At 38.9% G+C, this 61,380-nt stretch overlaps 3 protein-coding genes and 1 pseudogene across 3 annotated transcripts; all 4 read left to right on the top strand.

The window, feature by feature from the left end:
* The first annotated feature begins 6,861 nt into the window (after nt 1–6,861).
* Nucleotides 6,862–18,708, top strand: LOC119779568. Its single transcript, XM_038279246.1, has 7 exons — nt 6,862–7,111; nt 11,162–11,298; nt 12,856–13,920; nt 14,026–14,262; nt 14,346–14,570; nt 16,647–16,698; nt 17,618–18,708. The coding sequence occupies exons 1-7, from the start codon at nt 6,934–6,936 to the stop codon at nt 18,706–18,708; spliced, it is 2,985 nt and encodes a 994-aa protein (XP_038135174.1). The 5' UTR covers nt 6,862–6,933.
* A 1,210-nt stretch (nt 18,709–19,918) lies between these two features.
* On the top strand, nt 19,919–23,982 carry LOC119779567 (annotated as a pseudogene).
* Nucleotides 23,983–34,129: 10,147 nt separating this feature from the next.
* Nucleotides 34,130–40,207, top strand: LOC119779566 (leukotriene B4 receptor 1-like). Its single transcript, XM_038279245.1, has 5 exons — nt 34,130–34,281; nt 34,840–35,264; nt 35,386–35,586; nt 35,700–35,743; nt 39,153–40,207. The coding sequence occupies exons 1-5, from the start codon at nt 34,161–34,163 to the stop codon at nt 39,448–39,450; spliced, it is 1,089 nt and encodes a 362-aa protein (XP_038135173.1). The 5' UTR covers nt 34,130–34,160; the 3' UTR covers nt 39,451–40,207.
* Nucleotides 40,208–44,715: 4,508 nt separating this feature from the next.
* Nucleotides 44,716–53,553, top strand: LOC119779569 (leukotriene B4 receptor 1-like). The gene is made up of 4 exons (XM_038279247.1): nt 44,716–44,791; nt 45,212–45,770; nt 52,145–52,418; nt 53,173–53,553. The coding sequence occupies exons 2-4, from the start codon at nt 45,274–45,276 to the stop codon at nt 53,551–53,553; spliced, it is 1,152 nt and encodes a 383-aa protein (XP_038135175.1). The 5' UTR covers nt 44,716–44,791; nt 45,212–45,273.
* The last annotated feature ends 7,827 nt before the right edge of the window (nt 53,554–61,380 follow it).

The raw sequence follows: 61,380 nt of genomic DNA, 5'->3' as shown, positions 1-61,380 counted from the left end.
AGCAGCTGTGGAGAGCCTTGAACAAAGGGCTACATGCTAATTATTAAAATACCCAATAAATATTCAATAAATATTTTAAAAACCTTGTGTGCAAACTGTTCTTTATGTGCAAATTTATGCTTAAAGTGCAGTGCCCAATAAAGTGTCCTAGTGCTAAGCAAGCTGTTTTTAATAAAGTGCAAAGGGCCCTTAAAAGTGCTACAAGCTATTTACATAAAACTATATACATAAAAATAGTCCCAGTAATGAAGACCTCTTCATTACAGCAATGCTATCATATCTATGGGGACCAGATTTGGGTTTCTGAAAAGGAAAACACTTTTTTTTGGGGGGGGGGCTGACGTCACCGGGTCGGGTTCGGTCGCTCAGTCTCCTGTTGGCTCCCGTCCGCCAGAGTTTCTGGTGTGTTTCGACTACGTACTGCACTGTAGTCGACCAAAATTCCGGACGATTTTGAAGTCCCAAGTAGGACATGTCCGGGAAAAAGAGGATGTCTGTCACCCTACCATATCAACAATTTGATGTTTCAGTGATTGAGCGCTTGTTGCTATGATGCGTCTGTGCTCAGCAGCTTCGCTCGTTGTAAACCAATCAATCAGCACACAGCTTATCTAAATATTCATGAGCACTCCATAAAAGTAGTTTCTAGGGCTTTTAACCAGCCTTGCGTTAGAGCTCATTGAACAGCAAATATGTCATTTTCAGCACAACAAATGTTACACACCCTATTCATTTGATTTTTATTATGATGATGGTGATTTTTATTATTATTACTATTATTGTTGTTGTTATCTCAACTGATTAAATACTTAAAAGGCTAATCACCACAATATTTGGAGCTACAAGAGAAAACAACCTCATGATTGATTTAAAGCCACTCCGAGACCAAAGGAAAAAGTTTAACCGGTTTATTTAATGTAGATAAATAACAGAAGTTGGATCAGGGACCGTAGGAAATTTGAATAAGGCTTGAATATTACAGGAGAGGGACTCATGTTTGAGGGGGCTCTTGTCAATCCTTGAATCCAGCTAGCGGGGGTTTATTCAGAGAAGAGGGAACTTGTTGGAGGGCGGACAGATAAACAAGCGTTGGACCCAGAGGTGTGCAGGAGCGGGCTGTCACTTGGATTTCCGAAAAGGACTTGAATGGATCATTTGGAGGTATTTCCCTGCTCAGTGTGTTCTCAGTTAATCCTCAGTTAAAGCTGCAGTCTGTTACATTAAGAAGAGAGCAGACTTCGACTGAAAATTTGAAGAAAAACAGGTTTCACGCCACTCCCCCACCCTCTCTGCTTCACTCATGCCCCACCTCCAAGCTCCACCCCTCTCACAGCATGTGCGCGGCTACCGCATGCGACCAGAAGCATCCAAGCAGCGTACGCGGCATGGAGTGTGAACCGGTAAGAGAGATAACACTCACCTTCAAGCAGCTAGATATAAGATGCTGGTTATACCAAAGTTTGCCGTGTAAGCAGTTGTCGGCAGGGGCAGTAAGGGCAGTTTCTCTTTCGCTGGTGGCTGTCGCTCCGCCATGACTTCCACGAGCGTCCTCCTGACTGCGGCAGCCGGGTGGCAGCGGCAGGTTCAGCGGTGAGAGGGAGGGGGCGGGATTCAGCGTGTGTGAGCTGTGATTGACACTCCATCAGATGCTCCTCTGGCTGTGCTTGGTTGTTTTGTCTCGTCCCGAAATATTCTTTCCAGATTGCAATACAGGCAGTAGGCGGGACCAATTGAAGCAGTTTTTTTCACAGGTTACATATCACATGTACTGCTGTCTGGGCATAGGGACAGTTTTAGCCAATATGACAAAAAAGTGATTTTTAAAAACTTACAGACTTCAGCTTTAAGGCTTCTTGCCAAAGAACAAAGACAAAAACTAGATAAGACTCAGAGAAACAAAGCTTAGGTTAGACTCAACCAAAACTGACAGAAACTCTGGCGTCAAGGTTCTGACAGCCCACTGCTTAAATACTCCTCCAGTAATGAACCAACGAGCCGCAGGTGTGCAGAGAGGCCTAATGCTACGTCCACACCGGACGCAGCAAGAGCAGCAAAATCGCGTCTGCTGCTTCATTTTTGCTGCTTGTACCAGTTAGTTCTGACGTGCGGCTGAAGCAGCTTTGCTGCTCTGGCTGCGCAGTGCAAAAGTGGGTCTGATGCGCGTTGGGCGGAGCTTCACTATCCTTTCTTTGCCTTTCAGCTATATTTGCTGTGATCAGTGGGAATAAAGTAGTTTCAATATGTTTTAAAGTGAGAAAATCCACCCGAAAACTTAATCAGTGCAGTCAGTTCATCCAGATTACAATCCTACCTTCCAATACTATATCTGTCAGAGACGCTCAGACCCCCAAAATACCAGCGGTGCGCTGTCAGTAGGATCCCATTCCACAGCAGCCTCTGGCCCGGTCGCCTCTTCGCAGTTCACCGCGGCGGCTGGTAGGTGTTTTTCATCTAAATAATCTAAACTGCAGGCACCAGGATAATAAAAGCGAACATATTCTGCCGGCAGATTTCTGCATTTTAAGTTAATTTATGTGTCAATAAACTGTTTCAGAGGAGTGATCACAGCGCTCTGATCATCAGCGATGTGTCTGTCTCTCTGCCAGCTCCCAGATCAGCTTTTCTGATTGGTTGACGCGGCAAGCAGCAAAAGTTAAATTTTTCCATCTTGAGCAGCAGCGCGTTTGCGGCGCGTCACGCGCGTCAGATGCTTAAGCGCGCCCGACGCGCTGCTTCAGCTGCTCAGACGCGCTGCGCCTGCTGCTCAAAACGCGCTGCGGGACATTTTGCTGCGCCTTGACGCACGTCAACCATTGACCTGCATGTGAAGTCGCTGCTTCTGTCGTGCCTGCTGCGTCCGATGTGAGCGCAGCATAAGGAGGACCGGGCACCACCTGGTGATGGAGAGAGAAAAACACACAAACAACCCACATAAACTGGATTCATAACAGTACCCCCCCTCAAAAACTGCCACACGGTGGTCCAGCAGAGCTGGAGGGCTGGGACGAACGAAAGTCTCTAATAAAAAATGGTGATGAAAAATTATCTAAAGTAAAAAATCGATGGACCCAAGAATGGTCCTCACCCTCCCAGTCGATGAGGTATTGCCAACCTCATCTGCGGCGGTGGGTATCCACAATCCTGCGCACCGTGTAGGCATGGTGGCTCTCAACATCATAGGGGAGAGGGGGTTCAGCGGGTGGGCACAAAGGGCTGGAATGGAAGGGCTTGAGGTGTGAATCTTGGAAAGTAAGATGGATCCTGAGAGTGGAGGGGAGACAAAGGTGGACAGCAGATGGGCCGATGATAGTCTCCACCTAGTAAGGGCCAATGAAGCGGGGAGACAACTTCTTGGACATGGCCTTGAGGGGAATGTCTCTAGTGGACAGCCAAACCCTTTGGCCAGGGGTGAACGTAGGTGCCACCTGCCTCCTGCAGTCAAACCATCAACGGTTTTGTTCAGAAGTGCGTCCGAGAGCCGCTGCTGTCCTGCTCCAGACTGCTTTGCAGCGGCGAATATGATGCTGAACAGAAGGGACGGCAATGTCTGCCTCCTCAGCAGGAAAAAGGGGAGGCTGATACCCCAATGAGACTTCAAAAGGGGACAGACCTGTGGCAGAAGAGGTGTGTGAATTATGGGAATACTCAACCCAGGGAAGATACTGGCTCCAATTGGTGGGGTTAGTTGCAGTCAGGCATCTGAGGGTGCCTTCCAACTCCTAGTTCATGCACTCGACCTGTCCGTTTGACTGTGGATGATAGACAGAGGTGAGAGAGACCTTGGCCCCGAGGGCCGAACAAAAACTTCTCCAAACCTGAGGTATAAACTGAGGTCCTCAGTCCAATAGGAGGTCTTGGGGAATCCCATGTAGGTGGAACACATGTTTGACCAGGAGTTGGGCCGTCTAAAAAGCTGTGGGTAGTTTCCTCAATGAGACCAGGTGGCAGGCCTTGGAAAAACGGTCGATTATGGCTAGGATGGTGGTCATACCCTTGGAGGTGGGAAGTCACATCTTTCACCAGGGATGGCCACCAGAAACGCTGATTGATAAGAGCCACAGTCTGGTTGACACCTGGATGAACAGAATATTTAGAAGTAGGAAGCCAGTGAATAACTCAAGCACGAATAGCAGTTGGGACAAAAATCCTGTTGGAAGGACCAGTTCCTGGATGTTCCTGTGCTGCAATATTTTAAATATGAAGCATGTCATGGACGTTGCGATGAAGATCGCTTGCTCTGTTCGGGCCAGGAGTTTTCAGCTCAAGGAGGCAGGTGGAGATCACACTGATCTGCTGCTGCACACCGACGACAGGTGGCTGAGTCTTGGCACATTCTTCTAAACATTTTTGGAACTTTTGCCCGAAATTAAAGAGTTTCTGAAACAGTCAACAGCCCATTATGCTGTATGTAACATCTTCATATCCACATAGTTTGTACTTAGTATTTTCCTATTTTTATCTGTTTTCAAGTTGAATTTTAATCCATCTGCCAGTTTCTCTGCCAATGTCAATGCCCAGTGAAGTTTATCATTCTGAAATAGTAGACTTCCCTTCTCCTTTTTCCTGCTTTAAAGTGATCTTAGACAGATTTTATTTGTCATTTTGTTTACACAAAAATTTAGTTTGTAACAGCTCTCTGGATAATTTCATCTTTTTTTAAAGTGCAGCCTTGAAAAGTAGTAAAAAAAAAAAAAAAAAAAAAATATATATATATATATATATATATATATATATATATATATATATATATATATATATATATATATATATATATATATATATATATATATATATATATATATATTTATAGTGATATAAACATATGACAGTAAATTTACAGTTCTAACGTTTTTTTTTTTTTTCATTTCTGCTGGGCTGTGTGTGTATCAATTGGTTTATTTAGATTTTTTGACTGCACAGCCTTTGTCTGGAGATCTTGACTGCACTTTTCTGTAGTTTTGGTGAGTCTGATGACTGAGTGAGTGAGAGTGATATGGTGTGAAGTTCTTATGAGATTGTTAAGTTCTCAATTCAATTCAATTCAATTCAGTTTATTTATATAGCGCCAAATTTACAACACATGTCATCTCAAGGCACTTTACAGTTCAACCAGATCATACAGTCAAATTGATACAAAGTTTTCTATCTAAGGAAAACCAGTTGATTGCATCGACTCATTGACTCAAATACAATCCCTCACACTAAGCATGCTTGTAGCGACAGTGGAGAGGAAAAACTCCCTTTTAACAGGAAGAAACCTCCAGCAGAACCAGGTTCAGTGTGAGCGGCCATCTGCCGAGGCCGACTGGGGTTCAAGTTCTGTTTTTGCAACCTATTTTTTGACACAATTGATAACTTCCTCGTTTGTTGGACTTACTGTTTATTCTCCACCTGTGCAAATAAAAAACAAATACTGCCCATCCCTTTTGTTTGACTTGGTAGATCTCGGCCTGCCATCAACTTCAAAAGTAGATCTTGGTTTAAAAAAGGTTGGGCACCCCTGATCTAATGGATGTCTAATGGTCTCAGGCTGTAGACTGTTGAGGACATGCTCCATGATTAGGCTAAGCCAAAGACATTTTTTCCTAAAGCCATTTCTTCTGAGAGCTGTATACAAGCATTTTTTAAATATTTCTTCCAGGAGTTTGGAGGTTTATTAGGAGTGTAATGAGGCTGGAGTTGGTGCATCAATAACCATTTCATATTAATTATACATGAGCTTGAAGCGTATTGGGCTAAGAAGGAAAATAACTTTACTGTTACTCAGTGGTATGAAGAAAGTAAGGTCCCAGAGAGTGGAAAGACAAACAATCCATGTTGGCTGTAATGATCTTAGTGCCTTAAGGTTGGATTTTCTCTTTGTTTCTCTCCTCTGCTTTGCCTTTCCCTGTGCTCATTGGCTCTTATATGCACATATTCCTACTTCTATTTAATCCTCTGTAGCCTGGCCTTTGGTACCAGAATTTTCAAGTTCTTAGAAAGACTACTGTATCATTCCCTGTGTTTAGTTCTATTTGTTCCTGATCTGTTTCTGCACACAGACTTCTGAGTTTCCAACCATCTCTGTTTGCCTGCTCTGTGTTTCTGGACTGTTACCTGGATTCCGCCTGCTGTCGATCTTGGACCTTCTGACCCCGGCTTGGATTTATCCTCCAGGATCTTTCGTTTCCCCTCCGTTCTCTGGCTGCTGAATGCTGAATGCTGAATTGCTCCTCTTCTCTCCAAAAGATACCAGAAGCTGTTTCATTGACCATGGTGTCACTGTGCTTGGATGGTTTGAAAACATAACCTACTTGTTCCGAGTGTAAGGAAAAAGATTAGATAATGTGTTACATCGATGCAGTAGTTCATGCACAAGGCATTTCTAAATCTAGCCAAACCTGTTATTCATTTCTTAGACAACCATTTTTATTATTATTATTATTATTTTGTTATAACAGTGAACACTTATCACTAATGACATTTTCAAATACATTTTTTATCTGTAACACAGAAATCGAAATTACAACAAAAAGGCTTTAAATTGAATGCGTTTGGATTTAATATTGAAATATCTAGAACTAATAATGCTCCTATTTTCTTTTATTTGTAACTGTAGTTTCATCATGGTGTCACCCTTAGCTCTTTTAGAGATTTTTTTTCTCCTACTTTTATTCAATTGTAGATTAGATCCAGTTCTTTAAGCTGACATTATATAAGTACAAATATGAAAATGACTCATAGGAATTCCTGATCTGCTGTCTTGGACAAAGACTGTAATGTTTGGAATGATTAGAATAAAGAAAGGATTGACGTGTGACAGCTGGGACTCCTCCCTGTCGGTACTCTCTCTTCGACACTAGGGGGCGCATCTCAGGACAATACTAAAGGCTGACTCGTAGTGTAACTTCTCCTGTTGGAGTTCTCACACCGATCTGTCCCGAAGCGGACGCTATGGGGGAAAACTATCAGCACCCCGTTTTCTTCGGGTGTGACAGCCTTCTAGGGGAGCAGAGGATGAAGAAAATAGAGACATATTTCCGTGTTCGCAGAAGGTCCGGCGGAGGAGACTGCGGGCGGCTGGAAAAAGTGGCTGATCATGTCTACAGGATCGCGTTCAGAAATCAAAAAGGTACAAATAGATGCGAGAAAAAGCATGATGTAAAGTTTAATTCTGCTGTTTATGTTTGTGTTTTACTTAAAAGCGTTGATCGCAGCAGGCTGAAGGACACTTTTCAAAATGTCATTAAAAACATGCACCACTTTACAAATAAATATATTAGATTTTATTTTTAATGTTTTTATGCTGTTGTTTTATATTATTATTATTGATGTTGATGTCTGATGTACGCTTTGGAAACTTGGCGATGGAGGCAGGAAATTATCTGGAAAGTGAAACTTAACTCAAGCAGCCAAACGTCACCAAAAAACGAAACAAAAAAACAGCTGATGACTGTAAACAAAGAGAGACTCGCTACTAAAACAGCATAAAACACATATTTCCGTTCTGATTTTACTGTGGTAAAGCTCAGTAAAGTCTGTTTCAGGTCATTTATCTAAAGCTGAGTCAGTTTGCATGAGAGGAGCGGAAGCTGCGTGGATTTGGGTAAAGTTAGAAAGATAATCACTGATTTTTCTTTTTCTGGATCATTAAATCACCAGCAGAAGGTTTCTTTTTCCAAACCGACTCCTGTCTGCAACCACAGCAAACAGACAGCGGAGCTACGATCTTATTTTAATCCAAACTACGATGGGAGACTGGCATCAGCTTCTATGCAGCAGGGACCGTCTGCAAATTAAAACATCACAAAAAAACAAACAACAAAAAAAAAAGCAGGAATTTCCTAAATCCTGGCTGCACTGAAAAAAATAATGCACCCTTTTTTGGAATTTGTTTTATTATATTCATTTACTTTGACACATTTTTTTTTCATGTCAGCAGAGTAGGATATAAAATGATTTTCTTAAAGTAGGAAAATGTGATTAAGTAAATTACAAAAAAAAAAAAAAAATTGCATAATTTTTTTCAGTGTATAGCCAAAATAGCCAATTATCAGTAAAATATAGAATAGAACAAAAAGGTCCAAAACACAGATAACAGTTTTCTCTTTAAGTCAAATAGCTTTGATTAAAGGATTTTTATACTGGCAGACATTTTATAATTGAAGTAAGCAGTGCTGTAACTATTAATATAAGTATACTTTCTAAAACAAGAAATAACTACACTCTGACATGTAGTAGTGCTCAGTTATATAATGCCACTTTTTTTCTAAAGTAAGAGTTTTAGTTAGATCAAGATGAGTTGCTTTATGTTTGCTTTGAGATTTATGGCACTACAACATGTTAGTATAGCTATTACTTATTTATTACCTAGTTTTATGATAAAGAATTCACAAAATAAATTGAAGCAGAGTTCGCTAAAGTCAGAGTTGCAGTATTATCAGGTTGGGGTTTTCTATCTGTGCTGTAATTTTGATTGCATAACAACATGCATGAGTCTAGTTATTGCTTTTTTATACTTGCATTAAGGGTTAAAACGTGTTATAGAGTTGTTTATTTAAATTATAAAGTTGTTTAAAAAATGGAAACGCTTAATGCAAAGTATTGTATTGGACCCTTTTTTTCTATCCCAGCAAAGGACACTGACTGCAAATATGGCTATTTAGACTACAGGCTTTGGGAAACTCCTCTCTTTGTTTTTAAAGGTTTTGTTTTCCAATCCAAGAAATATGTTATGAAAGGCATGAGACTAGACACACATAACAGGATTTGATGACTATACAGGTCTGCTTTGTGACATGGTTGAATATTTCTCTATCATATTTATGTGGTGCTGTAGTGTGCAGATGGTTACTGCACTGTTTGTATTGTCATATAAAGTAGGGTAAGAACATTTTAGAAACTGTTGGGTGCACTTTAACTGATTGCTGTAAATCTTTAAGATAGAAATTTATCCAGTCATCTAGGTTTAGTTTATAGAAGTGTGTCAATAAAACAGGCTTTTTATATCCTGAAAATAAAGGTGCATTGCCCTGTTTTGAAAGACTATGCAGTTAAAATCACCACACAGCATGTTCAGGGTAATTCCTGTGCAAACTATGGAAATAGAAGTCAGATCATAAATGTTGTCAACGTGCTTTACTCTAGGTAATAAAGCTGCTGGGGAATCACTGTTGTAACTTAGGTTATCTTGGTTTCACTTTCCAGTCAGCCTCAGGGCAGGATTTGTTTTAGGTGGAGCTCCGGGGGGAAAGATAATAAGCAGCAAGTTAGAGCTAATAACTGCTCTTATTTTCCATAAATAAAGATTAGTTGATCCTGGAGTCTGGTTACAGCAGCTTCTAAACTAAATCAGATAGCAAACTAGTCCTTCCTGATAGAAAACCTCAGGAAACTAAACACTGCTGGCATATTTGCATTGGTTGGTTGTCAACAGACAAATCTGTGGTTATCTTCACAAAAGTTTCTGATATTCAACTGTCTGCATTTATGCTCTTTAGCTCTTATAAAATGAGCATCACTGTACATTTGAAGTGTTGGAAACCTTGTTTAGAGATTTTATTTTTTTTAACTTTGATATTCACATAGCAATCTATTTTTCAGCATTAGTTTAAGCTTTATTTCATTTTTATTTATTTATTTTTTGGGTTGATTACGAGCCTAAATCTTTTCCATTTCATCCCATCTACTGCTAATAATATGATAAAATTATTGGTTGTTTTTATATGATTATTATTTTATTTGATCAATCAGGGTTACGAAAACATTTTTACATCTCAAATATATGTTATTATATTTTATGGCGTTACACATTATTATTATTATTATTATTATTATTATTATTATTATTATTATTATTATTATTATTATTATTATTATTATTATTATTATTATTATCATAATTATTATTTAATATGATATTTTTTTTCGGTCACTGTTGGGCTCATTTTGCTATTGTGTAAAATTAGGAAAGAACCAAAACAGCTCTGATACCTTCTACTTGTAGATAATATAAACACGTGTTAAAGCTGTATTTCCTGAGAGCATAGACCATGAGCAGGGTGTAGAATATGATTTTAAATTGTTTATTTTAAAGATGTTATGGGTGCAGCCCTGATGGATATGAATATGAATAAATACCTGAATATTGAGTTATGGAATGATACTGAACAAGTATGAAAAATGAAAATGAAAAAAGGTCTAAAATCAGGACATTAGTGGAAATCCTTCAGTAGTTTAAAAACAAACCTGTCATTCAGATTAAATTATAACCAGCTGGGTTAGTCCCAACAGGTTACCTTTAAAATGTCCTGTGACCAGGTATAATAAACAAGTTTCACTTTCCAACCCCTCCCATGATGACAAATAGTATCATCATGGAAAACAAGGAACCACTGTGCCATGTGCAAATTAATGCAAGTTCTTGGATGTCTACCTGTGGCCTTGACATGTGTCTTAGTAGTTTTAAGCCTCAAATATGTATTTAAACAGCAGTAAGAGATTATTTACTACTGAAGATGAGGCACTTAATGTTCATGACCTCTCAGCATAACAAAAAATATCATTAAAATAACATTGAAACCATCTCATTCATCTATGGCATTGATATATCATCTATTTTTAGCTCCATAATGTCAAGAGGAATGGGCTGGTTATTGCAAGAGAACTGATATATGGTCTGATATCTCAGATTAAACTCTTTGACATAGAAGACTGTAAAAAACAAATCTGTCACTGTGCAAACTTGGTAGGGACTCACTATAAAAGACATGCCACTGTAATTACAATTTTTGAACATCAGAAGGAATGAATAGAAACACAAAAACTCATTTTCATGTTTTTATTTATAAAATGTGAAAGATATAATTTTCCTTTCACTACTTTGTAAATTCTCAATAAAAGGTTATTTCTTATTTTGTTTGTTAGAATGGAAAGTTCTGAAGTTTATCTCGCAGAAATACTGCACTATTTTAATGAAGGATCATTGTTCTTAATGTACAGGATAGTTAGCAAGGTCTGTGCTATATTCAATATTCAAATTTTTCATACTAAAATCTTTTATCAGAAGAAAATTTCCTAAAACTCTGCATCAAAGCATCAAAGCCCATCTACCTGTGTCTGTGTGAACTGTGTCTGTCAGCTTTGCTGCTCTTATTAATCTCTGTGCTGCTTTCTGCTGCAGATCAACAGGAAGTATTGAGGAGAGCTGAGCATACGATTGAGCTCCCTGATGGTTCCCTGGTGCTCAGTGTCAGAGACTGTGAGCACATAGAGCCTCCCGTCTCTTCTCAAGACAACATCCCTGCATCGCCAGCAGAGGTCAGCACATTTCCAATACTCACTCTTCCAAGTTTTTCTAATAAAAAAAAAAAAAAAGCAGAGCAATCTATGAAATCATGTGAGCCATCACTCAATGGTTTCTATATTCTCTATTTTGTACCCTTTTTTTAGTATATAAACATAAAATAGCTAATATTATTATTAGCAACGTAATAACCATAGAGTTAAGGCCTACAAAAGATGGATAAACTAAAGGAAAGCTATTTCCTTTCTGTTGTACAATCAATACACAATTCTTTTACAGAAGAAAAGCAAAGTTTTGGGATAAAAAACAACAAAACAGTTATAATAGTTATTGTAAAATTACATATAACGGAATAGAAAGGATTAAATATTGATTTAAAGTAAACATCCTCCTAATGCTGCGTTCACACCGGGGGCAGCAAAAGCAGCAAAATCGCGTCTGCTGCTTCATTTTTGCTGCTTGTACCAGTGAATTCTGACGTGCGTCTGAAGCAGCTTTGCTGCTCTCGCTGCGCGGTCCAAAAGTGGGTCTGACGCGCGTTGGGCGGAGCTTCACTATCCTTTCTCTGCCTTGCAGCTATATTTGCTGTGATCAGTGGGAATAAAGTAGTTTTAATATGTTTTTAAGTGAGAAAATACACCTGAAAACTTCATCAGTGGAGTCAGTTCATCCAGATTACAATCCTGCCTCCCAATGTTATTTCTGTCGGAGCCGCTCAGACCCCCACATACCGGCGGTGCGCCGACAGTAGGGATCCATTCATCAGCAGCCTCTGGACGGGTCGCCTCCTCGCGGTTTACCGCGGTGGCTGGTAGGTGTTTTTCATCTAAATAATCCGGTCTGCAGGCACCAGAATAATAAAAGCGAACATATTCTGCCGGCAGATGTATATATTTTAAGTTAATTATGCTTTAATAAACTGTTCAAGAGAAGTGATCAGAGCAGTCTGTGTCATCAGCGCTGTGTCTCTTTCCAGCCAGCTCCCAGATCAGCTTCTCTGATTGGTTGACGCGGCGCGTCGAGCAGCAAAAATTCAATTTTTCCATCTCGAGCAGCAGCGCGTTTGCGGCGCGTCGCGCGCGTCAGATGCCAAAACGCGCCCGACGCGCTGCTTCAGCTGCTCAGACGCGCTGCGCTTGCTGCTCGAAACGCGCCGCGGGACTTTTTGCTGCGCCTTGACGCGCGTCAACCATTGACTTTGCATGTAAACTCGCTGCTTCTGTCGCGCCAGCTGCCCCCGGTGTGAACGCAGCATAAGACCTGATGACAACTTTATAAAAACGACCGAAGAGCAGTTTTAGAGAAGCAGTAAAATGATAAATTTACCACCTGATTGGTGTAAAAGCCTGGGTGGAGGACTCCCAAGTGTGATGCTAAGATTTTACTGCCTGCTGCTGTGTGCTAGTAGGATAATAAAGTAGGGTGGAAACTGAACAAGAAAGAAGTCAATGATTAAAGAAAAGCATATAACCTGATAATCAGTCATCTTGAAGGCCCAATCTATAATAATCAGGGGCCATTATCCGGTGTATATGAATATTTGGTGAAGCCTTTTATTGTATTATTTTCAGCAGAGTCAACAGCCCATTCCTGACTCTACAAGTGGTACAGAGCTTGAAGAACAACCGGACGACTCTTCCATTGCGGAGGAATTGCTCTCCTCTAGTGATCTCCTGGCTGAGCATCACCAAGAGGAGGAGCAGACTGACGCTGAGGCTGTGGTTGATGTTAGTGCCCAGAAAGGAGATGAGGACAGACAGTGTGCTGATGATGAAACACTACATAAGAGTGAAGCAGAGGTGTATAGAGACTATGACAGCGGGGTGGGACGTTCTCTGATAAACACAGAGTTGCTGGATGCAGCGGATGAGCCATATTTGAGGGAGAGTTTAGGAGCATTCAGCTTGGCTGATAAAAACACAGAAGTAGCCACCTACAGCCTTACTGATGATCTCCAGCTGGTACTGTATCAGGGGGACATCACCGCGTTCCAGGCCGACGCCCTGGTGAACTCTGCCAATGAGGATCTAAATCATTGTGAAGGTATCGCTGCTTCCCTGAGTGACGCTGGGGGTCCTGAAGTTCAGAGTGAGAGTGACGCTTACAAGGAACGTGAAGGAAAAGTCCCTACAGGCGACGTGGTAGTGACCTTAGGGGGAAAACTACGCTGCAAAAGACTGCTGCACGCTGTTGGTCCCGTGGCTGGAAAAGTCGATGGAAAGGAGAGGGTGTTACTGGAAAGAACTGTTCAGCGTGTTCTGGAAGTGGCAGAACTAAAAAAATACAGGTCCATGGCCATGCCCTGTATCAGCTCAGGAGTGTTTGGCGTTCCTGTCACAGTTTGCTCCGAGGCCATTGTCTCTGCTGTCAAGGAATTTGCTAATCAGGGTGGGCAAAGTCTTAAAACAATCGCTCTGATAGATGACAGAGAAGAGGTGGTGAGGGCCTTGCAGGAAGCATGTGACAGGCTTCTTTTGGGGAAAAATTCTGCATACCCTACAGAACACCCAGATCGACCTGAAGAGGAGGTTCCGTTTGGTTCTGCAGCCAAATATGTATCCAGAGGGGCCACCCCTGGAGCTCAGAAGGGCCACGTGAATGTAGAGATTGTTCAAGGGACCATTGAAAGTCAGCAGGTGAGAAAACCCGTCCTTTTTATGTCATTGTATTTTGATAACGTTTGACAGGAAATTCACAAGTTTACAAATCAGTTGATAATCTTTGGCTTTAACTCATTGTAGACCGATGCTGTTGTATCTCCAATGGTCCTCCATGATCCACAATCGACCAGAGTTGGAAGCATTCTCTTTAAAGAAATTGGTAGTCAGCGGGCTAAAAAGCTTCAAAAGAAAATCGGAGAGGAAATGATGCCAGGCGACTTCGCACTAGAAGACCAATTGACTGGAGTTCCTTTTGGTGCTGTGTTCTTCCTCAGCCTCATTCACTGGGATGAAGAAGAAGAGGGAGTTGCAGTTCAGGTGAGATAAATGATCCTTATCTCGTATAGGTTCTCTGAATTGGTTTAAAATAACAATCTTTCTTCTGATGTGTATTTTTTAAGGTTCTCCGACTGGGTATCAACAGCATCCTGACTTGCTGCGAGAGCAGAGGGTTTGAATCTGTGGCCCTACCAGTCCTTGGGACTGGCATTGCGCTTCGTTTTCCAGCCACTCTGGTAGCTAGCGTTTTTCAGGAGGAGATCTGTAAATTTCAGCAAGAGAAAACCACCAGCACGCCACTCCAGATTCGCATTGTTGTACACCCCAAAGATGAAGAGGCCTGTGAGGTATTTCAATTTAATTCAATAAAAAAAAAAAAACTTTATTAACCTCAAAGGGAAATTAAATGCTATCTTCAGTAACTTATGGGAAGTTTTCTTATACTTGTTAAAAAATGTCAAATGTTCAAATGTTAAATTAACATTCACTAAAGGCAGACTGATAAAAGATGAGATTTTTTTTCTTTATTGATAAGTTTAAAATTTTATTTTTAACTTATAACATTAAAATTATTAAGCTAATTTAGAGAAAGTGTAATATTTTAGCAATTTTTATCTTCTTATTAATCCCATTCCACTAGACCTGACTATTTAGTTAAATTCCACAATCTCTAATAAGCCCTAAGATAGCCATAAACTAATAACTCAGGTTGTTTTGGCATTTTGAAGGTACTTGCTTAAAGGGTTATATAAGCAATTTTACTGCTAAGCATTAATTCTTTGTTCTAATAATAATAATATAATCTATGAAGATTTTTTTTAGAATTTCAGAGAATAATTTCAGAAAGAATTTTGATATTAAGCAAATGGAATTATGTACTGTAATCATAAGTATATCAACATCCAGCTAAGATTTTCATGTCCAGTTTTTCCCCCTATTATATTACATGGAAGGAAAACTGAGAGTTGATGTGTGGATATGTTTATATGAGTAATAATACATTAAGAAATAGATACCATATGTAGTGAATTATTTATGTGTAACAAAATCTGTCGCATGAGAAAGCTCCAGTTAAGATTTATTAAAGCTACAGTGTGAAATAATTACAGGGATATACAGTCATGTAATATATTATACATAACTATGTTATTTATCATCATCTACAAGCTCAGCCTCTTAACCTTAATATTTGCGTTGCCTTAGAATTCGTTATGTATAATTACATAGGAACGGGTCTCGCAGCTATGGAGGCAGACATCTTTGCGCTACGGCAGCGCAGAGCCAACAAACTAGCGATTGCGAGATCGCCCATTACGCTCGAAAAAAACTACGGCAAGTTGAGAGAGATGAACTGAAACGGTACTGAAATCTATACCCTACACAGACTAATGAAATACTATCTGTAAAATTATCTATGTAAACAAACCTCATCACTTGAGAAGGTAGGTGATGCGGACGTTGTGGAAGACATTTTGTCCCGTAAATCTCGCCGTACTGTTGGGGGGGAGAAGCGGTGGGAGGGAGATGTTCATGTTGCTGCGGTCTGCGGTCTCGACGTTAGACGTCGCTGAAAATTACACACTGTAGCTTTAAAGCCAATAAACAGCAACTACATTTTTATTTACCATAATATTGAGCTGACTTTAGGAGAACACACAAATAGAAAAATAATAAACATCTGGAGTTTAGGGAATTCTAACCTGGTGCATTGGTAGAATCCCACAATGAACTGGTTTTCAGAATTATTAGTTGGAGAATTGAGATAGAATGAAGCAGAATAATGAAAAAGGGACTCTATGTCCTCCAGTAGTATAAGTGTATAGCACCATAGCTATAGCGATAGCTCAGGATAACCTGAGCCACCCTAACTATAAGCTTTATCAAAAAGGAAAGTTTTAAGTCTAACCTTAAAAGTAGACAGGGTGTCTGCCTCACAGACTAAAACTGGTAGTTGGTTCCACAGGAGAGGAGCCTGATGACTAAAAGATCTGCCTCCCATTCTATTTTTAGAAATTCTAGGAAACACCAGCAAACCAGCAGATAGAGAGCAAAGTGCTCTGTTAGGAACATAAGGAACAATCAGATCTCTGATATAAGATGGAGCTTGGCCATTTAAGGCTTTATATGTGGGAAGGGGGATTTTAAATTTTAATCTTGATTCAACAGGAAGCCAATGAAGAGAAGCTAGGACACACCTCTAAACCTCAAAAACAGTCTTTGTGAAAGAGCTGAGGTTGTTTTAGCTGCAAAGGGCTGGTCAAAATATTTTCCGGCCTTTGAAAAATAAAACCAGAATTAATTAAACAAAAATAGATGTGTTTAAGAGAGCTGATGCTTTTGGCAATATCATAAATCTGGACTTAACTGGTACATCTTAAATTCTGTGTCAAACATCTATTTATTGAATATCTCTGTTTTAACAGGCCTTCAAGTCTTTCCAAGAAAATATGAAGTACAACAATAACCAAGATCAAGGTGGGTGTCGACAAAATGAGATATTTCAGCCACAGTTATTGTATTGTTCTTCAATTATCATATTTGATATAAGCTCATGCTCATTGCTGTGGTTGTTGGGTTGGTGTAGTGAAATATATATCTGTGGCTTTTTAAACAGCAAATGAAACCAATGAAAGCTTGAATATCTTTGCCGTCTTCAGCAAGCAGCAAGTGCTGCTGTGTGTCCTTACGGCTTTGAAAGCACTAACTGACTCCCCTTGGAGCAAACTCAGCCTTCTTTGTTTCTGCCCTAGCTTATAAAGTAAATATAATCTTTAAAAATTATTTTTTCTGGGAAGGTGTTATACTTAAATAGATCCCTCCGTCTAACTGATTTAGATTTAGCCTCTGCTATTTTTTCCCCTCCATCAACGCAGTAAGCTTCTGCTGTCTTTTTTGATAATATTCTTATAATATAACACAATTTTTATATAACGATTGGGTTCAGGAAATATATTTACAAATACTTTAATTTATCTCATTATGTAATTTTTTTTGTTTTAAATATACTACGTCTTTTTAACCACTTTCTGTTTTGCCAAAATTATTTTTTCCAAAATTGCACAACATAGTTTTTATGTAAGATGTAATGTTGCAGCCTTTTGTTCATGTCTTTAGCTGTTTATGTTGTGTTTTCAAAGTTTTGTTTATGTTAAAAAATATTACTTATTCTGTGCTTTTAATCTATTTTGTACATAATTTCAAAAAAGGTTAACCAGTTAATTCTTAATAGAGTATAGGTAAAACAGCACATCTATAAAGAGTACCATTAAAAGTACAAAAGTACAGCCATCCTATCTACCAAACTGTGGGGCAGTAACAAATCGAAACCTCTTTGCAGCACTTACATTTTTATTACACAGTCCTTTATTTATTTCTATATTTAATTTTTCACCAGATTCCAGTACAAAGAGGATTGTTCTGCTGGGGAAAACTGGATCTGGGAAAAGCAACCTAGCTACCACCATTCTGGGGGAGCAGGCTTTTACTTCCTATCATTCCCCCAACTCAGGTACAGCGTCATGTCAGTCGGAGACGAGAACAGTCAGCGGGAGGACCCTCACTCTGATTGACACACCTGGTTTCTTCGACACTGATAGGAGTGAGGAGGAGCTGAAGCCTGAGATAATGCGTTGCCTCACTGAGTGTGCGCCTGGACCGAACATCTTTCTCATTGTGCTTAAAGTGGACAAATTCACAAAGCATGAGCAGCAGGTTATTACCCAAATAAGCAATTACTTCTCAGAGGATGCTTTTAATTACGCTGTTATCGTCTTCACTCACGGGGGCCAGCTAGCAGAGGGGATGACCATTGAAAGTTTTGTCAGTCAAAATGAAAATCTCAGTGATCTGGTGAAAAAGTGTGGAGGTCGCTGCCATGTCTTTGATAACAAACACTGGAACGAAGATGGGGAAGATGAATACAGGAACAACCAGTTCCAGCTGGAAGCATTCCTTCAAACAGTAGACAGGATGATGGTGGAAAATAATGGATCCTACTACACCAACGACGTTCTGAGACGTGTAGAGGAAAAGATCCAGGAACAAGAAGAGAGGATAAGAGAGGAGTGTGTCCATTTACCCCCACAGGAGATCAGAAAAAAGGCCAAAACCTTTGTGTCCAACGAGTCTTTGATACAGCTAGCAGGTACTGCCACTGGTGCTCTGTTGGGGGCCTTTTTTGGAGTGGCAGCATTAGTAGAATCAGTTTTGAAGGTAATGAGTCCATCTGAAATAATAAAGCGTGCTAAAAGCTTACAGACAGTGGTGCCCGCAGCGGCGGTAGTACAAGGTGAAGTCCTAGCTGTTGCTGCTGGTTTGACGGCAGGTGTTACAACTGTAGCTGCTGCTACATTTGGAGGAATCAAAGGTGGCATCATAGGAAAAGATGCATCTAAGGGAGCAAAGACTCCAATGGAGGCAATAGAGAAGTCTTATGAGGCCATGAAGGAAAAACGAAAAGAGTTCAAGATGTTCCCACAACAGTAGTGTTGAGCATTAGCAAACCTTTAATCTGGGATTCCGTAAAAGTTCATAAAAATCCACTGGACTTGTTTTTCAAGATTTGAAGACGTTTCGCCACCTCTCTAGGAAGCTTTCTCAATTCAAATGTCACTTTAATCTGGGAGTTTCTCAAAGGTTCTACTTCATATCTTTCATGGTGAGCACAAGCTTTCTATTGCCTTAAACATGAGATTTAGAGTTGAAAAGATTACCAGAAACTTTGTATTTACTGAAATACAGAAAGTTAAAGAAATGTTTTGTCTGTACTTTACAACAATATGTGGAATGAATGCCTCTAGGCAATGAAACTGTGTGTATCTCTAAAATCTCTAAGCAAAGACGAACACTACACCAATGTCTGGTATTTTGCTGCTAATGATGTTTTGTCATGCTAGTTTGTATCTTTGCTTGAAGGGATTTTTATTCTCAAACTGCACTTAGAGACTATGAACAATAGGGGGAGCCCTCCTGTTTTTTTTGTTTGTTTGTTTTTTCCATTTATTTACCTTTTTCTATAAAGTGCACTTTATGTAATTTTCACAAAGGGTCATTGCTCCAAAAATATACAGCAATGATTATGAAAATCATGAGTAGGACTTGTCTGCATTTGTGATAAACACATTCTGAAAAAAATGTGCATTTTTTGAAAAACATTTTCTACTTCAGCTATTTCAGCTGCTTACCTTTTGGATCAAATAGCTTTCACCAGCACGCCTGTGTAAATTCTCAGTCATCCGGGACATGGCAACCACAAAACAGGCTTAAACTGGAAGGCAATCAGACTTTTACTCTTTTTTTTTTTTTTTCACCAGGTTTAACTTTGTGTACGGCAGCAAACTGCCCCTGACCCTGTGCCTTACTCTTATTTCCTTGGACCAGGTGTCATAGATACTGACCACTGCTGGCATGAAGATAAATTAGTTTACATACTCTAAGAATCGTACCATGTTTTAAGACTTATGAGTTTTTTTTACTTATCTCTAAACCTTTGTTTATATGAAAAGCTGCACTATGTTTTGATCTTCTCATATGTTTTCTCAGGGTGTGCTCTAATGTCTAATGTATTTTTAATTGTAAAAAAAAGTTTTTCGTCTTAATAAATATTTTGTGCTAATAATTTACTGACAAAAAAATAATAAACTATTGGGAAAAGGACTGTCTGTGTTTGGTGGAATATTTTTTTTATTCTACAATAATGTCCTGGTTTCATGTAAACCTTAATAACAGGAGTCGATGAGAACATCTTGTAAGAAAAATTGTAAGAATCATGGTGATGTGCTTTAAATATGATCAAAGTATTTTTTTCTAAAATGGTTTTTCACTATTTCAGATAATATCAAAGCCTTTTTAAATTGTGTTTTTATGTTTATTACATATTTTTGCACATTTGGTTAAAATTATAGATTTTTTTTTAATCTGGTTTCATAGCAAATTTATAAAGCACCTTAATAATATCCTAGTTTATCCGAAATCTGGTTTTAATGAAAGATATTTTCTTTGATCAAATTTGCCAAGGTGAACGAGTTAAAATCCCAAGTCTTTATCTTAAAATACATTGCTCTCTGTACACTTTAAGGTTTGCAGTCTCCATTCACAGTTTTATAGGAACAAATTTATAGGAACCAAATTTAGATTTCCAATTATTTTGGTCTAATCAAGAGGTTAGTTTCAAAAATCCTCAACCACCAAATGGAAATTGTATTTTAAAAAGCTGTTATTTTTCAATCCAACAATTTTCTCTTAAATATCATAAACAATTGTTGTGAAACAACAGAGCAAATTAGCTTTTTTTAAATGAGGCAAAACTTATATTGTCTAGATGACATAATTAACATTGCGGCTGCAAAGCAAAAATCCAAATGTTTCCTCATCAAAACATATTCCCTTTGGTAAAGCATGGTAGTATCATGCTTTGGATTTATTTATTGCTCATATTAAACAAATGGCTTGATCGATGGAGCTAAATACAGAAATGTTTCTTACAGCTGAGAGTTTGTCAGAAACAGCTATTCTATAGTATCCAGTCCACTTTATTTATACACAATATTTGTAATCTGCGGAACCAGAAGTGTTTCCAAAGTTTCCAAAGTAAAACAAACATATAATGAATCAATGCCGATCAATGGTTGTGTAATTAGTCTAGCTGTATAAGGTATATTTCAAAAAGAGGGTCATCTAATTGTATCTCAGAGTCCTCTCTATAGGCTATAACCTTGGAATACTGTAGAAAATTTTCTCTGACCACCTCTTGGACATGTTTTTTTTTTCTACTTCAACTGAAGAGGCAAGCTTTCCCTGATCATTGCTGGAAGAACTAAGAAAACTGGAGATCAGAGAACAAGTTAGAAAAAATCCTAGGCAGAAGAAAAACTAATTTTAAGCATCTAAGCATTTTGTCAGCACATCACATTTAGAATTATACATCTTGTTGCTCATTAAAGTATAAAATGCATTGCAGGGTCTGTTTAGGCATGCAGAACCAGGAAATAACACGCACACCTTATCAGAATATGTTTTACTGCCTTGACTTGACATGAAAGCAGTATTCTCGGTTTTCCCCACTTTGAGATCTCATCAGATGTCTTTTACAACCACCTTTTTATAAGCAAATACAGCTGTTGCAGAGGGTGGACATTGAAGCTGCTGTACTGAGCACCACGTGGTTCTTTTATTCCTTCTGCAATTTTGCACATCACATATCTTAGCTTCCCGTCTTGTGTGGCTGGCTTCTTCCTGAACGGCCAGTAAAAAGCAACAGCAGCTGGAGAATAATTATGAAGTCAATCTGGAAAAGTCAATATAGAAAAGGCTGTTTTGGAGTGGGGACCCCCTAGTTATATATATTGTATGACATTGTGTCATATCAAACTGGTCCTATAGTCACTCTATTACAGATGGAGTAATGTAACGAAAGTGATTTTGCCCCTTGATTATTAAAGTATTTCTGATTCTGATTCCTGGTTGATGGGACAGGTGTTGTGAAGGAAACAGTGCCCAGCTTGAAAGAGCTCCTGTGTGTCGCTGAATGTGTGCATTGATGACTGAAAGACAACTTCTGCCTCCATTTATCAGTTTACTACAGTGTGTTGAATTCATGATAATGTGTAATTATTTCAATTAGTGGAAAAAATTGCACAGGGGAATATAAAAAATCAACTAAAGTCTAATCAACCAAAACTTTCGCGACGCCCATGCCATACCTCCGTGGACCCCCTAGGGGTCGCGGACCCCCAGTTGAAGACCTCAGATTTAAGGATTTCATAAGCATCAGATTTAAAGTTAACAATAACAAATTAACATCGATTTTATCAGGTGTTCAAATACATATTTGCAGCTATATCATAGAAAGAAATAGTTAAAAAAAAACATACATTGTGATTTCTGTATTTTTTTATGCTGTCTCTAGCAGCAGATATATGCACCAATTTCTGAACCCTCTATGATTTCTAAGTGGGAGACCCTCTTAAATAGCAGGGTGTTCAAATACTTATTTTCTTCACTGTACTTCCTGGTCCTAACCAACTTCTCCTTCTTCAGGTTGTAAAAAAGCTGAACATGAGATATCCCAAACCACTACCCCCTTCGCTGACCCTCGCCACCCAACCTGACGCCACCTGTGACTTTTACGATCCTGGACAAAAGAAAGCCGCCAAATCCTGCTTGACATGGCTAGCATCTTACTGTGATGAACATGCTAAGCCTCACTACAATATCCCTGTATTACAGAAACATGAACTAGTCTCAGCAACCTTTTCAATAAAGGAAAAGATGTGTATCTGATGTGCAGCTGATGAATCTCTACTGTCAGAAGGATAAGGAGTTAATTTGCACAGAGTGTACAAAGGGCATGGGTTCATGTCTATTCTGGAGCTAGAGGAGAAAACAAAGGTAAAAACAAATTATGTGACTAAAATAAATTTAAAGCAACATTCTAATATGAAATTCAATCTATTGGAAACTAATTTACTTCTAGAAACGCCTGGAAGAGGTACGAAGGCAAGTACAAAAGAAAGTCCAGCAAAGAGAAGAGTTGGTGACTCTCATACAAGCTGAGAAGAATGTTACAGTGTGGGAATATACAATTCAAAACAATGCTTAAATAAGACAAATTTTGGTTTTAAAATGGGCAAATAGTAAAAGGGGGTAAGCTGTGAAAGAACTGTCAAAACTAATAGATCTTGAATATAAGAATTAGAAGAATAGAATTAGAATTTACCTTTATTGTCATTACACTGTCACAAGTACAGAGCAACAAAATGAACTCTCTGCACTTGGGGAGCAGCGGGCTGCCATTGTGCAGCAGCTGGGGAACAGTGTGGGGGTTAAGGGTCTTGCTCAGGGACCCAGAGTGGCAGTCCTTGGGAGTGGGGCTTAAACTCAGAAACTTTCTCACTCCCAACAAAATGTAACCATCAAAGATGTACAGATTGGGATTAATTGCTAGAACCTTTCAGCAGCTAGCAGATAATTTAGTGCTTGTGGGTTTGAAATGCTGCCAAATCTTTCGTCTGAGTGTTACTGGTAATAACTTCTCCTTACCACCACTTGATGGCAGCCAACAAGTCATTCGGGCTTGTGAATTTGAGAAATTGCATCATTTTTCAAACAAACGTTAAACATAATGTCAGCCCCATGAAAAAATAAAAGCTTAGAAAATGAGAACAGCAATAATATTTACCAAAAAAGGAAAGGAAACCTAAAAAAAAAAACAAAAAGAAAAAAAAACTTTTATCTTGTTAATAAAAGATGTCGTTTAACCTTAGAGAAAAAATCAGCATAACAAACAAATCACCAGGGTTCTGTTTGAATCTCTGAAGAGGATTTAAAGCTGTTGTGCATCTACTCTGCAAGGCGGGTCATATTTTAAAAACATTTGTCTTGGTTCCAACAGGGTAGTGCTCAGACCGCAAAGGCAGGTTGTGCCAAGATCTTCTCGAAGCTGATCTCCTCCATGCAGGACAGATGCAGTAAAGTTGAGCAAATGATGGACACCCAGGAGAAACGGGCCAAGTAGCTGAAACAGCCGAGCTGAGAGACAGGGACACTAAAGTTGAGCAGTTTTCCACTGCTGATGACATTGTTTACCTAATGCAGGTACCGCGTTCAGACTTGTGGGAGCTTGTTGAGCTAATTTTTTCCTTTTAACTTGATAAAAACGGGTTTACAACACCCTCCTACACTGTTCAGTTGACTTGACTGCATGTCAAAACATTTGGAAGAATGTACACCTTCTAAAGAGATATTTTTTCCCCTGCTTCGAGAGGCATTTTAATATTACATAATCTCTTTTTTTTGCTTGTATTCAGAGGAAATACAAACAAGAGTTATTCTTGTTTTAAAAAGGCACTTGAAAGACAAGCAATTATTTTTTAAAAATTAACTATTTTCTCTGTATTTATTTTAATCACTCAATTTCTGATGCATTTCAAGTCTTCGAACCTTGTGCTGGTCCTCACGGTCTTTCACTGAAGTGATTGGCTGTTTGCCTACATTGATTTCACCTTACCGCCATTACCAAAGAGTAGAGAAGAGCTTTTACGATATAAGAAATCAAAAAATATTCTGTTCTAATTATTCATTTGTGTCAAAGAGCAGGCTTGTGATGATTTTTCTGTTTTTCCTGGTAGATTGCGGTCATCTTACTTTGGATGAAACTTCAAACTACCCTAACCTGAACCTGGACAACAACCGTAAGACGAAGCCTTCACCCGTTCCCTGTTCTCCACATCTAAACAGATTTATTAGGTTCCCACAGGTGCTCTGCAAAGAGGATTGCTATGTTACTGGGAGATGAAGTGGCATGCTCGAACTCTGTTTGCGGCGGTAGCCTACAAAGATGCTGACCGAACATTGGAGAAGTCGAAGTTTGGGACAAATGAGAAGTCTTGGACTTTAGAATGTTCAGAAAACACTTTGAAGTTTTGTCATATTAATGTTGAGATGAAAATACCAGGTTTTTGCTCTAAGATGATTGGAGTTTTCCTGGATTACAAAGCAGTGATGTTAAGATTTTATCAAGTTTCTGACTTGATAAAATCAAGTCTGATGCTTTTAATCTTTGAATTTCAGACCTTTTTTTCAGCCTCTTTTTCCTTGTATTGGCCTGAACTACGAGTGGTATGATAATGGAGTGTTTGCAAAGCTGGCCAAATTGGAATAGCATAGGGAAGAGGGTGTGTGTATAAAAAATAATCTTTTTTAGAGAAAACTAATTACCTCAAGATCTTACCACCTTAATTTTTTAAAATTTTTTTTTTTTTCAAAATCCATCATCGTAAAAGAAATGGCTAACTTTTTCTGACTCAAAAGGAAATCATAAGCAGCTCTGCTTAATTTCAATGAATGGAAATTATTAGTAAAATCTGTTGCATTTCGTACGTGGAAATTTTACTTGGTCTATATTATATATGTAACCAATCCAGTCGCTGTCATTTATGGACTGAATTTTTTTGCTTTCCTTTTTTTTTTTTACTTTTATGGGTTTGATCTTTAATTGACAGAAGCCAAGTTTCTCTTCCCAGTTGATGAGTAAAATTAGATTTTGGGAAGTAAACTTCTTTTTAACAATTTACAAATTATCTCGCAACCCTTAAAATGTACAAAACTTTATCTCTACACTAGAGACTGACATTTTTTCGGGAATCCCACAGGTCACGGGATTCCCGTGGGATGGGAGTCAGCATTAGTAACGATCACGTGATTGGGACGGTACAGGATTAAACATTAACGGGAGTAGACGGGAGCGGGAGCAAACCAATAATAACAAAAAAAAACTAGGAACGATGCCAAAGTACTGGCACTGCCATTTTGTAGTTTTTTTCCTCGAAGCCTACACTATAATGCGAGTAAAAAAAAAACTACACGACCCAAAAACCGACAGTGCTTCCGCTCTGAGTTTTTCAAGAAAAAACAAGAATGGGAGTGGTGCAGGAGAGGGAGTCATTCTGAATGGGAGCGGGATGGGAGTAATTTCACCAGGAGTGGGAGGAACAGGATTTAGATTTCTAGTCTGGACCGGGATTGGGACGGGACACAAATTTTTTCTGTGGGAGTGGGACGGGACAGGAGTGAAAATCCACTCCCGTGTCAGTCTCTACTCAGCACGCATTACTTGTTAAGAAAACATTATTGCTGTCTCTCTCTCTAATGGTATTGAATAGGATAGAATAGAATAGAATTCATTGTCACTACACTGTCACAAGTACAAAGCAACAAAATTCACTTTCTGCATTTAACCCATCCCTTTGGGAAGCCGTGGGCTTCCATTGTGCAATGCTTGGGGAGCAGTGTAATGGTATTGCAATGAGCCCAAATTCTTTTTGCATGACAGCTAGATGAACAATCCAAATTATCAAAAAACACATTGGCATACTGTCAAATACCATCATTGACTTAAATACTCTATAAAGATGGTTCTAAAATCTATACCTTCTCAGGATCCCTTGACAATTCATAAATTACAGCAGGGTCCCAACCACTAAAGTACAAAAAGCAAAATAAATAAATGAAATAAAATTTTCAATGTGTCAAGAATCTCTTCGCTTTATAGCAGTAAGTTATGTTTATATCTGACAGGATTGAACCTGGAAAGTATGACTGTAATTTCATTTGCTTATTCCATTTGCAAGATTCAGCTTGTAACTAGAAAGACAAGACAGGGAGGAACCCAATTAATTTATTTTCTCATATCCAAGATGTGAGAAAATTAATTAGGGCCTTTAAGACCAAAAAATGATCATTTTGGTATCCCATGTTAGAAAATTAAAAGAGAAACCTTACATTAAAGGAGAATTCTTATTTGGAAAGTCAGCCTTATCGCCAGACCTATAGTTGGATTCAACATGGCTGTCTCACATGAAAAACATATTGAAAGCCAATGGATTAGAGAGTCTTTTTAAACTACATATAGACCAGAGCTTCACCTTACATTTGCTGCAGAATAATGAATGTGGTGGCACTGTTACCCCACAACAAGAAGGTCTTAACTAGCCTTTGTAATGAGTGTGTTTGTATTAACCTGGCTTGTACTGAGACATGTAAAGAAATGGATAGAAAAAATGATGGATGACAGTCAATCGCAACTTAAATTATTGCGTTAGTCAAATCTGCTTGCTTACAGACTAAGACCAAAAGTGAAGAAAAAAGTACAAAGAGATCTGAAGGGATCTTTCCAGTACAAAAGCTGCTAAACCTGTAAGACAAAACTTTCCCTTGATTTGGATGTGTGTGCTAAAATAACAAAGTACTGCATGAAGCTCTATCTTTAGAAACATGGCAGAACTTGGGAAAGAGTATGCTTATGCTCCTGTTCATCAGCTCCACTCAGCCAGGCTCTACTCCGGTTCACAAGCATTTCCAATACCGTTTAATGGTACCAGTACTGGCTTTTTTCAACCCTACTAAGATCTGATGGTATGTGCACATGAGCAAGGCCTGAAAAAGGCCAGTAATGTAATTGCTGAAAAAACGTAACGGAAATGCTGGCAAAGTGGTTGGGGTGAAGTTAAGCTAAACCACAAGGAACTAGTGGACAAAATAAATGTTTGCAGCTATTTTTGATGCCACAGATATTTAAAATCCTTATGTAACATATGCTCCAGATGCCTTTAGTGTGTAGTGATGAATGGTAAAGTCTAGCGTTAGAAGATCTCTGCTCAAAGAGTAGTGATACCACAGTATGTTAAAACACCCAACCATTTGATGTAGACTGTGAGTTAAATTCAATACTCACACTATTTGACAATATTAACAGAGTTGAATTAAAGCCTCTGTTTTTTTTGTAACACCCAGAAGAAGCTCTTTCGCCGATACAACAGTTGAGACTTTATCTTTTACTCCAGTTAGTACAGTAATTAAAGTAAGTGGTCTTTAAAGAGTATCACCATACTGTTTAGAGGGAGTGTAGGAGGAAAACAGTTTCCTAAAGCCCCTCCTCCACTGGAAGTGATGTGGGGATTAAAGAGATGTCAGGTTTCAAACACCGGTCAGCTCGCCATTCAGTTAATTCACAACAGCAACAAGTAGGGAACTTTCACTTTCTTTATACTCAGTCATCCAAGGGTTTGTATATCATTGTAGAGGCATCTGCAGCAGCTCCAAATAATTGGCTCCCTCACACTCAATGTTGTTATGTAATGCGGTTGAGATCTAAAGTTGAATCTTATAGAAAAATGTTAAATGCAGTGATAGTCTGCACTAAGCCTTTTTCATTATTTAGAATAATCCTAGGCTGTAGCAAAGGGCAGGACGGGACAAGAATAGGGCAGGTGGGGAGCTTTTCTGAGCAGCGTCTTTCTGCCCATTGTTCTTATTAGATACTGGGGATTATGGGCGTTCTACTGTCTTCAGAACATTTACAAATGTACACCACCAAGTGACATTGTGGCACTCACATACGCTCATTCATGATAAACACTATTATTTTCACACATATATCTTCAGGCCCTGATGGACCTAGACATGCCACTCCACACAAGATTAACTGAAGCACTCAACTATGCTTATCCTTAAAATAACTACATTTAATGCAACATTTAGACCTTCCTACTCTAAAATTGGATAATCTCAATGCCCTTAGCTGTTATGCTTTATTATTAAATCACAACTCAATTGGACACAGGGCTAAATACACCAGGGCCCCACTGCTGGCAAGAGCATCTAGTGATAAACGGCCAAATGCTTGTCGACCCAGCACACAACACAGACGATTAGTCCTTGAATTTTGTCTTGGGCTTGGCTACAAGTAGAACTGTGTGAGTGACTCAGGGACCAAAGCAGGACCTAGATCATAAACTACAGCTATAAAAATGACACTTAGACAGAGCAGTTTTAGCCAGCCACTTCCACCATTTACCTTAATTTACTTTCGAGAGAAAATAGTTGAATTTAATCTTTCTAGACTAGTCTCAGTTTGCTATTTAGACTTAGACAGATTTATTTGTCTAAGTCTAAATACACAACTGTAAAACAAAAAGAAATTTCTTTTGGAATAGCTCTCTGGATAATTTAATCTTTTTAAAAGTGAAGCCTTAAAAAATAGTAAAAAAAAACACATATGAAAACAGTAAAATAAACATATGACTTTAAATTTACAGTTCTAAATTTTTTTTAAATATAACGATAAAATATAATACATAGCTATAATAAAATACAGTACAATAACTCTTTTTACAAAACATTCAGCAGTCTAATGGCAGTGGGGAAGAAACTAATGCTGAACCTGCATCCAATGCTTCGAAGTCAATTCCCAGAGGGCAGCAGGGAGAACAGTCCATGGTGGGGGTGTGAGGGGTCATTGATGATGTTACAGGCTCGGGACACACAGCGCTGGGATGAAATGTCTTTTATGGGGGGAAGAGGAGTCCCGATAATCTTCTCTGCTGTTCTCACCACTCTCTTCACTTTCTTCCAGTCTGAGGCACTGCAGCCTCCACAGCACAAAGTGAGACAGCTGGTCAGAACGCTCTCTATGGTGCTCTGTGGAAGGTGGTGAGGATGGGTGGGGGCAGGGGGGCTCTCCTCATCCTCCACAAGAAGTACATGCGCTTCTATGCCCTTTTGACCAGTAAGGTGGTGTTTACATTTCAGGTGAGGGTGTCTGTGATTTGCACCCCCAGGAATTTGGTGCTGTTGACCACCTCTACAGCTGAGCTGTTGATGATCAGTGGAGCGTGGTTAGGCTGGATCTTCCTGAAGTCCAAGATGATCTCCTTCGTCTTCTCCACGTTCAGGATCAGGCTGTTATCTTTGCACCATTGCACCAGCTGCTCCACGTCCTCTCTGTAGTCCAGGTCATTGTCGTCTTCTTGACCGCTGCTTTGGAGCGCCGCCATGGCAACAATTATCCAGTTTACCTTCTAGGAACGCTATCCAGTCATTTCAAAATGTTATGCGTCACAACCATTAGCTTTTGATTGGAAAAACAAACCTGGTAAGATGTCTGTAACCAGACTCTAGATCTCCAGATGTAGTCCGTCTTTCATAACTACACCAGGGTGATCTGTACAAAGACACAATATTTATTGCACAAATTATATTAATTTACAATTTAGGGTCCGGTTTTACATTACATTCAAGGGGAAAAAATAACTAACCACCAAATTAAAAAAAAAGACAGAATAATAAAAAAAAAAACTTCACATGCACAAAAACTTCAAGGAACAAACATAAGATGAATGCAATTTACCCTAATGCTGGAAGCTGGATTGACTCATGACAGTAAAATTATTTCAACATTAGGTTGCTGTCTTGAGAAATCCTTTGTGTAAAGCAAAACAACTGCATGTAGACAGCATCCTGCTCTATATGGTGAAAAGGAAACACAGGAAATATTAAAAGTAAGTTTTTAACCCAATTTATTCACACTCCTCACGTGTTTTGATTTTTATCTAGTTAACATTGGAATGTAAAAAAGATTTCAAATCACATGAATTCATTTCTAACGCAAATTAAAGCAGGGAAACTAAAAAGCCTGGGTTATTGGAAGAGCTAAGAAGTAACTTCTTACAATTGCTTGATTAACGTTAAAAAAAAAATACCTTCAGTACTAGTTTTAATTTACTTTTCTTTTACTTTTACTACAGTAAACATACAGTACAATAAACTTGGAAGAGTACCGGTACTCTTACTAGAGTAAAATGTCTTGTTACTTTACTAACAACATGAGCTACTTGGTGATCAGGTAAAAAGAAAGCAGATTTTAATTATTGACGCTGAAAGTTGCTTTTTTCATTCATTACCTCATGTAAAGATTAGTTTTATAAATTGAAATACATATATGATTTTAAAAAGTGATTTTCTTACTGCCTAAACTGATTTTTTTAATCATGATTTTTATATTTGCTAGTATTTTGGTTTTATTTAATACCTTAAAATACCAAAATTTGTGCTTACTGTACTTACAGCATCTGTCTGATTACATCATTTTAAACAATAACTTGAATTTTATGAGCCAAAAATTAATCTGAGCTAGATTAGCCTTATTATCAAGTACTTTTGTTTTACTTTTACTGTAATGATGTCTTCACTGACTTGCTTGAGAAAACAAATATTAAACTGGTCAAATCTTGTGTGAGTAGAGTTTTTGGTACTCTAACCACCTCAGGTCATTGAAATTTCACCCAATTAATTTATCAAGGTGTTTTTACATTTTCTGTAGCGTCTTTATGGTTTTTATTATATTTGTATGTCTGTTGCTGATTGATGAATATATCTGTTCAGCACTTTCATCGACTTTGCAGTTTTAAAGTGCTTATATATAAAGTTGTGTGACCTTCATAGAGGAAAAGCTTTAGGGATCCTTTTCTGAATGAAGCCTTTTGTTATATTGTCGGGTATAGTTCTCTGCTGAAGCACAAACATGTTGTGAAGATATGCATAATTTAAGTGGTAAAACTGTGATTGATGCCTTATCTTCATCGAGTGTGGGGGGATTTTTTGTTTGTTTTTATATAATGCACATTGGAAAAAAGTTTTATTGTTAAATGTGCTTTAAAAATAAAGTGGATTGATTGCATCCAGTGCAAAGTCACTTATATTAACTGTATAATTTATTTTCCATATACACTAATCCTTCATGCTCGCTTGACATTTTCAGATGTCAAAGCCTTGGCAGGTGAAATCAAAAGAAACCAGTTTAAGTAACTTTAAGCAATCAAAGTCAACATTTAACAGGAGTAATTCCAGTGAATTTTTCAAGTCCTACTTTGAAAAGTTAACTGGAGAAACACTCACATGTATGAACATTATGGGGCTGTCAGGGCTGACAGAGGAAGGCCAGGTTATTGGAGCCCCACCCACCTTCGGTTAAAACGTGTTGCAGCAAGCAGTACAAACCAATGGCGTGAGACAGAGATATACTGTAGGGAGGGAAAGCGTGGGCAAAGGCAAAGGTAAAAAAGAAGAAGGGAGAGATATACGCTGGCATCTGGGACAACATCAGTTCTACTTTCTTTTCACTGAAAGATTATTACTTCTTGGTGAGTTTAAATTTATATTTATAAAAATATACCTTTTATCTAATGAAAATGAAAAGTTTACTTTTTTCAAGCAACTTTCTTAGTGATGGATTTTATTGGAAGTTTTTAAAAGCTGATATAAATCCAAAACAGCCCCTTTCTTGGTATTTACGTACTGCACATGTAGTGTAGTTTCTGTGGAGTTTTTCTTTATAGGTGCAGCAGGTGGAATTCTTAAAGGCATGCTTTTGTGTCACACTGTACACAGACACACCTTCTGAGTCATTCAGGTCACAGTGCTTGGTGGGATTTGTTTGTACAGATAAAAATTAAAAGCAAAATGTGTCTTTAAAGAGAGGAACAGATAATATGGTAGATGCTGAACGAAGCTGAGGGTCTTTGAACTCCTTGTCTGTGGAATTTGAGAGATCTTTGAGTATCATTCCCCATGTGGTTACAGATCATGCAGTTGAATATCTCAGCTCAGCTGAAACATTCTTTTGAGTGTTTAAGGTGATTCCTCTCAAATACTTCCTGTTTGCATTTTCATATGCTGCGGCAAGAGTTTTAAGTCTTACATTTCTTCTCACACTTATGTGTTAACTTGTCTATTTACAGCTGTTTACAATTAAATGGATCAGTTTGATATCAAATAAGATGGATGAGGGTGATCGTGATCATAGTAACGTTGATGATAACAATCTTAAATGTTGAAGGAGTTTAGAAAAAGTACAAAATTTTGTTCTATTTTACCTCAAAATTTTATGGGGAGCTTTGGAGAAAATGTTAGTTTATTAGATGGCTTTAATTAAGATGCCTCTAGACAAAAGATCTAACAGATCAGGAGAGCTTTCGAGCAAATGTCAAGTTAAAGAATTGGATGTTAACTGGCAAAGTAAACTTAATGCAGTACTGTAAATCAGAAAAACTGTATTATATTTTCTCTAATCACAAATATGCTTCATTTACTGTTAAATAAAAAAAAAACATCTGTATAACAAGAAGACATTTTAAAGAGAGATGTAAATAAGAAATACCAGAAATTGTTATTTAAAGCATAAAACGGACAAACCCTACAAGTTTATTCAGTGAAAAAAGCGCATGGAAGACTCAAAAAATCAGCTGTTTTGATGCGGCTCCTGTAGACTTTTCTTTCTATTATGTTTGGTTTGAAAATCTAAGCTCTGAGCGGTTGTTCTATCTAATTTAAAGTAATTCAGTGTTGCTTAAGTTCCTGTTTACTGACAAATATTATTGAGTAAAGGAAATGCATATGAGCGTTATGTGGGTGTTGGTGAAACATAACCATTAAGCGCTCAGTAAAGGCATTTATGCCTGATTTAGAAACAATGCAAACAAAGTGTGATGCTTGTTATGTGACATGAAAACTAAAGTCAGAAAAAAGCTGAGTCCAGTCAAGTCTGGTTTCTTGAACGTAGCAGAAATTTTAAATGATGGACGTGGCTTTACTGCAAAGAACAGCTAAGGCTGCTGATGTTCTTGCTTAACAAAAAAACTATGTTTAAAACATAGCTGCTTAGCAGACCACTGATGAATGTATGATTCTAAGTCAGACCCTAACCTTAAATTTATCTTAAATATAGGATGGGTCTTTGAATGTTCATTTAAAGCTGCAGGTTTCGTCTCCTCAGCTGACATTAGTCATCACCCTAAGACTGTTGTGATGCTTATCTGGTTTCAATCAGTTGAAAAAAATTATATTTGTTGTGGTAAAAAAAGCTGATACTCCAGCACAAATATGAAAGTGTGTTTTAAAGCTATTTCTAAGTTACAACTAGTCAACAACAAATATTTCATCTATTTTTATCTATTTTCTCTTGGCCAGAAGGCATTCTGGTGTACATCATGTTCTACACTGTTTCTAAATTTAAGTGGCAACATGTCTGTTCACAGTTTTAAGATTAAACTGGTAAACAGTACATGCAGAAGGATATATGCTTATTTTTCTGCAGATGATTTCAGTTTTGCAGAATGATTTCTTATCTTTAATGTTTTTGATAAATACTTAAATCCAAGCATTGCTTTTATTTTTATGATGGTGCAGAAACTTTTGCCCTACCATGCTTGTCGATACAGAACTTGCTGTAAATCAAGTTCTTGCTTTGTGGATCGCTCCGATCCACAAAGCAACTATTACTGCATTGCTCCAATGCTCACGTCTGGTCTTGTTGTTCAGGAATTAAGAGTCCCAGTTTAAACCTGTGCTGCTGTCTTACGCTTTAAAGCAAGAAGATAACTCATGTCCAACGCTCATGTCCGTATTTTTTTTTCTCATGAGTCTGACTGCGTCTTTCCTTTGACAGACGATTCTAAATGTGTTTTTTTTTTAAGAATACTTCTGGAAAAAAAGAACTTTTGCTCTTTTAATTATTAATTTATGGTAATTCTTAATGCTAGGAAAATTAATGAAACCCTCTTTAAGCAAACCATTAAACCAATTTTTCTCTTTTCTAGATAAAAATGAGGCTCAACCATAGCTGCTCTACAGGCTTGAATGAGACCATTGTAAGTAGTTCATCAGCTACAAGCATCGGCGCCCTCATCCTCACCTTTGTTTTCCTGTTGGGATGTCCTGGAAATATATTCAATTCAATTCAATTCAATTCAATTCAGTTTATTTATATAGCGCCAAATTCACAACACATGTCATCTCAAGGCACTTTACAGTTCAACCAGATCAAATTGATACAAAGTTTTCTATCTAAGGAAAACCAGTTGATTGCATTGACTCATTGACTCAAATACAATCCCCCACACTAAGCATGCTTGTAGCGACAGTGGAGAGGAAAAACTCCCTTTTAACAGGAAGAAACCTCCAGCAGAACCAGGCTCAGTGTGAGCGGCCATCTGCCGAGGCCGACTGGGGTTCAAGGAGACAGAAGCAGAGATACAAAAAGCAGCTGTAAAAGGCGGCCCCGTCCAGGAAACACACAGCCAGGCAGACGAGCTCCAAGGCAGCTCCCATGCCAGAGGACGAAGAAAGCACATCCACTCAGTCACGGTCAGAGAAACAGGACCACACTGGAAAACAGGCCGATCTCCAACATCTATAAACAAGGGTGTTGATAGAAGCAGCACAGCTGATGTTTCTTTCCAGGATGACGTCACAGCCAAACAGGAACAGACGAGGCAAAGCTACTATTCGTCATCTGGAGCATCCTGGCACGAGCCCGACAGCAATCTGTCACTACCCTCCTCATCCTCAACCTAGCTATCGCGGATGGCTCTCTGATGGCTCTTACCCCTTTCTTCATCGCCTACCTGGTTATGATGAACTGGGTGTTGGGGAATGTGATGTGTAAAGTCCTCTTCTACCTCTGTTTGGCCAATATGTACGCTTCCATCCAGCTGATAATGCTGATGAGCGTTTACAGGCTGGTGTCGGTGGTGTGGCCCAAACGTATCAGCGTAATCACTGGCAAGAGGACCATCTTGAGAGTGTTAGGAGTGATGTGGATGCTCGTAATTGTTGCGTCTATTCCTGCGCTAATCTACCGAAACGTTAGGTGTAAAAAGAACCATCCAGGTTATGTTTGTGATTCATTCCATGACACAAACGGCGAGGTAAGTTTGGAAGATCATTTTTCTCCCTTTAACATTAACTCTATATTAAATGAGCAAAACTTATTTTTTTTATTTCCTATTTCTACCCCTGATCCCTTCTTATAAACACCCCAACACACAGGTGGTTCTGCAGTACACACTTGAGCTCGTTTTGGGCTTTGTAATACCTTATGGAGTCATTGTAGTCAGCTACATTCTCATTTTGCGAAAGATCCGGCAGACTAAATTTCGCCGTCGGATACGAAGTGAAAAGCTCATCCTGGCCATCGTGGTGACCTTCTGCCTGTTCTGGGTGCCCTACCACGTCATCAACATGGTGCAAGTATGTTTCTCTTAGCATATGAGACAATGTTAAGTGTTATATCCATATACCTTTATTATCAATTTCAATCTTTTGGTAATAACTATGTAATTCTGCGTTCCTAACCCTCCCAGGTCGCATGGGCTTTATCTCCGGAAGAGTCACCAAAAAAAAAACTGTAAGTGATTCCACCCAAATATGCATGCTTTCTATTTGCTCAAGGGTGCAACTGTTTCTAAGTAATTTGTTTATTGGAAATTCAGCCTTTTTCACCAATCCACCCAGACCCAGGAGCTGTTTGGCTTTGCTGATTAATGTACAATTCTGCTCTCCAAATAAATCAACAAGGTTCTTCTACAAATGACTAATTCGGGCTCTGACTCTCTCTACCTGAAACACAAGGAAATGTGCTTCTCTTGCAGGCAGACCAGACTAAGGCTAAAAATCAATCAATCTTGTGTAAAACTACAGGTCACCCAATGCAGTTCCATGCAAAGTCTTTCTCCATCTAGCTAATGTGCGCAAAATATGACTGTATGGGTTTCTAATAGTTTATAACATTAAAGCAGTAAGGAAATGTGAATTTGGATGATTGAATGAAATTATCAAGATGCATTAATATAGCCAGAATTTACTGACAAGTGCTATATATCATTGTGGGACATGTGGAATAACTGCCATTGATAATTGCCAGACAGACTGTCAACCGATCCAGGAAAACCAGTTAGCGTGAACATGACTGCACAGGATCTAAGTTATGTTTTAATTAGGATAGTAGACCAATGTGCTCTACTGGTTCCTTTTTCCAGTTTTGCTCCAACTCAGTTGCTTATATATGTCTGACTGCAAAATAATAAATCAGAATTTCTAACAGTCTATATTAGTTTAGCCTCCTGTTTAATAAAGCCAGCAGATAATATAAACAATGGCTGACACATCTTGGTGTCTCATAATGTATAATGTCTTATATGTGGCCCGACTATACAATCTGCAAGAACATTTCTTTTTAGAATTCTGGCTTTAACTATCTGTTATGGGGAAATTATTTAAATTAATTCTATTTTTCATCCTCCTCTTTTTATGCCAGTTGTAGAGGTGTTTAACTAAACATACTCTTCTTTTCAAATACTTCAAAGGATTTTAGTTATTTTTTTTTTTCTAAGTAAAGTTCTGTGAAGTTAATATTCTTCTGTGAAGAATATAAATATTCTGTGAAGTCATTCTTCTTTGCCTAAAGTAAAAAAAACAGATGTCATGTTATGTTATTGTGAGTTGGTTGAATTATAGTAAATTCCCGATGGCTAATAAGCAAGATATATAATGTACCCTGAATCATGGAGTCTCTTCTTTAGTTTTGTCAAAAAAGGAGGGTTCATCTTTTTACAACAATCAGATCTGGAGAGCTCAGGAAACTATTATCTTAAGTTACCATCTAAGATTTAATTTTCCATTCAAGAGAGAGAGAGAGAGAGAGAGAGAGAGAGAAAGAAAGAGTCAATCAGAAGTATAGGTGAGCCATAATATTGTCATTGTGAATATTTGTACAAGGTCAACAAAAAACTAAGCATGAAATATTTTAATGAAACATAAAATCGACAATGTGCTGTAAGAACAAGTGCATGTATTTCTACAACAAAAACTTTAGAGATGCATTAATACTGGGTTACCAGGGTTCTGTCCTCTGTTTAAATGAATTTTTTGTTTCTTTGTATTTGTAGTTGTTTTCTAGCAGTGTTTTGTTCTTAAGTGACTCTCTGTCCCCCCCCCTCATGTTTGTTTCCTTTCCCCTTGGCTTCCTTCTAGAGCAGGCATCCCCAAAGTCGGTCATCAAGGGCCTCTGTCCTGCAGGTTTTAGAGGTTTCCCTGCTTTAGCACAGCTGATTGTGATGACTGAAGTTGAGCAAAAGCCTGTTAATCAGCTTTTAATTAAAATCAGCTGTGATAGAGCAAGGAAACCTCCAAAACCTGCAGGACAGCCGGCCTCGACAACCGAGGTTGGGGATGCCTGTCTAAAAGCTTCCATTCACACCTGTTCCTTGTCAGGTCATTAGTCCAGTCTTTTTTATGCCTCCTATATATATATATATATATATATATAAAAGACATAAAATATATATATGTATTCTCCCTGTTTAGTTAGTGGTGGTTCCTCGTCTTTTCAAGGCTACTCATGTATGTTTTCCCTGATATTTCCTAGATTCTGTTTTTTTCCCCTGTATTTGTATTTTGGATTTTTGCCTCAGTTGCCTGTAAGTCCTTCATTAAACCTGACAAATACCCTATTAAGGCAGACACATCCTAGTTGCAAGTTTGAAATTGTAAAAAAAAAAAAAAAAAAAAACTTTTTGATTATTGGCCTGTTTTTAGCATTGGTCCCTCATTTCAGTCTCATTTATTGTAATAATTCAAGTTTCATACCGTAGTGAATATCTGATTTTCGGGGAACCAAAGTCCACCTTTAAGCAAAAGACAGTGTATAGAAGTGGTCCTTTTCACTATAAAAAAAAAAAAAGTATTAGAATGTATGTGTTAAAGGAATATAACTTGTAACACGCATTGAAGCTTGGACCCAATATTCAGCAGACAAACAGAAGGTTTCAAAACAGGTTTATTTAATAAGCAACAAAAAGAGGACGATGGAAACTCCTCAGAGAGGGTTCTCTGATTCTCTGCTGAGACAGGAAACTCAGGTCAGTGACAAGAATGAAGAGTGGAGAAGACAACAAAACGTCACTGACCTGGTTGAGAGTTCAGTCTGAAACTCAGAGAGGAGAAACCTGGGGGGAGACAGTCCACCGCTTGCGGTCGTTACCGCTTCAGAGCACAGGGTAGCCGGCGCCAGCCGACGCAGAGCGAGCTACTGTGTCCGTGAGAGATTATGCGAAGCCGAAAACCAGTCCAGTGCAGTGATAGGTTATCCGAGAGCCGAAGAGGTATCCAGGGAGAATCCAAGCTGAGATCAGAAAAACAGTCCAAGTTCGATCACAGGCAAAATCCAGGCAGTCAGGCCAAAAACCAAACTGAGCAGGGCATACAGGGAAAAAGGCAAAAACCAAAAACACATGGGCAAAAAACTGAGAAGAATTCCACAGAACAGAACACTTACTTTCACAGCTTGGGTAACTCACTCTGACACAGGCTGAATAATCTGACGCTGATGTCAGGAAAGCAAACAGCCTAAATAGCTGCAGGGAGCAGGTGAATCAGATTGGCAGTAATCAGTCACAGGTCCAATTAGGCAGGTGAGCAGGAGCAGAGGAAAAAAAAACAACCATCAGCACCAGGATTATGACATAACTATGTGTTGTACCTAACATAATCCCTTGTAAAATTTTCATTATACGGCGATGATATTGCTCTGAATGAAAATCAAACTTTTTCACATGCTGAAAAATGCGAAAGTAAATAACATTTGTTATATTGTTTACAGGTGATGTGTAAACTTAAACTACTGCAGAACTAATTCACAATGTCACATTAACAGAAGCTTGTCTCTAAAAACAGAGTCAAGTGTTACCAGCTTCTTTCAGGCATGGAGTATTTCATCTCACTCCCTTCTCAAATTCTTACCCTCTTTTTCTTACCAGGTTGGGTTTAATATGGCAAAGGGGTCGTGCTGTTACCTCCACCATCGCCTTCATCAGCAGCTGTGCCAACCCGGTGCTCTACTTCTTCGCAGGAAAGTCCTACATCAGAAGGGAGGGGCTGGAATTCATGGCTCGCTTGTTCGAGGGCACGGCTTTGGACTTCGGTAGAAAGAGCCGCATGAGCAGCCAGAACAGCCAAGACAAAGACAAAGATGCAGAAGTTGTGCTCAAAGACAAAGAAGGAGACTCTTCTACAAACTCAAGTTCTAATGTGAAGGCAACAAGAAATGGGAAATAGAGTGACTTAAATCTTTCAATCTTCATTGCGTCCAGTCATAACTTCAGCATACTTTATGAAGACTTAAAACTGAACAACAACTCCTAATATTTAGCTGAGTGCTGGAAAGCACATAGTCACATCTACTTGATGCTCTGGGACACACAGATACGGTAACAGGATAAGAGTCCTGCCCAGGGTCCCAGAGTTGCAGTCTGTGGCATTTAGACTGGGTATCCCCTGCAGCCTTCCTTAAAGGTCAAGCACTGCTCTAACCCCATCTCATAATATGTTGTTGATGGTGCATAAGAAAATATTGCAATATAAAATGAACAGCAGAGTAGAGTCCAGAATGCATAAACTTCGCAGCAATCTTCCAAGATCTGCATCCCAAATTTTGACCATTTTTAAGGTTCATATAAATATAAATATTTATGCATCTGCAGTAGTTTTGTATAAGTTTTTCCCGATGGATTATCCTTAGGATGTTTATTTAGTCCTTTTTTCCACTTTACATAATAACCTTTGCCAAGGTATTTTCACTTGTACTAGTCATCTTAGACTTATCTGGTACCAGGTTGCAGGGGAAAACACTCTCAACATAGACTTCCCCCTCCCTAGAAACCTCCTCCAGGTTCTCTGGGGAGAATTCTAAGGTGTTTCAGGGCAGCTGAGAGTCATAATCCTTCCAGTGTGTCTTGTGCGGTCCTCTAAGCCTCCTGCTGGTTTGAAGTGCCTGAAAGACCTCCCTAAGAGCCGTCCATGGGGCATCCGCAAAAGTGACTTAGCTGACTCCTATCCATGTTCTCCTTCAAGGATTGCCAAACTACTCACCCTAAGAGAGGACCCAATTGAAGCTCATTTTGGCTGCTTGCATCTGGGAACTTCAGTCATTAGATTTCATGACCATAGATGCATTTTTGTGGACGATGCGGTTGTGCTTTCTTATTCCTGCCAATCCTGCAGCTGTAATTAGGGTGAGCTCCTCAAGGTCTGAGACTATGGCTATCGACCGAAAAAAAATGGCTTCCCCCTCAGGTTGGAGAAGAGCACCTGCCTCAAGTGGTGGAGTTGAAGTGTTTTGGAATCCTGTTCATTTGCCAAGGTTTCACTAAAAAATATGTATTTTTTCCCCAAGTTTCTAAATAGTTCTATTTTTACAGAATTGTTTTTATAAAACAAAAAGATTATATGTTTTATTGTGTCAGAGCAAATAATTTATATTAAAGGAGAATATTGGTCTCAATTTATCATCCCTCTAATGTTTATATTATGATGCTACTGTTACCTAAGAAGGTCTTTCTGCATTTTCTTCAACTGACTTTTTTATATTTCCCCTCCAGGCCTAAAATGTTTATCTATATTTCTTGCCACTAGATGTCACTTTTTTCAAACAGCTGAAAATGTGGGTTTTGAATCTATTTTCTGGTCATGTAAGACCAACACAAAGAGTCTTGTACCCAAAAAGGTAACCCCTTAGATTTAATGGTATCTCAATACAAACTACTTAAATACATAATGAATTATTTTTTATTAATTTAAATCCTGTGCCATTTTAGGGTATAGCTTAAAACATAACTTGTAATTTATGTCTAAATGATTTAAAAGTTTCAATCAAAAGTTTTCCTGCAATGTTTTTCTGAATATATAAGCTGCAAGATATTTTGTATATATTTTGTTTCATAATTATTAAATTCATTGTAGCGCAAACTAAAGCAGATACAATGTACAAATTGCTTGAAATTATTTTTTACGTACCCAAAATCTATCTAAATTTGAAAGGTCAGAATTCAATTTCAGCCTAACTGCTAGTTGCAGATTGAGGCACCAATAATTTTTTTATGCTGCAGAACATTGAACAGTTTCGACAGCAACAAGCACTGGAAATGGGTGAAAACTTCAACAACCATACAGACGTATCTTTTATATAGGGTACATGCCATTTGTTCACAAGAAAAGCTCATGTAAAATAGATTTCAATTTTCCAATCTAATACCTGGGTTTTCCCCTAAAGTATCCTTTCCTGAAGCTGTTGGAATGTATTTATCTTTCATAGTTCCTTAATACTTCTAAACTAGTTGCAACACAGACCAAAAACTTGGAAAAAAATTTTTGGCTTCTTATTTCCTTGTGAGATAGATAGATAGATAGATAGATAGATAGATAGATAGATAGATAGATAGATAGATAGATAGATAGATAGATAGATAGATAGATAGATAGATAGATAGATAGATAGATAGATAGATAGATAGATAGATAGATAGATAGATAGATAGATAGATAGATAGATAGATAGATAGATAGATAGATAGATAGATAGATAGATAGATAGATAGATAGATAGATAGATAGATAGATAGAAAGTGTTATGTTACACTTTTTTTATTTCACTCACAAAGAATAATTTATGTCTGCCTATTTTTTCAGCTAAAAGTTCTTGTCTTCAAATTACCTGTTGGACTTTCTGTCCTGACAAGCAGATATTCCCCTTTTACAGCCCACACATTGTTTGTTCTTGCTGACTGTTTTCCTGTGAAGGTTTCCTGTCAATCAGCCAAATGCAAAAAATCAGGGTCGACAAAAATCTTCCTTTACAGTAACTGTTACATCAGCTCTGAGGTTAAAATTCAATAGGTACAGGTATACATTCAGAAAGTCCAATTTAACAGTGACTCAATGTTTTTCTTCCTTTACTTGTTTGCTTTACTTGTGGGTAAAAGAACATCTTTATAAAAACAAAAAAAATCATCAGTTAATCTTACAGTTTGCTATGCCAGATGGTTTATCTGCGTATGCTTGGGGGTTTTAACACAGAGACATGATAATATTTTATAATAATTAAATAATTTTATAAAGAATAATTCTGCACAGTAATATTTACCTGCACACACAGACATCCTCATAAAATGGCCAAATCTAAAAACAAAAACAAAACACCAACTAACAAAAATATAAAACTTTGATATTAAGGAGTCTTTTGGGTTGATTGATAACACAATTGTGGCCCAATAAAAAGAATAATCCTCAAAAATACAACTTCCCTAATAATTCTGCGCACAGTGTATACATTTTGGGAACTGATCTTGCCTTTTTTTTTTAAATATTGCGTGTATTTGGATTTTCATTTAAATATTTTGAGGCCCAAGCAACAAATTCATTGAAATTACATTGTCATGGCAAAGCCAAGAAAGCTTATGATCGCCGTGTGAAGAGGTATGCTACCCGCAGATGCAGACTAGTAAATTTAGATAGTCTATTGACAGACACAAGGAGTATATATGGAAACACATTTCAGATTTTTTTTTGAAAACTAGCACCAGTGAGAAACAACACTAGTACCACAACCTTGACAACTGAGAGCAGCTGGAGTGAGGAGACTGTCCACTAGCCTCTGATGGCGATTGCACTGGCAGGCCCAGCGACAGCACCCGCAAACCAACCTAGCGTGTAACCAGGGTACCCTGCCTGTAGCTCATAGTAAGAGCATGGTCCTGAAGAGCACTTTCATATCTATTTTTGAAGTTTAACCCAACCAAATTATTTTAAAGAGTGTTATTTTCAACTTTTATCCATTTTGATCTTGTGTTCTTTGTGTCATGGATGTGGAGAGCTGTTTAGTAACATTTTAATAGTATAATAATACAGTTATTTCCTTGTGGTTTGTGTAAAAGGACTTTGAATCTAATATAGTCATGTTTGACATAAACTCAATTACACAGGTTCATGCTTCTGTAGCAAATCTACGTTGTTATAGTGTTATTGTGACTATATAATTGAGAGCGCATATATTCACCTGAGAATTGATGACAGCTCATGGTGTTACAGACAGTTGTGTGCACTGAAGTGCATATGGCAGTAAAATCATGAATCTCAACTATCTGTTTATTTATTTGTATTTTAAATAGGCCTATAGACTCAGAGGTCTTTCTTCCAAAAGGAAAAACAAAAAAAAATTCACAGCACCCAGCGACCCTTTTTGGTGGACTTCCTGATAGTAAAGAATTACAATAATCCAGCCTTGAAGTAAAAAATGCATGGACTTCATTCATCTCCCTTCCTCCTTTACTTCCAGTACCACCATTGTCCAGGCCTTTGGTGAAAGACATTTCCATCATAATATATCTGCCCATACTATCATCATCATTAGCAATGCTCAGCTCTATGTCTTCCGCTGGGGTGTGCTAAAAACATGAATGCATGTCAACAAACTCTCTGACTGCCTACTTGGGAATAGGTGAAAAGGCAGTGGTCCTAAAATCCAAGGGACAATGCTAAGGTAAGTATTCCCCTATCTTATTATTATTAACTAGGTAAGGGTAACCAGGAGGAACAATATATACAAATATGCAATATATCTCTTGAAGGACATATATATGTTTTAGTGAAATTATCAAGTGTTAACATTTAAAGGACTGATTTTATTTAGATTGCATTGAAATTATTTTAACTGAATTTAATCTAAAAACTTACAATGGTTTGAATTGTTTACAGGAATGAAAGCTGAGTTAAGCATTAGCAGCAAATAAACATTTTACTTGCTATATAAAACTGAGCAGTTTCCAAACAGAGATCATGACGCAAACCATGATAAACCTGATGCATCACTGTTATGTCTGAAACTGAAAACATCCTGTTCATTTGCTTGACACAGATGTAGAAACAAGAAAGTGCTTTAAAGGGTTTATTGCAACACTAAAGACAGCGAACAAGACAGTGTTATGAACTGAGCTTGTGTACGAACACGGTCGATTCAGTTTACTGGAATAATCACATACTTGACGTATTCACCCCCATGATGAAATCTCAGGATGTTCATTACTAATCTTCCATAAAAAATAAAAATCATTAGCTTTAGACAAGTTAATACAATCTTCTTTTCTTACTGGCTGAGTGGAACAGAAAATGCAATCATTTCAGCTGGACTGTTTTTTCTTGTCTTTTTGATTAAGCTGTTCATCTCTTAAACTTCCTTCTTGTGTCATATTATATTTCCTGGAAATTTGATGAGCAAACCCTGTACCACAGAGAGCAGCTGTTCTTGCTGCCAACAGTCTGATGAACCTTCAAACAAGTTCCGATATAAGTATAGATGCATCATTCGGCAAAAACAAAATAAATAGCAAATTAAGTGAGTAAGAGGAACAAGGACGACTTTGCAATCCATCTAGTTCACGCTATTTTCCTGTGGTCAATGGATTTCCCCTCACATGACCGTTCTTACCCAATAAATTGAGTTTAGTCACTCATCACACAGTCGGCAGAGAACGCATAGAGAGCCAGTGAGCAGGGTGGAGAGAAGGAGGAAATTCTTGACAGAGGATTTATGGTTGCAAATAAAGAGAAAATATATATTTTCAAGGTGAGTTTCATACAAATTATTTCATATGACCTTAACTGAAAAAGTTTGAAAGAAATGTATTTGGCTATTTTGTCCTCAATATGTCTCTTTCTTAGTCTTTAAGATAAAAAAAAGTATAAAAGCTATTGAATAATAATAATAATAATAAATTATTATTTAATACTTAATTGGTTTATTCCACATCCATGTTATAGAAGCTATTATTGAGAGCCTTACATTATGTTTATTTTGAGAAAATTCTTATGTTTAGGTGATGTACTGGAATAATGTCATTGTTATTTCAAAATTGGTCCAATTAAATTATTCTAAAAAGAGGAAAGATCTGTACTTTAAAGATTTAAAAACTCATTGCACAACTATTGCAGCATTAACGGACATTCTTAACACACATTTCCTTTCCTCCCTTTCCTTCTATAACAGCTTTGAAGGGTTTAATGGTTGCTGAAGCCATTTCTTAGAGGAATAAGGAATTTGGATCCATTATGAACATCACCACTGCTAGCCCCTTCCAGCAGACCTCTTCTTCTGGCTCCACACTCCTTCCCATTAGCATCTCTGCTCGCATTGGCATTGCCATCCTGATTCTGGCGTTCGTGCTGGGCTTCCTTGGGAACATGTTTGTCATTTGGTCGGTGCTCTGCAGGGTGAAGAAGCGCTCAGTGACGTGCCTGTTGGTGCTGAATCTGGCTGTGGCTGACGGCTTCGTGCTGCTCAGTGCCCCCTTGTTCCTTCGGTTCCTGGCAGGAGGGAAGGGCTGGGAGTTTGGCTCCGCTGCATGTAAACTGGTGCATTACCTGTCCAGTGTGAACATGTATGTGTCCATTTACCTCATTAGTCTGATGAGCATGGACCGCTGGCTGGCTGTTACTAAACCCTTTGTGTCCCAGAGAATGAGAACCAAGCAGTCCCTGCTGTTTCTTCTGCTTGGTGTCTGGGTATTGGCTTTTGTCCTGTCCATACCAATGGCTTTCTACCGCAGGTAAGACAATCACTCACAAAGGTTTTAATTGAAATTTCTCTTGTAACTAGAGATTTAGTTTTTCTTTTTTCTTTTTTTTTCACGTTTTTTTATTTTTAATTCTTTTTATCCGACTTCCCTTTGATAATAAAGTTCACAAGCTCCAAAATTTCTACAAAGTTCTAAACTAGAAACTAATAAGTTTCCACTGGACAATTGAATGTAAGGTTTTTTACGATTCACTAAGAATTTTCGTGAAGTTAATCCCAAAGTGGTTTTACTGCTTTCAGATTTAGATTAAGGTAAAATCCTAACACTTTCACCATCTTCATACAAGAAGTAATAATTACATTTTGGAGTGACAAGGCCAGAGTCGTGACTTTAATCCGATAAAGAATCTACAGATGGAGCAAAAACCTAGGGTAAGGGGCCTTGCAGAGGTCATGAGTTCAAGGGCTCATTACCAAAGAAACATGATTAAATTACGGTTGAACATATAAAAGCTACTCAGTAATTAGAGGAAGGGCTGGTGCACTACTGCGGATAAAGATTTGTTCATTGTTAAATGAGATAATCGTTGACATTCAGTTTTGAAAAAATATTCTGTCTCATTTCAAAACTGAACCAAATCAAACTAAATCTGCTACAGGTTTCAATCATTTTGGAGTTAACTTGTTCACTTTTCGTTCGCAACTATAAAACAAACAGTTATAACTAAACCAATTCTAATTATATAGTGTAACTTGGAGCTATTATATAAAAGCAAACATTAGATTAAACCAGTGGTCTCCAACCCTGGTCCTCAAGATCTACTGTCCTGCAGATTTTAGATGCATCCCTGCTTCAACACAGCTGAATCAAATGAATGGCTTGAAAAGTTAATCAATCATTTGATTCAGCTGTGTTGAAGCAGGGATGCATCTAAAATCTGCAGGACAGTAGATCTTGAGGACCAGGGTTGGAGACCACTGGATTAAACAAAAGAATTTCTGAATTAAGGTATTTATATTGATTTAAATTAAAAGCATAACCCAACATTGAACACCTTTTCCTCTATGTCTTAAGTCAATCCTTGCAGAAATAAACAAACAAAATCTGTCAGCTTCCTCTTAGTTTGCATCAAAACCTTGCTACCACCTTAAAAGGGTATCCCGTTTTTGAATCAACACTACTATTAGGCCCCAGCAGTAAAACCAAAGAGAAGGTCATTTATTTTCAAATGCTTGTTATTCCCCTGAAAAATAAATTATCTTTTGGAAGACCAAACAAATAAAAAACTCACCAAAATTTGGAGAGTTTCATGGCCACGGGAAGTGGGCCTAGTGGCGAGAGGGAGATAAAAAAAAAAAAAAAAAAAAAAAAAATATATATATATATATATATATATATATATATATATATATATATATTCGGGGTGGAACGGTTCACAAAATCCTCGGTTCGGTTCACGGTTTCGTGGTCACGGTTTTCGGTTCGGTTAGGTATATGTTTATTGTTACACCGAAAAAAAATAAAAAAATAAAAATTAATGAAAAATAAAAATGTATGAAATTAATGAAAAAAATCAAAAAAAAATTATGAATTGTAATTATTTATAATGATCCACGGAAACCATGGATAATTTCCACATGTTTTGCTGCTTTGAATTTAATAATTTCGCGCATGCTCTCTCGATCTCCAAGGAACTCAGAGCGGAGCGGATGGGAGCCACAGCGAAGGCTGTAGGCTTTGCTTTGTGCAGGCGGTCTGGTGCGCAGCGGGACGAAGCGAAGCGGAGCGCTGACTGAGTATATGGGATTTCGGGGTTAGCATGACATGTTGGTCATGTTGCTGTTAGCATAAACAAAACGTGTTGCACAATGCTTGCACACTGTTGCACCTTTATCTACAACTTTCTTTCCGCCGTCATCGTAGGTCACTCTAAATGCAAAGTGGTCCCATACAGCAGACCTATAAAGTGCTGCTGGCGGGTCTTCCAACTCCTGTTCTTTCCCACTCGCCATACCCACACAATTCTCCACAACAACTGATTTTTTTCTGCTACACCCGGCTACGCTGCTTCGCTTCTTCTTCTTCTTGTTTACTACTGGTGGTTTGGTCGCCGTACCGCCACCTTCTGCTCTGGAGTGTAAACGCTTTGCCTATGAGAAAAAGGAGCAGCGCATTAACCGAACGCAACACACACGAACCGAACGGAGACAGTCGAACCGAACGTTTCGTACGGTTTTCAAAAACCGTTCCATCCCTAATATATATCTATATATATCTATATATCTATATATCTATATAGATATATATATATATATATATATATATATATATATATATATATATATATATATATATATATATATATATATATATATATATATATATATATATATATATATATAATACTTTGCACAATTTATAAATTTCTTTAAAATATTTTTGAAAATGAGTTTGACTTTATTTATTTCAATATTATGTACATTTCGATTTTTATTTAATTATTTTGAAGCCTAATAAACACGGAAGTTAGGTTGTAATCGCAATGTCATGTAAGCTAGTGGTCACCAAAGAGGTAACCGACACACGGAAGCAGACTAGTAAATTTACATAGTCTAATGATAGAAACAAGGAGGAAATATGGCACAGAAACGCTTTCTCCATTCAAAATGTCATGAATAGCGTTGACTCTGAGGTTTTATACAGTAGCCCATCAAAGCCTTGTTTCTGTTTAGAAAACATGCAAATTGAAACGGACGAATGGGTCCAAACGGGTGGACTTGTTAGTTTGAAACAAAATCCAGTGGATTGTTTTTTTTGTTTTTTTTGGAATGACCAAGACCTGAATGACTGAGAATCTTCACCAGCATACAGAACTGTTCAATAACATTTAACATAGTATAGTAATATAATTATTTCTTTGTGGTTTGCATAATAGGATTTTGGAGCTTTAGAGTCACATCTGACATAAACACAGTGACTCAGGTTCATGCCAGTTGACCAAATCTACATTCTTATAGTGTTATTGTGAAGTTTAATTAACAGTGCATATATTCACTTAACTGAACTGATGATGTCTGTGTGTTACAGACCCTGGTTGTGTGCACTGAAGTGTATATGACAATAAATTGGTGAATCTCAATTTAATTATTTATTTTAATTGTACTTTAAATAGGCCTATAGGCTCATAGGTCTTCTGTCTAAAAAAAAAAACCAAATACATTTTCACAGCACCCCTTTTCAAAACTAGTTCCAGCGGCACTGGATAGCTTTCAACTATTGCAAAAGGGACCTATTTAATGGATTTAAAATTCACAGGTTCAAGCAGCTCTAGAATGCTCCCAAATTTGAAAGAGAATGAAATCTAGGTAGTATAGATCTGAAACACTGGTAGAACTCCTTAAATCATGACAGAAATAGAGGTGGGATAAATAAAATATTGGCTAAGCAGGAAGTCAACCATTTGGTCAAAGTTATATTAAATATTTCAGACTTAAAAAGATTATTGGGATTTTAACATACCAGTTTCAAAATTGGTCTGAATGCAATTTCGAAATGAAAACGTATTAAAATCTTGAGTTTTCGTTTATGTTTGGTGGTGCCAGGCCTCAAAGTTGTCGACAAGATTTCGATAGGCTGTAATTTTTACAGAGAAAAGTACTCTATTAGGGCATGTAACCCATTAATACGTTAAACATGCAGATGAGGAGTACTTTATGTGTGAAGTAAAGCTCCTTGTAGGAATATTTATTGTGTTTGTGCACTTTGGCAGACTCTTGACGCCATATACTCCAAATCTTCTGCTAAGAGAACACTCTTCAGCAAACTGTCATATTTATTTGGTGACATCACTTTACAGTAGCCCCACCCTCTAAGACGTAACCACAACTTCTGTTAACAATGTCACTTTTTTGGCCATATTTGTAAAACTTATGTGAGAGTTGAACTCAGCCTAACCAAAGGTCAGATAATGTTCTACTCATAGTACCAGCTGGTGCTGAAATTTGGAACTTGACAACTGGCTCTGCAGAGACATTGTGGTGGCAATGTGCAGCTTCTGGGCTAGCTCATGGCAATGCAACGCTGTCCTGCAAGGGAAGCCTAATGAAATTTGCCACTTTAATTTGTCTCCATATTGCTTTCAATTTTAACTTCAATTAATCTATTATGAAAAACTGTAGGTTTTAATATACTTCCGCTTTAGAAGAGCTTCTCAATTGGTTTTAAAATTAGCCATTGCATTTTCAAAGGGCTTGTAATGCTCTTATTCTGTCCTGTAAATCTCCAATTACCTTTGATAAAGAATTACCTTTGATGAGGTAATTCAGTTGTGATAGACTAGAATATGAATTTAAATTAAAATATTTTTTCAAATTAAAGGTTTCAGACTTTTGAAAATAACAGCCTATAAGCAGGAATTAAGCATACAATATAATAAATGAGCTTTTCAGTATTATTGGGATTTACTAAATATGAATGTACAGTGCCTTACTAAAGTATTCAGGCCGCCCTTCAACGTTTTTCCACATTTCAGGCTTCAAACATAAGGATATAATATTTAAATTTTTGTACCCTTGCAGATTCTGCAACAACTTTTTCCTCACTGCCATCAGACAACTGAACTGTTGAAAAAAAAATCTAAATCAAGTCACAGACTCTGCATCACACTGATAACAACAAACCAAAAAGAACCAAACTTAAAAAAAGATGCTCTGAACTTCCATATCAAAGGGTTTTGCACCATGATGTTTTGTCTCATACTGTTTACATTTGATCACTGTTGCAATTTATGGAATGAAAATTTTACTGCTAAGCTGCTGCTCATTTGCTGTCTGAAATCTGTAAAAAGCGAAATGTTGTTTTGTATTCAGTCTATATATACAAAATGACAATATAAGTTGTCTGACTCTAAGTCGGATTTATTGGACGATTTAAACTTTTTTGACAGAATAAAAACTGAAAACTGTGAGTGTAAAAGGATTCAGCTCCTTGAGTTAATACTTTGTAGCGCCACCTTATGCTGTGATTACAGCTGCAAGTCCCTTGGGGTGTATCTATTTTAGTTTTGCACATCAAGAGACTGACATTTCATCATATTCTTCCTTGCAAAAAAACATTACACTGTAGATGTTTCCATATGTTTGGGATCATTGTCTTATTGGAAGATAAATCTCCGTCATAGTCTCAGGTCTTTTGCAGACTCCAACAGGTTTACTTCCCAAATTATCCTGTATTTGGCTCCACCCATCTTCCCAATAATTTTAACCATCTTCCCTGCTGAAGAACATTACACTGCCACCACCATGTTTGACAGTGGGGATGATGTGTTCAGGTTGATGAGCTGTGTTGCATTCATGCAAAACATAACCTTCAGTAAAGTTTGATTTTGGCTTCTTCTTCTTCGATATGTTTGCTGTGTCTCCCAGGTGGCTTGTGGCAAACTTTAAAGGAGACTTTCTATGGATATTTTTAAGAAATGATTTCGTCCATAAAGGACAGGTTTTTGAATTATACAACTAATTGCTGTCCTATGTGCAGAGTTTCCAGCCTCAGCATTAGATTAGATTTCTGCAGTTCATCCAGAGTGATCATCTGCCTCTTGGCTGCATCTCTGATCACTCTTCTCCTTGTTTGAGCTGAAAGTTTAGAGGGACAGGTCTTTGCAGATTCTTAGTGGTCTGATACTCCTTCCATTTTCAATCGATTGCAATTACAGTCCTCTTTAAGATGTTAAAACTTGGGGAAACTTTATGTATCCAAAGCTCTAAACTTCTCTACAGTAGTCTCAGACTTATCTGGTGTGTTCTTGTGTCCTTTTGGCACAATGCCAAAATTGCTGTAAATGTGTTTTTTTAGTTCATAAAAGTGAATCTAGTCAAATAAAAGTATGAACTGTCATTTTAGGGCTACTTCTGCCTATGACATAGCCTTTGGTCATTGACATTTGCGCTTAATAATAATCGACTGTGCAGGTAGCAGTTCATAAAGCTAACAGTGTGAAAAGCACATAGGTTATAAAAGTAACCGCTACTTTTATAAACATGTTACACACACATTGTGACAGATGTGCAATAGGTTTTTAGAAAGGTATGACGCTTGAGTTTCCAAGGACACCAGCCTGGGTATAAAGTGTTGTAAAACCTAAAGTACTTGTGAAAACTTTATTGGTAAAGTCTGCCTCTTGGAAGGATTTTGATTAAAATAAAAAAAAATAAAAAAGGTTTTTAAAGAGGATATAAAGTGGGCATCGTCCTATGGGCTCTGTACAGGGAACACTGGGTATTTAATATAATTTAACACTAATATAATTTAACAAAGATATGCACTTCAGGACCACTCTGATTTGACTTGTTGACACCGAGTTAATCTGTGGCTATTTTTTTTTATTTCTTTGTTACATCCAACAGCAACATCAAGATCATGAAAAACAACGTCAGTCTGAACATTTGCATCCCATACCACTGGAAGAGTGTGGGTCACCGAGTTTTCCAGTACCTATTTGAGACCATCATGGGCTGCTTGGTTCCCTTCTCCCTCATCAGCACCTGTTACTCATCCGTCATATGCAGACTGCAAAGTGCAAAGTTTCAGCGCAGAGGACAAGGCAGTCGTCTGATCTTGCTGATCATCATTACCTTTGCTATATTCTGGCTGCCCTATCACATCATCAACATCATCGAGGTGATTGTGGATGCTTTCATCCGACATCAACTATCTATCTATCTATCTATCTATCTATCTATCTATCTATCTATCTATCTATCTATCTATCTATCTATCTATCTATCTATCTATCTATCTATCTATCTATCTATCTATCTATCTATCTATCTATCTATCTATCTATCTATCTATCTATCTATCTATCTATCTATCTATCTATCTATCTATCTATCTATCTATCTATCTATCTATCTATCTATCTATCTATCTATCTATCTATCTATCTCACAAGGAAATAAGAAGCCAAAAATTTTTTTCCAAGCTTTTTAGTCTGTGTTGTAACTAGTTTAGAAGTATTAAGGAACTATGAAAGATAAATACATTCCAACAGGCTTACTTTGAATTTAAAAGACGCAAAATAAATGAATGCGAGTAAAACTAGAAAATATCATCACGGAGACCATGCACACAAGTTGCTTTAGGATAATAATCCGTAGCGTACTTTTCATATCTTCCTTCAAATATGCTTAGCATTTTCTATGTTATCAATTTTGACCTAAATGCAAGCCTTAGTACAGTAGTTGCAAGCCTTTACTACTGTAGGCCTACCTTAAAGGTAGTTCAGCTCCTCTGACTGTATGCCCGCATTAATACTTCCCTTAATGTAGAAAAAAAGCTGTTCAATGTATAGACATTTTTAACTTCCTTACAGAACCCCAATTCAAAGACATCCAAAATATCTTTAATTCCTCATCTCTTTCTGCTCTCCTAGGTTGCCTGTTTATTCAAAAGCAATGATTCAGGAACCAGCTGCACTCCAAGTGCCCGGCCAAACGTCACAGCCTTCGCCTACTTCAGCAGTGCGGTCAACCCCATCCTCTACGTTTTTGCCGGCAGCTCGCACATCCGCCAAGCGGGGCTCAGCTTCATGGGGAGACTCTTTGAGGCCACCAACTCTGAGTCCAGAACCACGTCCACTTTCACCCGCAGTGGCCGCAGCGGTTCTTCACCAGACGAGAGCTCTGTCCTGCACACGCTATCGATTAAAATTGGGAGACCTTTTAAAGGAAAGAGCAATGAGAGAAGCTGCAGTGTGGCGGAGGCCAACGAGCCAGAGCTCAAAACTCTTGCCACTGTGGAACAGGTAGAATAGCATTAATGCTGTTTTAATGTAACACAAAGAGGATAAGTGATTTTTTTATTTCAATTTTCATCAGTGAGCTTCGTTGTTCTAGGCTAAAACAGGGGGAAAGGTTGCCTTAACGTCCTGAAACAGATTAAATTATAATATAACTCAATGAAACCCTCTTAACAACAGGAATGCTGTAAAGGCATTTTTGTGCTTCAGAAATAGGACCTCATTTTAACTTCAAACAAAGATAACAGAATAATGTATTTTTGTTTTATATTTAAAAAAAGGTATTTTAACTGTTCACATAAGAGCAGAATTATTTTACTTTTTAAAAAAAATCTTCCTCGAAAAAACGTACATATTTATTGACAACTCTTGTAATTTGGATATTTATCTTTTTTATTGAAATATGTGACATTTGAGTTCATCTGTAATTTTTTTATTTGTTTATTTGTTTGTTACTTTTTAAATACACCTGAGAAGAAATAAAAAGGTACATGTGTTATCGATTCTAAATACATTTTAATAATAAACCTTTTACAGAATTTTGGAGGAATATTGTGGGGGTTTTATTTATAAGAACATTTTACAAGGTTCAAGTTGTAATACTGTTGTTCATTTAGACAAAATGTTCTATTCTTGCTCAAGCAATGTTCTGTATCACTAACAGAACATTGCAAAAGAAACATTTCACCAAGCATCCTTCCTCTAATAGTTTACTCCCTTCCCTCTTTTTCTCAACACTTCTAAAGTGATTATTTTATAGATACCAGCGGTAAACGCCATTGGGCTTTATAACTTCTGTGTAAATGCAGTAACGTCTTGACATAGAAACAAAAATGGGGCAACTTTACAGGAAATATTTGTCACATTGATGGAGCAGTATTACAAACCACTCGCATCAAGAAGTCACAATAAGGTAGAGAGACCATCAGTCATGCTTTCCAATGAATAACAAAGTGAATTTGGTACTTGTTCAGACATACACCTTAGCAGCTGAAAACAGCAAACTATACGACCAAGAAAACACCAGTTTGTTTTATATTGTATACTGTATGTAGTCTGAAATCTGCATGGGCAGCCTTTAGCTGTTGATTTAACTACTGTCAGAAAAAACATCTAATTTGTTTAGCTTGTTTTTAATTCCACAATCTGGGCAACTATTGACTGTGGATTCCAAAATTCCTGTCTTCAAATTTCCTATCTTACTGTAGCTCTGGATCTCTGAGGCTCTTCTCATGTTAACATGGGCCTTTTATCATCCTTTTAGATTAAGTCTCTTGTGCCTAAATATTCATTTCAGATTGAAGGCCATGTTTTTCTTATGTTTTTTTTTTTTTTTGTCAGTTTCTTTATATTTGTAAATGATGGATTAAACAGAGCTTTTTGAGCTGACCAGAGCTTGGTGTAGGTTATCATAAAATAACCCAGGTTTATCCCTGTCCTGTCTTCTCTATTCATCCATCTTCATTAGGCTCTAATTCTATTACTGAGAGGAAAATCTAAAATATCATAACATATTTGGTGTTGGGTCTATATCCAAAATCCATTTATGAAATGTATGGTTTTAACGTGAAAAATATCATAATGTTCCTACTAGATGAAGTTTAGATATATTTTAATAAGAAACAGCTTTTTTAAAATTTCTTATATTCAAAAGTAGGCTAAAGTTCTAGAGACAGGAGTGTTACGTTAAGTTCTGACGATCAACAGAAAAACTTGCAATGTAGCAAAGTTCTGTCAATGACAACAGGATGCTGTTTATGATTATGAAGTTAACTAAATAGGCCAAAGCAATTGTGCAACGAGCAGAAAAATAGCTGAAGTGGTTTTGCTTGACCTCATTTACTAAAATTCACAGGAAGTTGCTGATCGAACTTTAGATGAAATAAGACGAAGTGATAATTTATGTGGAATTTTTTTTTAGTCCTTCATGTTGCTTTTCTTAATTCCTGTTATGTTTGAAACTTTCACAATTTTAATATTTTACTATATAGCGAAAGTTGACCAGAGGTTTTTAATCCAACTTTGAAATCTATTTTTTTAAGTATACATATGATCTGATACACTCCAACTATTTAAGTATTGCTCATTACTTAAACACATAACAGTATCTGTTGGAGGACACCTTTGCGTCATAGCCATAGAGATCAGTGGTAAGAGCCTGAAACACACGTTTCAGCGCGACGCGGCTCCAGACAAAGAAAGCGACGGGGTGTCTCGGACCATGGATTCCAAAGGGAAAAATGGAAGTTAGTTGATGAGAACAGAGGATTCAAAGAACAATGGAGGGGATAATTTGCTTTCATTATCAATGCAGGATTGCCTGCATTTTCGCTTTTTAAGAGGTTGTCAAAAAAATAACAGTCATTTTGAGAGGCATTTCCAGGGAAGGCATGCTAAATATGCAGCTGATCATAAAGTTGGGAGTGAGAGAAAAAGTGAAATTGCAGATCTTATGGATAAATTAGAGGACACAAAGATAGATTTAAGAAGTGGATTGCATCTCCAAACTGCACTACTGCTGCTAATTTTGTTGCAAGCATGGAAAACCATTTACAGATCTGACAGGTAGCGCTCTTAAGCAGGGATGTGAACTTTCTTCTGAACCCTCCCCCAAAAAAAAAACTAAAAATAAAAGGAACTTGCGCTATTTGAATAAACCGAATTGAATTGATTTGTAACAAATTGATTTGCATTTATGAATGTTGAGATATTTTGGATAGCAGTTAAAATGCTTACTTTTGTTTTTATTTCTGACCTTGTGTAGATCAGGTTGTTTTTCCACCCCGTTTCAACTCAGGAAGGAGAGCTACTGGATCACCGCAGCTTTGAGGCAGGACTGAATTCAAGTGAACTACTTCTTACATACTGCCTTGGATCATGGGCTTAAAAATAAAGGTTGGACTATTGTTTGATTGATGGAGCATCAATCACCCTGCAAACAACAACAAAAAAAAAAGACAGAAAACAGACTTGAATAAGAGAAAAAAAAAAACTCTTGGGCGTTATCAGGGTTTATTTGTTTATTTTTGTTGTTATTAGGCTACTCTTGTTTTCCTGTTGTATTTTTTTGTTTATACTTATAGAAAAATATTATTGCTATTTAAATACCATGATTTAAACCTACTACCGGTCTGTTGGTATTTCATTCGCATACACGGGTGTCATGATGGATTTAGGATTCAAGCCCATATGCAGAACACCACTAGAGGCTGGGTAAAAGTTTAACAGAGTTTATTAAATGTCTCACAATCACAAGATAATGTACTGGGTCAGGAACTGGTCCGGGCTGGTTCACTGAAGTCTTGACTGAATCCGGGCTTCTCTTAGAGAGAGAGGGAACCGTTGGGTCCAGAGACTGTTGGCTCAGCAGAGTACACGAACAGCTGCAGCGTCTAGCTTCAGACTTTGAATGGCAGGCCTTGATCAGAGTTTCCAGCTCTTAACTAAGAGCAGAGGGGAATCCACATAGGAATCTTGCACGTTGCCTGAGTTGTAATTGTATAATAAGGTTAGAAGCTTTTGTACACCAATGTCGAGTAACGTATGTGCTGGGAACCACCGTATGTATATCACACAGACGTAAGCTCCGCATAGGGTATCCGTAGCCAGACTACCACGCGTCGCTCTGCCTGCCGCATGGAACCCGACTCTCACAGCTCAGCCTTCAGGCTATGGCGACAGGTTTCTGTGAGTTATAGCTTACCCCAGAGCTTCGGCTAGAGACAGTTTCCTGTGACGCAGCTCACCATGAGTTCATGGTAGCGACAGGATATCTGTGAAGTGCAAAACAACAGGTAGAGTGATGTAGAATTGATCTTCACTTTTGAGACAATCTATGTATTCCTTACGTTTCTGAGGTCTCAGGGTTTGCTTAACCAACTAGATCATCACTGCAGCAGTGTCGAAGAGAAGTTGGCAGACTGTTATAAAGGGGAGTCTCTGACTGAGTAGATTGGTTCTCAGGTGGTGATGGAAGGCTACGGCTGCCAGGAGACCTCACGGTGCACTCTGCTGGGGGAAGGTGCAGGTACCAGCTCTCATGATGTCCCAAAACTCAGTCCTAACAGAAAAAATTAAACATTAACAGAAGGGTGGATCCTCGGCGCCCTTGGTGGGAAGCTGAGTGATCATACAGAGCCCCCCTCAAGGGGGATTCCGCAATGCGCCCTCTGCATAAGTCCAAGAAAAAAAGAAAAACAAAAAACAATCCACCAGGGGGGGGCGGGGGGCACTAGGGCAAGGAGGGCAGAAAGAAACAACAGATAAATAGAGTCCGCAAAAAACAACCCATCAGGGATGGGCGGAGGGTGAAAACAAGGTCCAGGAGGGCAAAAAATAAAAAGAGTTCCAGAACAAACACGATCACTTACGGGTGGATGAAAACAAAAGAAATCCCAGAAGGATTTTCTAGGGCAAATGTCTCAGGTGGCCGGGCGTATTGGAGACGGCAGGGGATGAGGTCTCAGGTGGTCGGCCGTTTTATTAGGGGCGGCGCAGCCGGGGAGCCGGAGAAGGAGGGCGTGGCAGAAGTTCTGGAGGTTGGTCATTGGGCATGGAGGCGATGCCGTTTCTAGGGGGGCCGCTGCCGCTTGGGCCGGTTTACGGCGAGACGAGATGCGCTCAGGTGGCGTGTGACCGGCAACCACGGGGCAGACGGCGAGGTGAACGCTGGAAGGCTATCCGAGGGCTGGAGAAGAAGTCAAGCGTCTTAGGGGGTAACCACCGATTTGTGGCGGCGCGCATGGCAGAGGGGGTGGTCCAAGCGAGGGCTTCTGGAAGGCCGGGAACATCGAGGGGTTCGGCAACGTTAGCAGATGTCTTAGGTGGCGGCTTGCGGGGTCGGAGGCGCTAAGCTGCAGAGGGTTGCCGTAGGGCCCGGAGGCGAATGACTGTCTGCTCGGTGGTTCTACCGCTGGGGCACGGAGGCAGAACCTGACGCTCGGGGGTCTGCGCGGGGGCTGGCGTCGAAGCTGAACGCTTGTGGGTTCTGCGCGGGGCGGAGGCGAAGCTGATCGCTCTGGGGCTCGGCCGCGGAGGTCCGAGAGGCGAAAAGCAGGCTCTTTTCTAAGAGGATGACGCTCCCGACATCTTCAGTAGGTTACCCCAGACGGGGTACCCCGTCCCTCGTTACAGCAGGCTCTGGAACAGGCTCGGTAAGCGACCGTCCGACTGCGGCTCTGTGAACAGACTACTGAAGGAGACGCGATGCGGCTCTGGAACTGCATGGTGGAGAATCCGCCGACTGCGGTCTGGAATCAGGTCGGAGGAAGACCGGCCCGAAAGCGTCTCCTGGAAGGAAAGGGATAGGATGGAGACGTCGAAAGGGGCTCCTGCGATGGAGCAGGCTTGAGGTGACCGAACCGCCTGGGCTCCTGGAACTCGGAACAGGCTCTGAGGTGACCGTTCGAACTGCGGTCACTGGGGGATCTGTTACAGGCTCTGAGCGGACGCCGTCTGAGTTACTGGACTTTGGAACACGGGAGCCCGACCCGCGATTGGGTCGGCTCAGGAACAGAGGAGCGCGCAGATTGCGGGCTACGGTTTGGTCAGGAAATGGTGGTGAGCCCGCCGATTGCGGCTCAGGGTCGGGAACAGGAAGCCGCCGCTTGCGTGCTCGGGTAGGAACAGAGGGCCCCCGATGAGGTTCAGGACACGGTTTAGGAGCCGCGCCACTGCTGGCCTTCGGCAGGAAAGCGGGCGCCGCGCGATTGCGGCTCACATCGGGACAGGGGGATGTGTTGAGACACCGACTGTCGTTGCTCCGACATCTGGAAAGACGCAGAGGGTGGAGCACGGACTGTAGGCTCTCCAGTATTCTATGACTAGGGTGAGACCACCGACTGTTGGTACCTATCACCTCAGGGAATACAGGGGGATCCGAGACCGACTGTGGTTCCACCTTCAGGCAACAGGGGAGGACACACCGCAGTGGCTCCAGCTTCAGGAACAGGGGAGGACCACTCGTCGGCCTGTGGTATCCAAGAAAACATCAAGGAGGGATGGAGACTACTGCCCATGTCTGACACATTATCATTCTATGGAGGGGTCTTGAACTATTACTGCCTCGAGGGGTCCATGTCGGGTGTTTGAGGTGTGTGCTGGAAGATATGTGCTCCCTACTGTGTGGCAACAAACACATACCCTGAATTTCGGACACTTTTTACAGTAGTTGGCTCAGGTGTCTATGGGCGCCACAGGAGCGCTAGGGGTTCTACGACGGCACACACAGAGAGATCAGGGTTCTCTAGACGGTCACGAGGAGCTAATCAGGTCTTAGACGGGCACGAGGGCTAACTCAGGGGTCTTTAGACGGCTAAGAACTGGCTAGGGGGTCTCTAGACGGCTCAGAGCTGGCTTACGGCGACGCCGTTTCTTACATCGGGGTTCTATGGAAACAGGTCTAAAGGGTTCAGGTTGACAGACTGATTTTGGAAAAAGGCTAACAGGTGTGTAAATGGGTTTGGACGCAAAATTAACTGGTTTGTTATCAGGTTCACAAACTGGTTCTGGGTCTAGGCTAGCAGGATTATAAATGGATGGTGACGTTTGTTCTGGCTGACAGAGAGAAAAATGAGGTGGCATAAAGGGGAAGAGATCGTCTCTATCCCCATAATAAAAATCCCAGAGGTCTGACTTCTGAATGTGGGGAGCACTGACTGTCAAGGGTTCTGAGGCCGGAGACGCAGAAAAGCTAATTGTCTCTGAAACAGGAAGTACGGTTTTACTTCCGGGTCCTGACGCTGGGGAATCTAAACAGCTAACGGGCTGTAAAATTAGAGCTCCAGATCTGATTACTGGTTCTGAAGCTAGAGGAACCAAGACACTACCGGGTTCTGAAACTAACGAAGCAGATGTGTTAACTGAATCTAGAAGATTAACGGATTCTGAGGCTACGGGAGACGGTATGCTAGCGGACTCTGGAGCTGAAGCAAACGGAGAGCAGGTAAATTCAGGGGCTAGAAAAACAGATTTGCTGATATATTCTGACTGGCGTGGAGCTCTAGCTGTTTGGGGTTTGATTAGTGAACCAACTTTAAGTTTATTGACTGAGCTAACTGTTGATCTGAAAGGTGGGAGCTGAGACGGACGGAACTGACCTGGCGAGTAGATGGACAGACTATTGCTGCTGGCTGGACTACAGGGAGGATGGAGGCGTCAGGCAGAACCGCCGGAGAAGGAGTGGTTTTCTTGCCCTGGCGGCGGTTCCTACGCCTGGAAGAGGCAGAAGGCAGAGGCGAACCAGCAGCTGAAGCAGATGAAGTCTTGGATTCGGAGGTAGGTGAAGATTGACCAAAAGAGAGTCTGGAGAAAGCGTCCTGAATACTTCTATTGATTTGGTCCAAGTATCCGGCTTGTTGGAAGGTATTGTTGAGGTCTGGATATTTTTTGAGTTCGGAGATTATAACACTGGCTGCAGAAATCCGTTCACGGAGTGGAGTTATGGTGTGAAGTTCGTCTATGGACTCTTTGAAGAAACGGAAAACTCTGCTGAAAGCTTCTGAGGATGTTTCCGCGGGGCTTGTCTGTTGGCCGCAGTGTTCTGTCATGATGGATTTAGGATTCAAGCCCATATGCAGAACACCACTAGAGGCTGGGTAAAAGTTTAACAGAGTTTATTAAATGTCTCACAATCACAAGATAATGTACTGGGTCAGGAACTGGTCCGGGCTGGTTCACTGAAGTCTTGACTGAATCCGGGCTTCTCTTAGAGAGAGAGGGAACCGTTGGGTCCAGAGACTGTTGGCTCAGCAGAGTACACGAACAGCTGCAGCGTCTAGCTTCAGACTTTGAATGGCAGGCCTTGATCAGAGTTTCCAGCTCTTAACTAAGAGCAGCAGGGGA

This window comes from Cyprinodon tularosa, unplaced genomic scaffold (assembly GCF_016077235.1).
Source record: "Cyprinodon tularosa strain WSP-4 unplaced genomic scaffold, ASM1607723v1 ctg1493, whole genome shotgun sequence".
Lineage (NCBI taxonomy): Eukaryota > Metazoa > Chordata > Actinopteri > Cyprinodontiformes > Cyprinodontidae > Cyprinodon > Cyprinodon tularosa.
This window is presented reverse-complemented; position numbering and strand designations above follow the sequence as displayed.

What these genes read in the sequence shown, in the direction of transcription:
- LOC119779566 (XM_038279245.1), top strand. Translation starts at nt 34,161, where the DNA reads ATGAGGCTCAACCATAGCTGCTCTACAGGCTTGAATGAGACCATTGTA. An exon ending in GTTGGGATGTCCTGGAAATA is followed by an intron (nt 34,282 to 34,839) that starts TATTCAATTCAA and finishes AGGCAAAGCTAC; the next exon opens with TATTCGTCATCTGGAGCATC. An exon ending in ACGTCATCAACATGGTGCAA is followed by an intron (nt 35,587 to 35,699) that starts GTATGTTTCTCT and finishes TAACCCTCCCAG; the next exon opens with GTCGCATGGGCTTTATCTCC.
- LOC119779569 (XM_038279247.1), top strand. Translation starts at nt 45,274, where the DNA reads ATGAACATCACCACTGCTAGCCCCTTCCAGCAGACCTCTTCTTCTGGC. An exon ending in CCAATGGCTTTCTACCGCAG is followed by an intron (nt 45,771 to 52,144) that starts GTAAGACAATCA and finishes TACATCCAACAG; the next exon opens with CAACATCAAGATCATGAAAA. An exon ending in ACATCATCAACATCATCGAG is followed by an intron (nt 52,419 to 53,172) that starts GTGATTGTGGAT and finishes CTGCTCTCCTAG; the next exon opens with GTTGCCTGTTTATTCAAAAG.
- LOC119779568 (XM_038279246.1), top strand. Translation starts at nt 6,934, where the DNA reads ATGGGGGAAAACTATCAGCACCCCGTTTTCTTCGGGTGTGACAGCCTT. An exon ending in AAGAGGGAGTTGCAGTTCAG is followed by an intron (nt 14,263 to 14,345) that starts GTGAGATAAATG and finishes GTATTTTTTAAG; the next exon opens with GTTCTCCGACTGGGTATCAA. An exon ending in CAACAATAACCAAGATCAAG is followed by an intron (nt 16,699 to 17,617) that starts GTGGGTGTCGAC and finishes ATTTTTCACCAG; the next exon opens with ATTCCAGTACAAAGAGGATT.